The sequence below is a fragment of the Eutrema salsugineum genome, unplaced genomic scaffold (assembly GCF_000478725.1).
Source record: "Eutrema salsugineum unplaced genomic scaffold, Eutsalg1_0 scaffold_15, whole genome shotgun sequence".
Taxonomy (NCBI): domain Eukaryota; kingdom Viridiplantae; phylum Streptophyta; class Magnoliopsida; order Brassicales; family Brassicaceae; genus Eutrema; species Eutrema salsugineum.
This window is the reverse complement of record NW_006256867.1, coordinates 5,778,661-5,850,362: the sequence shown is the minus strand read 5'-3', so window position 1 is coordinate 5,850,362 and position 71,702 is coordinate 5,778,661. Positions and strand designations below refer to the sequence as shown.

Sequence of the window (71,702 nt, the reverse complement as noted above, 5' to 3'; positions counted from 1 at the left end):
GAAATCACTGGAGCGCAGAGCCCACCCGGCCAGAAGCAAACAGGTGAATCGAGCATCGTAAATCCGACACCCAGCTCGACTCACACTGCTACCACAAGCGTGACATGTTCTGTCGGAACAACCGCGGTGTCTCGCTCGGATCCCAGACCACCTCCGCTACACACGTACTCGCGGACCTGGACAAGATCTGGAATTTCACAGGCCGGATCCACCAGTTCGGACCAAACCGAACCCACCCGGGCCGGACCGTCCCAACCAGTAAACGGTGACGACCTGGCGGAATTTAGAAGGATGTTAGCCTTCCTAGCCGAGCAAGCCCGCGAACAACGAGCTATCCTCACGTGAAACGAGAAGGAAATAGCCAACATCCGAAAAGAGCGGGCACAGCCAGATCCAACTGACGATGAGGACCGGGATGATCTATCCGAAGAGGAAGATCTGAATCCGACGCCAAGTCCGCTCCCAATAACTCGCTTGGAGTTTGAACACCTCACGCGTGGCGACCCGTCCACGCAGTTCGTTACTCCACCGCGGAACAATAACGCCCCTTTGTTTAGCGAAGTGACCAACCATCTGCCTGTATTCGGATCCGGACAAGCGGAACGCAAAACCCCGGCAGCTGACGATCGCCACGATCCGCTATTAACACCCCCACTCTTCTGCGGATCACAAGGTCGTAGTACGAACCGTGCTAATCCGCCGACTGACAGGCGATCTAACGAAGAACGGACTGCTGACGACACTTTCCAAACCGGAAGTCAGCAACAAGGAAATGCGCGCAATAAGAAGCGCGTGGAGGATCCTCCAAAGATCATAGATCCGCGATCTATAAACAACTTCGACGCAGCTCCAGCGATACATCGAAGCAAACAACGCCGAGCTGAAACGTATGTACGCCGCAGTACATAAAGCAACAAGAGCGGCTCCTCATATAGATCGCGTGCTGGACGAAACTAGAAGGACTCCCTTCACAGATCGCATAGCTAACGCTAAGATCAAGGACACTGGGAAAATGCGGTTTCCAGAATATAATGGAACAGCAGATCCCTTAGCTCACCTCAGAGCTTTCAGGCTCTCTGTAGCCCGAGCTCATCTCAACGATGAGAAAAAAGAAGCAGGCTATTGCCGGCTCTTCGCCGAAAACTTAGTCGGGTCCGCCCTAGAATGGTTCGCCGGACTAGAAGAAGGATCCATAGACAATTTCCAACAGCTCGGCTCGGCCTTTTTTAAACACTATTCGGTGTTTATAACCTCCAAGGCCACGGAGGCCAACCTCTGGACATGCAGACAGAACCACCAGGAACCCCTGCGGGCTTAGTTGGCCAGGTTCAAAGAAATTAAGTCCAGGATAGCCGATTTGAATGAGGGAGTAGCACTCTCTGCGCTCAAACAAGGGCTATGGTTTGACTCACCCTTCCGACAAGAAATATCAATTCGTTGTCCGGAAACAATAGACGATGCGCTCCATAGAGCCGCGAGCTTTGCCCAGTACGAGGAGGAACAGAATATCCTCCGAGAACAGTACGAGGTAGGTTTATTAGTGCCTAGTCCCGCCGCTACCAAAAAGGCAACCAAAAAGGAGCCCGGCGGCAAAGGGATACATGCCTTCACAATAGGTAGCTCATCGAAAAAAGAGTCAAAGAAGGATAAAAAATCGACCTATGATGCGAGCAAATTCTGCACTCATCATAATAAGAAGGGACAATACAGAAGAATGCCGCACAGTCTTAGCCGAAAAGGCTAAACTTGCCGCGAAGGCCGCAGAACAAGAGGGGGAGCCCACAGGAAAAAACGAGGAACCTGATAGACAAGACTTTTTAGGGTCTCAGGGCTATCAATCCCCTTGTCAAAGTAGCACAAAGAGGTTAATCAATCCAGATGTGGTGTTAGACACTAAACTATGTGATCAGGTTCTTAATTCAAGCAAACAAGAGTGGGTTTTTATTAATCTAGAGACAACTACAAACTTAAACAGGTTTAAAGACTAATGACAATGACTAAACAAGAACTAAGCAATAACAAATGATGAGAATGTATGTATGATGATGAGAAAGGTCTTAGACATGATAGTGGATTAGGGTGCCTTCAGTGATAAACTAATGAGCTAATGAATCATATGATCAAGCAAGCCATTCAACATAAACATCTTTAATTAAGTTAATCCTCTCATGAAGGTATTAACTTCTATGCTAAAACAGTTTCTAACTCAATCATCATTAGTGAAACATGAGTTAACAAGCATTAAGAATCAGTTTAATCTGTCATTTAAGCATATAAACAATCATTCCCATGATGAATAACACTTAAACCTCTAACAACTTTGGTTCCGGCATTTCATCAAACACTTTTGGTACATGAAATGCCCTGAATCTAGACCACATATGATTTGTATGGATCTAGCATAGAGAACAAGTTGTAGAGAATGGAATATGCATGATCTAACCCCTAAGCTCACTCTACCACTTAAGCACCCTAATCTACATATCTAAGACCTTAATATGGGATTACTCACTAATCATGATCAACACACTAGATCTTTTGCAAGATGTGTTGTCAATCATGATTAGAAGTATGATTTGATGATAAGAAATGATGGAACAAGATGAAAAGAAACTCCAAATCGATATTAAGCTCCAATAACAAAGTGTATCAAGTGGTTTTTCACCAAAGAGGAAAAGAAACTAAAAGTAGATAATAGGTGTTCTCCAAATTAGGTCTAAAAACATTATATAGGATCATTGGGCGAACCGGGTCAACCCGGAACAAACCGGGTACTGACCCGGCCTTGATGGGTGAAGATGGGTTTGCCACGGTCTGATGTGTTCTTCGTGTGACCGTGGCAACCTAACCATGTCAAATCTTTCTCTTGTGTTTTTGGTCGCCTTTTGATGCCACGGTCTGATCAAACCTCGTCCGAATCCCGTGGCAAGTCACCATGTCAAACGCCGAAGATGTGCAAAATTTGCCACGGTCAAGTCCCAGACCGTGGCATTCAGACCGTGTCAAAAACCGCATGCGTGTAGAATCCTTCCCAACCAAGCATTTGATTGCCACAGTCAAGCTCCAGACCGTGGCATTCAAACCGTGTCAAAACTCGAATGCATGTAAAAGTTGCCCCCAGACATCTTCTGTTTTCCACGGTCAAATGTAGACAGTGTCATGAAGCTCGTGCCAATCGCCGAAGATTTGCAGAAGTTGCCACGGTCAAGTCCCAGACCGTGGCATTCAGGCCGTGTCAAATGTCGAAGATGTGCAAAGTTCCTCCCAGCCAAGTGTTCGTTTGCCACGGTCAAGTGTAGACCGTGGCTTGAGGATCGTGTCATTTGCCGAGGGTGTGCAAAAGTTGCCACGGCCAAGTGTGGACCGTGGCATTCCATCGCGGCATGTTTAACTTAGTCATTCTGGGCTGTCTAGACCACCTCGCATTCCGGAGAGTGTAACTTCCTGGAGACTTGTCCGAATTGAGTGATTCCGGTTGCAGAAGACAGAGGACTCATTTATCTCCAACTTTGGTGAAGGAAGCTTTGGTGCTTGGGAAGTGGAAGAGTTCCTGGAGGGCTCATCTTCGCAATGCATTTACACGATCAGAGAGGGCCGTCTATACATATGTCCATACCGAAAACCGTATCTTCCTGCTCATAGCTCCGAACTGGATGATCTTGGATGTTCTGGAAATAAGACTCAAATGTCTCTGATTCTCATGAAGGCCCCGGAAGCTGAATCGGCCTGGAAGTGAACCGTCCTTCGCATTCTTCAGAGCTTATCGGCTTGGTTCAAAACATCAGCGAGACAAAGGTTTCTTCCGACGAGCTTAACTCTCTGCTCCCACGTCCGAATTCCATGATTCCACTTGGTATGAAACCGTGATCCAATCCTCTCCAACTTCTATGAAGCACCCGCCATCTGAATCGGACCGGAAGGTTCCCCGGACAGGCGATTTCTGAGACGTGTTTGCACCCGGAGATTTTGGCCGATACACTTCACTCGCGGTACATGAAAATGGCCGGTGAAGTCTACCCGCGGTACATGAATATGGCCGAGAAAATCTTCCTGGTCAGCGAGAATGGCCGATAACCTCCAAAGACTCAATTTTGCCACTTTTCAAGCTTTGATCACCATTCCACCTCCTGGATTCATCTTTTCAGCTCCAAATGCACCTGATAAACACTCAAAACATGCAAAGACTCATTTGGACCTAATGCATCTCCTAAGTTCTAAAACAAACCCTAAGGACCTAAAATGCATGGAATAAAACATGATTTAGAATGAATTATGCAACCTAAATGATGCAAATTATGAACATATCAACTCCCCCACACTTGTCCTTTGCTTGTCCTCAAGCAAACAAGAACAAATGAGAGAAAGAGGTTGAATGCATGGGAGTTCACATTTCCTTTTTGAGAGAAGTGATCACAATGAGAATTCAAGTTCATGCTCAATTATGCAATGCAAAGCCATACTCAGATATATATCAACTCAGCAAGGAATCTCCACAAGTTCTTCTCTCTCTCAACTCTTTCATATTCATTAAGCTTTTATTAGGTGAATCTCATGATGCAATGTTTAAACAAGCTGGCTTGGCTAGGGAGAGGCTATGAGATTAAAATGATCTCATCAGTGTTCAAATGGGTTTAATGCAGCAAAGGGATCTCTCTATGAATGATTAAACTTTGGCAGAATGCTAAAGGTAAAAAGCAACCTATGCATACAAGGGCAAAGACTCATCACTCCCCACCCTCTACTCAAAGCTTCCTCACTTGCTCAAAAACCCTCACTTTTCACTCTCATTTCCCTCTCACTAGGGGATTTACTTTTCACTTCCACTCTCAAGTCTTGGAACTCAAACTTTACACAGCTCTTTTTTTTTTCTTTTACAACCTCTAGCCTCTTCTTTCTTTCTTTTCAAAACATTTGAGCCTTTTGGCTTCTTTCCTTTTTTCTTAGAGGCTAGACTCTTTCTTTTCAACAAACCAGAGCTCACTTCATCAAAGCACCAAGACTTATTTCTTTTTCTTTCATTCCCCTAGCTATTTCCACTCTCTCTTTCCCACTCATCTCACCTTTTTCCACTCACCAACAAGTCTTTTCCCCCACACTTATTCCTCGCCAAAACTCTCAGTTCCTTAATGTTGGAACACAGCACTCAATGAGACCTGCCCTTGTCGCCCTAAACCTAACACTTTCTGCTAAGTTTGATCCAAGGTGGCCTTTCAATTCACACACAAACATTGGCTTGAAAGAAGGTTGGGTTCAAGGTAAGGGAACTGATCTATGATGTGGATTCAGCTACTTGAGCTAAGAAAAAGAGTGGTAAAAACAATGGTTCTAGCTCAAGTATGTATATCGGTATCCACAAGCTTTTTCAAGCAATGCATCACAAGATATTTTCAAGTCAAGTTCAAGGTTCTCACTTAATTAGAGTTGAGTTCAATTCAAACTTGCTTCTCAGATTCAGATCATTTCAGACTTTGCAAGCACAGAAAAAGATTCACAAGCATATTTAGTTCAAGTTCTCAAAGTGATGTACTCCCTGCAAGATGCAACCTACATGCATATGCAATCTAGACTCAATCCTAAAAATGAGAATGCAACGACATGATCATTTTTTTGTGTAAATTTTTTTCAGATTTGTCCATTTTTTTTTGGTTTTTTATATGCACTTAGATGAGACTACATGTATATGCAACTAGAATGTGACTCAAGACTCAAAGTGCAAAATAAGAAAAGAGAGAACATGATTAGTAAAGGATGAAACTCCTCCCCCACACTTAAATAACACAGTCCCTTGTGTTATAGAAGCATGAGAAAGGAGTTAAGACAAAGTAAACAAGTAAAATGCAAAAGAAAAGAAAATCTATATGCTATTTACAAGGTTTTGAGTGTTTACCTCAATCGCTGAGGTCTGATCCCAAGTAGTGGGATGGGTTGGAGGTGGAACATGATGGAGTTGAGTATCTAGGTGGGCTGCTCTCAGGTGAGTCTGGTTGGAACGCTGTGGCCAGGTTCACCCAATCTTCTTTTCCTGGTGGTAGCACAAGGTCATTAGCAGCTGAGCTTTCTCCCACCTCTTCTCTTGTATCTCGTTTGGGTGAGGTGGCTGGAGCTGTGAGCTTCTTAACCTTCTTCTTAAGCTGCCTAACACAATCAACTAGCTTGTTGATCGTTTTGTCTTGCCATTTGCACCATTTCTGAAGGGTGTTAACTCTGGAATACAGCTTCCTTGTGTGATAATCAGGCTCACCCCAAAAGTAAGGATCAAAGTGATACCTCCCTGCTCCCATCCTTCTTTTAAAATCTCTTGGCTCCTCATTCTCACAACCAGCGGTCCTAGTTGTGTTTTCCTCTTCAACTGGCTCTTTACCCTTAGAACTAGCGGTTCTCTTGCATTTGGGAATTGGAGGATGAATGGCTGGGTTGTAGAGCTGATCTTTTAGGACAATAAAGGAGACATTGTGCCTTTCTGTGAGAGTGGTGATGGCTGGGTGTGGCAACAGAACATGAACCTTTTCATCTTGCAAAAGCTTGAAGGTGTACAAGAAGTTTTCACCATTGCTTTCTTTTAAAAACCCAACCTTGGTGAGGGTAGCTTCATCAATCAACTCAGGCCTGACCTCAACATCATCAAAGATAAAACCTCTTGCTTTCAGAATCTTTGTCACTAGCCATCCATTGTGCAACTTAGTGAGCTTCTTTCTTTTACCCTCACTCCAAGCTATGTCCTTGTAAATCAGCATTTGGCGCACTAAGAATGCACCACTAGATGGGATGTAGTGTGGGAGGCGAAACTCTCTCTTGCTCTTCAAGTGACTGATGAGAGGATGAAGACCCATACCCAATAGCTCCATGTCAGCTAGGTGCACCACTCCATCATTGTGCTTGGTAAAGAATATTTGGCAAAGCACCTTGTGAGCATAGCGGATTGCTGGGTTTCTTATCCATCAACTCTTGCATCTTCCTCCTCTGAAGCTCCCAAAAGCAATTGTATCCCACAAGTCAGTGATCATGTGATCAGGGTATGTGAACTTCACTGTCTGTTCTTGTGCAGGTCTTGGAAAAGCAAAGATCTCATCTAGTTCCTTGAAGCTTACATGGTGTTGTGCACCATCTATTGTGAACTCTATGTGCCCAAGACCATTGCCCTCATTAATTCTTGCATCTCTTGGGCCATATCCACAAGCTTGAAGAGATGCAAGGAACTCTTGTGTAACACCCTCATGAGCCACATCTCTCATCTCAAAGAATCCACCAAACCCCATGTTGTTGAAAATGAGCTGAACCTCTTCAAGAATTCCCATCTTTCTCAGCAGCTCCATATCAGGGAACTTGGTTTGCAGTACTTTTACACCCCTGAACATAGCAAAGTAGTCATCAAAAGTTGGTTCACTGTCCTCAGAACTTGTCTTTGCTTTCTTAACCCGCTTCAATGCTGTTTCAGGATCACTCTCTGTTCCTTCTTCATCCTCAGCCACAGCCACCTCTTTTCCTGCCCTGTGAACGACCTCAACCAATGCCAGCTCTTTACCAGAAGTTTTTGAAGTAGAGTCTTTTGTTTTCTTTGGTGCAGCAACCTTCTTTGTTTTCTTCTCAGCTGGATCCTTTGGCTTTCTTTGCCTTTTCTGTTTCTTGAAAACCTTATGCCCAAAAGGCAAAATCTGATCCTCTGAAGCTCCAGCTTTCTTTTTTTTGGCTTTATCCATGGCTGCTGTTCTTTTTGTTCCTCCCATCTGCATTTTCTCAAACAGCTGTAAGCACCAAAGCAAGAGAACAACAAAAATTTTCTAAAATTTACCAAGCTCATGTGTGGAACAAATCGATTTCTCTTGACAAGAATGTATTTTAAGCTGATTTTAAACTCAGTAAACTCAAAGCAATGGCAAGAAGCAATGCACACAAAGAGTTCAGCTTGAAACACAATTCTAAAAAAAAAAAAAAAAATCGATACACTTGATGAATTTCAAGAAAAATTTTCAAAAATCCCAAAAACAGGTTATTCTCAAGCAAGATCCATGAAATCCCTATCCATTCTACTTGCACAATGCTCACAAAATGATTCCAAGGTATCAAGAAGCCCATTAAAATCGATTCCATTTGTTTTTCTTTTCATGAACAGTACACTAAAGCATGGAAAAGGTGAGTTTTAACAGACTAAGTACCTTGGAATCTTCAAGTTTCGAGTGAAAAATGAATGTGCAGCAAGAAACTAGACAGCAGTACGAGTTCAATGCAGTTGGAATTTCTCAATTTGATGCAGGAACGAGAGAGATATGAAAGTTTAAAGTTTAAGAATGGAGAGAAAGGAGCAAACTCTCGATGAAGAAGAAGAAGAGGTGGGGAACAGCTGGCTTGGCGCGTGTGTTGACCGGTCAACATCCGTACGGTCAACTGAAATTCAAATTTTGGTCGCACCTGGTTGACCGTGTCACGTGGCCGTGTCAACAACCCGTGTATGCTTCCTCTTTGCCGCGGTCTTGGTTTGGCCGTGCTTTCAGACCGTGGCAACCCCCGAGCAATGTCTCTTTTCCTTTCTCTTGCCATGGTCTAATGTTTTCCCCGTGGCAATCTCACCCGTGGCATCTTCATTTCCGGTCAAATCTCCTTATTCATTGCCACGGTCAATCTTTTAGCCCATGTCTTGTAGCCCGTGTCAAACACCGAACAACGGCCTCTTCACCTTTGCTTTGCCATGGCCAGGTCTTCATCCCGCGGCAATCCCTCGTGTCAAACCCCGAGCCTTGGACATTTCATCTTCATTTTGCCACGGCCTGGTGTTGAACCGTGTCTTGTAGCCGTGGCAAACCTCGAATCCATCCCTTTTTTAGACTTTGTGTTGCCACGGTCAAGTTGATGTCCGCGTCTCGTGGCCGAGGCAAACCTCGAATGAATGCTTAGTCTTCTTTTCTTTTGCCACGGTCACCTTCCATCTCGTGTCATCACACCGTGGCAAAGCCCGAACCAGGTCCTTTTCCCATTCCTTTTTGCCACGGTCCCCTGTGTCCCGTGTCTTTTACCCGTGGCAATCACCGAACCTTTGCATCTTCTGCCACGGCCGGGTCTTTAGACCGTGACTCATTCCCCGTGGCAAAGCAAAAAGGCTTGCCACGCCTTGTTCCTTACCGTGGCCTGTATCCATGTCAAAGGCCGAGTCAAGCTTGCCTCCATTCCTTCACCTCTTTTCATCTTGCATTCACTTTCCAAGGGTTTAGACTCAAACCTATAACCTGTAGACACTTAAACAAACCCAACAAAACATCCTAAAACATAAAAAGAAAGAAATCAAAAGATCAAAAGCATATTTACAAAGGATAAGCTTGGGGTGTCTCCCAAGAGCACTTTGTTTAAAGTCTCTAAGTTTGACTTTGAAAACCTGTTTAACAGGCTGGTGGATCAAGAAGGGGAACTGATGTAGCTTCCTCCTTCCCTTGTGAAACTAAGTAATGCTTGATTCTCTGTCCATTCACCACAAATTCTTGACCATTCTTCCCTTCTAACACAACAGCTCCATACGGCCTCACCTCAAGAACTTTAAAGGGACCAGACCATCTAGACTTAAGCTTTCCTGGAAACAACTTAAGTCTAGAGTTGAACAGCAACACCAAATCACCATACTTGAACTCCCTTTTCAGGATCTTTTGATCATGCAGAACCTTGGTCTTCTCCTTATAGATCTTTGAGCTTTCAAAAGCTTCAAGCCTAATCTCCTCAAGTCATGGAGTTGCATGATCCTTTTTTCTTGAGCTGTCTTGATATCAAAGTTCAGCAACTTCACAGCCCACATAGCCTTGTATTCCAGCTCAACAGGAAGGTGGCAGCTCTTCCCATATAGCAGACTGAATGGTGATGTCCCAATTGGAGCTTTAAAGGCAGTCCTATAAGCCCACAATGCATCATCTAGCCTTTTGCTCCAATCTTTTCTGCTTGAGCTAATAGTCCTCTCAAGGATGGCCTTGATCTGTCTATTAGATACCTCAACCTGGCCACTAGTTTGGGGATGATATGGAGTAGCTATCTTGTGTTTCACTCCATGCTTTCTCAACAAACCCTCCAAAGTCTTGTTCACAAAATGAGATCCTCCATCAGAGATGACAACCCTTGGAACTCCAAATCTTGGGAAGATAATGCTTTTGAACAGCTTCACTACAACCTTGGAATCATTGGTAGGGGAAGCAATGGCCTCAACCCATTTGGACACATAGTCCACAGCAACAAGTATATACTGATTCCCATAGGATGAAATGAAGGGCCCCATAAAGTCAATCCCCCAGCAATCAAAGATCTCAACTTCTAGAATGGGGTTTTGAGGCATCTCACTCCTCTTTGATATGTTCCCATGTCTCTGACAGGCATCACATGCTGAAACCACCAACTGAGCATCTTTGAACATTGTAGGCCACCAAAACCCACTCTGAAGAACCTTTGCCACAGTCTTGAATGCCCCCATGTGACCTCCAAAAGCAGAACCATGACATTCTTGCAACACAGGTTGCATTTCCTCTTCAGCAAGACACCTTCTATACAGCTTATCCTTCTTCAGAACATAGAGGTAGGGCTCATCCCAATGGTATCTCTGGACATCTCTGAAGAACTTCTTCCTCTTGTAAGCATCTAATTCAGGAGGCTCCACCCCACATGCAAGATAATTCACTATGTCTGCAAACCAAGGCATCCTCCTTTCTTGAATGCTCTCTACTTCCTCAAACTCCAAGTAGGAATGGAGCACCATCAGAGACTCTTCAGGCAAAGCATCATCTATAGGAGAAGAATCTTCCAAGAGGTTCCATTCAAACCTGGGAGCAATGCAAGCAAGCCTTCTTATCTAAGTTCTTCTCCACCTCAAGAACTGCAAAACTGAGGAACCAAATCTCTAGCTTCACTCAGCACAGAAATGAGAGTTTTGGTGAAGCATATGAGAGATTCAGGAGCTACACCAACCAATGCCCACACCATGGGTTTAGTGAGGCTTCTCTTCTCAGCACACTTTATAGAGGAGCTCTTCCCAAGATTAGAAACCAGCTGGATACTGCTTCCAATGGGAACTTTCTGGGTAAAGAGATACATGCTGCTTTAGAGCTAGTGGAGAACTTAGCATTGAGCAATGATACTTATGGTGAAGACTATGACAGATCAAATAGGTCTGAAGGTTCAAGCTCAGAACAGAGGCTCACCAGGGAAGTTAAGGAATTTAGAAGTGAATTAGACAAGTTGAAGTTGGTAACTCACAAGCCAATGCATTTTGTTGGAGAGTATGAGGAACCATCTCAAATCTTTGAGAACATAAGTTAAGAGGGTCTCACCCAAGAGGAGATTAACTACATTGGGAATCAGAGGTTCCAGAGATATCAGTATGGTAATGCCAATCCAAACCTCTCATACAGGAACACCAATGTAGCTAATCCACAAGACCAGGTGTATCCCAATTCTCAAGCCGCACAGAACTTTTTTCCCAAGAACAACTTTCAAGGATCTTTTCAACCAAAGAATCAGTTTGCTCAGAATCAAGGATTTAGTCAGCAACAGCAATCATTTCAGGGTCCTAGTTTCAGTACACAGCAGCAAAAGGCACCACCAGGGTTTGGTCCTCCATAGTTCCAACAGCAAGCGCCTGTTCAACAACAGTTTCAGCCACCACCAGTTCAACAACAGCCATAGATGGGTTCAGATATGGTTGGTATTCTGCGACAACTACTTCAGGGTCAACAGATCTTTGCAAGTCAGAATGCAGCTATGCAACAGGAAATTAAGGAACTGAAGCAAAACCAGGCATCAAGCTCAAGGAACCAAGGTCACCTACCTGGAAAACCAGAACCCAACCCCAAGGAATATGCCAAAGCAATTACACTGAGGAGTGGAAAAGAGTTGCCTGGTATTGAGAACAACAAAGTGATCATTGAGGACAATGATCAAACTGAGGGGGAGGCAGCCTTAAAGGATGATCAAGTTGCTGAGAAACCAAGGACGGAAAAGGGTAAAGAGGTAGCAAAGGAACCAGAACTAGAAAAATTATATGTGCCACCACCTCCATACCAACCCAAGCTCCCATTTCCAGGGAGATTCAAGAAGCAACTAGTGGACAAGGCAAGAGCTGTATTTGAGAAGGCACTCAAGGAGACACCACTCACAATGCCTCTCATTGATGCATTCTTAATGATGCCAAAGATGGGGAAGTTCTTGAAGGATGCCATTCTGAAGAAGACAAAAGAGCTTCAAGGCATGGTAGTACTAAGTCATGAATGCAGTGCTATCATTCAGAAGAAGTCCATTCCAAGGAAGTTAACTGATCCAGGGAGCTTCACACTCCCTTGTGCCATTGGACCTCTTCTATTCTCTGGATGTCTTTGTGATCTAGGAGCATCAGTCAGCTTGATGCCATTCTCCATAGCAAAGAAGCTGGGCTTTAGAGTGTTCAAGCCTGCAAGGATCTCTCTTATCCTTGCAGATAGATCAGTTAGATTGCCTGTTGGTATGTCGGAAGATCTACCTGTCAAGATAGGTGGTTTTAAGGTTCCAACAGATTTTGTTGTGCTGGAAATGGATGAGAACCAGTAGATCCTCTTATCTTGGGCAGGCCATTCTTAGCAACTGCAGGAGCTATTATTGATGTGAGAGGTGGGATAATAGAGCTTCAACTTGGGTCTGAAAAGCTCAAGTTTGATGTGAATGAGATGATGAAGAAACCCACCATTGAAGGTCAATGTTTCTATGTGGAGACAATGGATCAGTTGGCTGATGAGTTGCTTGAGGAACTGGACACTGAGGATCCTCTTCAAGCTGCTCTAACTCAAGAACAAGGAGACAATGGGCTCTTAGCTGAAGCTAGTGAAGGGTATAAGCTGTATCTAGACAATGCAAGAGAGATGGGTCCTGAGACAAGGTTTTTGGAGCTGGAACAAAATGGTTTTGAGGTTTTTGCAATCAAAGGATCAGACACCAGCCAAAGCAGCTTGGACCAGGATTGGAATGAGGCTGATGCACCCCCTGTTGAGCTCAAGCCTCTACCAACAGGGCTCAGGTATGCTTTCTTGGGCTTAAACTCCACATATCCTGTCATCATCAATGATAGCCTATTAGAGGATCAAGAGAGTGCATTGCTTAATGAAATAAGAAAGTTCAGGAGAGCCATAAGGTATTCTTTGGCTGATATTAGAGGGATCTCTCCTGACATTTGCACCCACAGGATCCACCTAGAGGACCAATCTATGTCCTCGATTGAGCATCAACGACGACTTAACCCCAACCTTAGGGAAGTGGTTAAGAAGGAGATACTAAAACTTCTTTAGGCAGGGATAATTTACCCAATCTCTGACTCAAGATGGGTGTCTCCTGTTCATGTTGTGCCCAAGAAGGGTGGGATCACAGTGGTGAAAAACGATAAGGATGAACTCATAGCTCAAAGAACCATAACCGGCCATCGCATGTGCATTGACTATAGGAAATTGAATTCTGCTTCTAGAAAAGATCATTTCCCTTTACCATTCATTGATCAAATGCTTGAAAGGTTAGCTAATCATCCCTATTTTTGTTTTCTCGATGGGTACTCAGGGTTCTTCCAAATTCCCATAGATCCCCGGGATCAAGAGAAAACAACATTCACATGCCCTTATGGCACTTATGCTTATAGGAGAATGCCTTTCGGTTTATGTAATGCACCGGCCACTTTTCAAAGATGTATGATGCACATTTTCTCTGACATTATTCAAGAGAAAGTTGAGGTGTTCATGGATGACTTTAGTGTCTATGGCTCCTACTTCTCGGATTGTCTCTCTAATTTGTCACAGGTCTTGGAGAGATGTGAGCAGCACAACTTGGTGTTGAACTGGGAGAAGTGCCACTTCATGGTGCAGGAAGGAATAGTTCTTGGGCACAAGATATCTGAGAAGGGTATTGAGGTTGATAGAGCAAAGATAGAAGTAATGGTGAACCTGCAAACCCCCACTTCAGTCAAAGGGATAAGGAGTTTCCTTGGGCATGCAGGGTTTTACAAAAGATTTATCAAAGACTTCTCAAGAATTGCCAGGCCCTTGACAAGACTGTTATGTAAAGAAGTGGACTTCATCTTTGATGCTGAATGTGAAGAAGCCTTCAAGTTGATCAAGGAGGCATTGGTTAGTGCACCAATAGTTCAGGCACCAGACTGGTCCCTTCCTTTTGAGGTCATGACAGATGCATCTGATTTTACTGTTGGAGCAGTGCTTGGTCAAAAGAAAGACAAGAAGCTACATGTCATCTACTATGCCAGTAGAACACTTGACTCTGCACAAGAGAAGTATGCCACTACTGAGATGGAAATGCTGGCAATAGTCTTTGCCTTTGATAAGTTCAGAAGCTACCTGGTGGGATCAAAAGTCACTGATCATGCAGCCCTCAAGTATTTGATGACCAAGAAAGATGCCAAGCCAAGGCTGTTAAGATGGGTTTTATTGCTCCAAGAGTTTGATATGGAAGTGCTTGATAAAAAGGGCATTGAGAATGGGGCTGCAGACCATCTCTCAAGGCTGAGGATTGAAGAAAAGGTCTCCGGCAACGGCGCCAATTGATAGACAAGACTTTTTGGGGTCTCAGGGCTATCAATCCCCTTGTCAAAGTAGGACAAAGAAGTTAATCAATCCAGATGTGGTGTTAGACACTAAACTATGTGATCAGGTTCTTAATTCAAGCAAACAAGAGTGGGTTTTGATTAATCTAGAGACAACTACAAACTTAAACAGGTTTAAAGACTAATGATAATGACTAAACAAGAACTAAGCAATAACAAATGATGAGAATGTATGTATGATGATGAGAAAGGTCTTAGACATGATAGTGGATTAGGGTGCCTTCAGTGATAAACTAATGAGCTAATGAATCATATGATCAAGCAAGCCATTCAACATAAACATCTTTAATTAAGTTAACCCTCTCATGAAGGTATTAACTTCTATGCTAAAACAGTTTCTAACCCAATCATCATTAGTGAAACATGAGTTAACAAGCATTAAGAATCAGTTTAATCTGTCATTTAAGCATATAAACAATCATTCCCATGATGAATAACACTTAAACCTCTAACAACTTTGGTTCAGGCATTTCATCAAACACTTTTGGTGCATGAAATGCCCAGAATCTAGACCACATATGATTTGTATGGATCTAGCATAGAGAACAAGTTGTAGAGAATGGAATATGCATGATCTAACCCCTAAGCTCACTAATCTACCACTTAAGCACCCTAATCTACATATCTAAGACCTTAATATGGGATTACTCACTAATCATGATCAACACACTAGATCTTTTGCAAGATGTGATGTTAATCATGATTAGAAGTGTGATTTGACGATAAGAAATGATGGAACAAGATGAAAAGAAACTCCAAATCGATATTAAGCTCCAATAACAAAGTGTATCAAGTGGTTTTTCACCAAAGAGGAAAAGAAACTAAAAGTAGATAATAGGTGTTCTCCAAATTAGGTCTAAAAACATTATATAGGATCCTTGGGCGAACCGGGTCAACCCGGAACAAACCGGGTACTGACCCGGCCTTGATGGATGAAGATGGGTTTGCCACGGTCTGATGTGTTCTTGGTGTGACCGTGGCAACCTAACCGTGTCAAAGCTTTCTCTTGTGTTCTTGGTCGCCTTTTGATGACACGGTCTGATCAAACCTCGTCCGAATCCCGTGGCTAGTCACCGTGTCAAACGCCAAAGATGTGCAAAAGTTGCCACGGTCAAGTCCGAGACCGTGGCATTCAGACCGTGTCAAAAACCGCATGCGTGTAGAATCCTTCCCAACCAAGCATTTGATTGCCACGGTCAAGCTCTAGACCGTGGCATTCAAACCGTGTCAAAACTCGAATGCATGTAAAAGTTGCCCCCAGCCATCTTCTGTTTGCCACGGTCAAATGTAGACCGTGTCATGAAGCTCGTGCCAATCGTCGAAGGTTTGCAGAAGTTGCCACGGTCAAGTCCCAGACCGTGGCATTCAGGCCGTGTCAAATGCCGAAGATGTGCAAAGTTCCTCCCAGCCAAGTGTTCGTTTGCCACGGTCAAGTGTAGACCATGGCATGAGGATCGTGTCATTCTCCGAGGGTGTGCAAAAGTTGCCACGGCCAAGTGTGGACCGTGGCATTCCATCGCGGCATGTTTAACTTAGTCATTCTCGGCTGTCTGGACCACCTTGCATTCCGGAGAGTGTAACTTCCTGGAGACTTATCCGAATTGAGTGATTCCAGTTGCAGAAGACAGAGGACTCATTTATCTCCAACTTTGGTGAAGGAAGCGTCGGTGCTTGGGAAGTGGAAGACTTCCTGGAGGGCTCATCTTCGCAATGCATTTACAAGATCAGAGAGGGCCGTCTATACATATGTCCATTCCGGAGACCGTATCTTCCTGCTCATAGCTCCGAACTGGATGATCTTGGATGTTCTGGAAAGCGGACTCAAATTTCTCTGATTATCATGAAGGTCCCGGAAGCTGAATCGCCCTGGAAGTGCACCGTCCTTCGCATTCTTCAGAGCTTATCGGCTTAGTTCAAAACATCAACGAGACAAGGGTTTCTTCCGACGAGCTTAACTCTCTGCTCCCACTTCCGAATTCCATGATTCCACTTGGTATGAAACCGTGATCCAATCCTCACCAACTTCTATGAAGCACCCGCCATCTGAATCGGACCGGAAGGTTCCCCGGACAGGCGATTTCTGAGACGTGTTTGCACCCGGAGATTTTGGCCGATACACTTCACTCGCGGTACATGAAAATGGCCGGTGAAGTCTACCCGCGGTACATGAAAATGGCCGAGAAAATCTTCCTGGTCAGCGAGAATGGCCGATAACCTCCAAAGACCCAATTTTGCCACTTTTCAAGCTTTGATCACCATTCCACCTCCTGGATTCATTTTTTCAGCTCCAAATGCACCTGATAAACACTCAAAACATGCAAAGACTCATTTGGACCTAATGCATCTCCTAAGTTCTAAAACAAACCGTAAGGACCTAAAATGCATGGAATAAAACATGATTTAGAATGAATTATGCAACCTAAATGATGCAAATTATGAACATATAAGAACCGGAAACCTCAAAGACTTCAAATAAGAAGAGAGATCGAGCTCCCACGGATGAAAATCCGAGCTCTCCCCCTTCGGGCCCTAAAAAGAGAATAGACCTCATATTTAGGGCAATAACTCGGTGTGGAGGATCTATGAAGTCGGTGATCTCACCTCCACCCGCTCCCAAAAAGGATGCAAAGCCGCAAACTAACAACCAGCTAGTGGAAGCTCGTAAGTCCGCAAAACCGGAACTTCCCGAATTCCAGGGAATCCTGGAACTCTTCGAGCAACCCAAGCCTAAGCGAATAAATTTCATATCCGAGGGCTCCAAATACTGCTGAACTTCAGTAAACTCGATAAAAGCCTACCAAAGAAGGGTCGAGACCGATATGCGGGAGCGTGCTCCTTTACAGGATCCCAACCACAAAGTAGTTTTCCTGGAAAGCGAAACACTCGATTTAGACAAACCACACGACGATGCTCTAGTAGTTCATCTCGATGTAGGGGGGTGCGAGCTATCCAGGATTATGATCGACACCCGGAGCTCGATCGATGTGTTATTCTACAACGCTTACAAGCAAATGGGCTTCGGTGACGACATACTCTGCGGCACCAGATCGCCGATGACGACATACTCTGCGGTACCACCTATTCGATGGGTACAATCACGCTTTCGGTAGTAGCTGGTGGAGTCCAACAACTGACAGTATTCAAGGTTGTAGATCGCTCCGCCCCCTACAATGCCATACTAGGGAGGCCATGGCTCTACAACATGAGAGCAGTACCTTCCACATACCATCAATGCGTGAAGTTCCCAACCGCTGAGGGACTCAAGACAGTCCGCGGAAGCCAAAGAGCTTCCAGAATATGCTGCATGACCGGACATAAGCAGATCGAACAATCCCCCTTGTAGCAACTACAGAAACAAGAAGAGCTCGCCGAGCAGCCGGAAAAACGGGGAAACGACCCCACGACTCGCGGTCCACGCAAGGACCTCGTCGTCCCAATCTGTATCGACGAAAAACACCCCGACCGAGTAGTCAACATCGGATCAGAACTCTCGAGTTCTGTCCGCGACGAGCTCGTAAAGTTCTTCAAAGAGAATATTGCAACCTTCGCATGGTCCACAGAGGACATGCCTGGGATTGACTTGCAAATAACTTCCCACGAACTGAATGTCAACCCGACCTTCAAACTCGTCAAACAAAAACGCCGCAAGCTCGGCCCAAACCGAGCCAAAGCAGTGAATGACGAGGTGGACCGACTACTTAAAGTTGGCTCAATTAGGGAAGTTAAGTACCCAGATTGGCTAGCCAATCCGGTTGTTGTTAAAAAGAAAAACGGGAAGTGGAGAGTCTGTGTAGACTTCACCGACCTAAACAAAGCATGCCCGAAGGATAGTTTCCCACTCCCTCACATAGATCGATTGGTAGAAGCTACAGCGGGACACAAACTATTGACTTTCATGGACGCCTTCTCAGGGTACAACCAAATACTCATGAACCTTGAAGACCAAGAAAAGACGGCATTCATAACAGACCGCGGCACATACTGCTACAAAGTAATGCCGTTCGGTCTAAAGAACGCGGGAGCTACTTACCAGCCCCTAGTCAACAAAATGTTTGCCAAACAGCTCGGTAAGACCATGGAGGTCTATATCGACGACATGCTCGTTAAATCTTCAAAAGAAGAGGACCATGTTGCGCAGCTTAAAGAATGCTTCGCAATATTAAATCAGTACGGAATGAAACTCAATCCGACTAAATGCTCATTCAGAGTACCATCCGGAGAATTCCTTGATTACATGGTGACCGAAAGAGGGATAGAAGCAAATCCTAAACAGATCGCAACCTTTCTCGAAATGCTGTCCCCTAAAACTACTAGGGAGGTCCAAAGGTTAACAGGGCGAATAGCAGCCCTTAACCGTTTCATTTCGAGATCGACTGACAAATTTTTACCCTTTTACCAACTCCTAAAAGAGAACAAAAAGTTCCAATGGAACGATGAGTGCGAAACGGTGTTCAAACAGCTCAAGGCATACTTGAGTGAACCGCCCATACTAGCCAAGCCAGTCGAGGGAGAACCTTTGTATCTCTACGTAGCTGTATCTCCCGCCGCAGTAAGCGGTGTGCTTGTTCGCGAAGAATCAAACGAGCAGAAACCAATCTACTATGTGAATAAAACACTAGTAGACGCCGAAACTAGGTACCCCACTATGGAGAAGCTAGCCCTAGCAGTCGTATGTCTGCCAGAAAGTTGCGACCATACTTTCAATCACACTCCATAGTAGTAATGACCTCCCAACCCCTTCGCACTATATTGCACAGTCCGAGCCAATCCGGACGGCTCGCGAAGTGGGCTATCGAACTAAGCGAGTACGATATAGAATACAAAATCCGGACCTGTCCAAAAGCCCAAGTCTTAGCGGACTTTTTCATCGAGCTTACCCCAGATCCCGAAGATGCATCACCATCCAGCCAAAAGTGGACACTCCACGTGTATGGCGCGTCATCGAAACAAGGCTCAGGAGTCGGAATCAAACTAGTATCCCCAAAAAACGAAGTCCTCGAACAATCTTTCCGACTAGGATTCCAGGCCTCCAACAATGAGGCCGAATACGAAGCCCTCATAGCCGGTTTCAGGCTAGCTCTCGGGATCGGAGTCCGAGAAATAAGCGCATTCAGCGACTCGCAGCTCGTAAGCAGCCAATTTCATGGCGACTACATAGCAAAAGACGAACGAATGGAAGCATACTTACGTCGTCCGCCAAATAGCAAATTAGTTTAGTTCATTCGAGCGAACCAGAATTCACTGGGGGAGAATACCTCCGCCGATGCCCTGGCAGCCCTAGCATCCACCTCCGACCCAATGGTCAAAAGGGTGATTCCCGTAGAAGGAATCGAAAAACCAAGCATCGATCTAGCCCCCAAGGCAGTCAGCGTAGTAACCGCCTCCGACGAGGCCGGACCATCCAACAGACCCTGACCAGGGGTTACGACCAACCAACCCGACAACCCGGTCAATGCACCGCCTAACCCCGAGAACCAATCCGCTCATCCAAAGCCCGAGGACGAACTGGATGACTGCGAAGATTTCTTAGACAGACCAGACTGGAGGACTCCGATTACGGAGTATATCTAGGACGGTATAGCTCCCACCGACAAATGGGCAGCAAGAAAGTTAAAAGCTCAAAGTGCCCGATACTGCATAATGGAAGGTAAACTATACAAGTGTAGCTTGATAGAACCCTACCTCCTGTGCGTACACGGTATCGAGGCCCTAACAATTATGGCCAAAATGCACGAAGGAATGTGCGGAAGCCACTCCGGAGGACGAGCTATGGCAGTTCGCATCAAAAGACAAGGCGAGTTTTGGCCTACTATCATTGCAGACTGCGAAAACTATGCCACGAAGTGCGACAAGTGCCAAAGACATGCACCAATGATCCATCAACCAGCTGAAAAGCTATCCTCAATATCCGCACTCTACCCATTCATGAGATGGTCGATGGATGTAGTGGGACCACTAGTGGTCTCAGGACGCGCTAAAGTCCGCTTCCTACTCGTCCTAACTGACTATTTCACCAAATGGATAGAGGCCCGAGCTTACCAACAAATCACCGGATCGGAAGTCAAAAATGTTGTCTGGAAAAACATTGTCTGCAGACACGGCCTCCCTTACGAGATCGTAACGGACAATGGGACGAACTTAACATCGAGGAAGTTTGCAAGGTTCTGTAACACTTGGAAAATCAAGCTCACATCCTCCACACCCCGATACCCACAAGGTAACGGACAGGCGGAAGCCGCTAACAAAACAGTCCTAAGCAACCTCAAGAAGAGGTTGGATTCAAAGAAATCTCGGTGGAGCGACGAGCTACCCGGGGTACTCTGGGCGTGTAGGACTACGCCCCACCGAGCTACGGGAGAAACACCTTTCTCTCTAGCCTACGGCATGGAAGCTGTTATCCTGGCCGAAGCATCGGTACCAAGCATCCGTCGAACCTTTTGTCCGGATAACGGAAAACTCAATGAAGAAATGCTAAGAGATCGGCTAGATATGATCGAGGAACAACGTGATCGAGTCCTAGTCCGCATCCAGAATTACCAGCAGGCCGCAGGTCGCTATTACAATTCCGGAGTCAAACACAGGAGCTTTAGTATTGGCGACTTCGTGCTACGCAAGGTATTCGACAACACTAAGGAGCGAGGCGCCGACAAGCTAGGCACAAACTGGGAGGGCCCGTATAGAGTCACCGAAGTAGTGCGTAGCGGCGTATATAAGCTCGCAAACAACAAAACCGGAGTGCCAGAGGCAAGACCATGGAACGTTATGAATCTCAAACGTTACCATCTCTGAGCATTGATAATAATCGAACTACGTTCAGGCTTGATCCCTTGACGGGGTACGTAGGCAGCTCGACACTGAGTCCAGCCACTATCTTTACATACTCAAATACTTTGTAAAAACGTATGTAATCAAAGTTTTGTGAATAAAAACCCTTATTTCAAAACACTTTCTCCTTCGATCTCTTCAAACGATCTCACAGCTCGAGGCTCATAGCCCGCTAAGTATCGATTGAGCCAAACAATCTCAGCTTAGTTCGCTGACTAACTTTAGGTAGCTTCCAAACGACCCCCCAAAACGGTCGCATAACTTATAGATTGCTGTGTGCTAACAAACACTAAACAAATTTACAGCAACTCCGTTATTCGCAGTAAGTTATCAATAAACGATTTGTTCAAACAATCGCAAAACTCGTAGCTCGCTGAGTAACTTAGTGCATACAGAATAAAGTTACTATCACAGTTCGTTACTCGCAACTTAATACTATGACGCGATCTCCATAAACAATCACATAGTAATCACTTCGGCACTATCTAAACAAAAAGTCTTTTCGAAATCTTTTTCTAAGGTCTTAAAAGACAATCAAGCAAATTGATAACTTAGATAAAATCGAAGAGTGAAAACAAATTCAAAAGCAAGCATAAAGTAGCCTCCTCCAGGCAAAACAACCAAGTACGGATTAAAACCCTCCCGGGTAACAAAAGTACTAAAAGCGTGATAAAACAAAATGAAAAGCCTTGCAGGCAACTAAGTTCATGAAAAAAGAAAAAGAGGAGGGGCTAAAGAAAAAGGAGGATTACTCCTTAGGCTCGTTCTCGTCACCATCTTTCTCCATTGGGATCGCCGAGTCATCCACAAGCTCGTCTCCACCTCCAGCAGCGGTGTTACTCCCAAACTGATTAAGCCCAACCGGAACTTGCGTCCTGGGATCAACTTCCATCGGCCTCACCGACGCCTCCGAGATCTGCGGGAGATCGAGCTTGGCGAGAGAGAAATCAGACACTTCAGCATCAGCGTGCTTTTGGACAAGCTCAGGAATCTTCTCTTCGAGGCGAGCTTTCTCATCCGGAGCCGTGAGAGCCCCACTGATCAGGTCCTTGATGAGATCCAAGTTGGATTCCACCTCTTGGAGCTCGGCCTCACATGCAGCTTCGACCTTCTTCTTCTCCCACTTGTCTTTAAGAGAGTGGAAGATGGCCAGGTACTTCTCAGCGAACTCCCGCTTCGCCTTCCTAACAGCCCGCCTGACCCTCACATCGACCTCCTCTTTGAGGACACGCACCTTCTCGGTCAGATCGTCAGCACGCCGGCTCGCAGAGTCCGCCACCGTCTTCGCAGATCGAAGCTGGGCTTCCAGACGCTTCTCCTTGTCTTCCGCGTTCTTGACCTTCGATGAAATGTCAAACACGGTCTTCTTTATCTCCTCGAGCTCGTCGGAGGTGGGCATGGTCAGAGACTTGTCCTCAAGTATGGCAGAGTACTCGTTGACAGCCTCAAGAGCCTGACCAAAAGAACGCCCGTTAATACGAGCACAAACCAGAAAAAAAAAATCAGCCAACAAGTAAAAACACATACCCGTCAGTGAGCAGCCATCATCTTCACGTAGGTGGCATGCTCCGCCATGTCCCGAACTGGAGGAAGCACGCAACCCGGAGGCTTGAAGTGCCGAAAGATGAAAGCTACCCCCTCCGGATCATCAGCAATGGGGCACCCTTTAGTATGGTTGAAAGTCCAACCATACGGGATCGTTCCCCCCGACCCGTTCGAGGAATTCGACCTCATGTCTGGAGCCGGATCCTCCACCCTTTGCTTCTTTGGATGCGAAGTCCTCTCAGAATCTCGCGAACTAAGCGAGATAGCCCTGGATGTTGGGTCGGCGGGAAGACCTCCGGCCGGAGTCTCGTAAGCCCTAGAGGTTTGTTCGAGCACGTCACTCACAGCTAGGTGGATCTCACCGGTGCGGACAGCTCCGGAGCTCCCAGCCTGAGCCCTGCTTTTCCTCGCCTTTTCGGCCTCACGAGCTGACGGTCTTCGAGTCATTTTTCCCGTAGATGGCTTACGGATCAGAGGTTGATGCGAGGTGCTTGAAGAAGTAGCGTCTGGGACTTCCCGAGAGGTCGTTCCCGAAAAACGAAAAAGCACGAACTATATAATAGCTCGCCAAATTAAAGAGCATAGTTCGGACGAACTAAAGATGCTCGAACTAACCAATCGGGATCGGGTGGAAATTAGCCGGACGGTTGATGGAAGGTGGGTTTAACGGGTCAATCCCGGGATCCGGAGCAATAGCGAGCTGCGGGTTATCCGTTCCAAGCGCAAGATGGATCCTCTCCCTCGTGAAATTGGGCCACGAACAGTCACCGTCCTTCAAAGCAGCAAGCAGCGGTTTGTCTAAGCCCGTGTTCGTCGGAACAACTGCAACAAAAAAGAAATAACAGTTAGCAAAGGGCATAGAAGCGAGAATAAAATCAACTCCCCTAATGCTGACCAACTCTCGAAGACCAAACAGTGGGCAGCCGACTGAAATCGAAGGACCCAACGGAGTATTCGTTAATCCTAAAGAAGAAATATTTCTCCTTCCAGCGATCGTCGCGAGCGGGAATGTCTTCGAAGATACTTTGATTCTTCCGAGGAGATAGATAGAACGACCCCGGGAAGGACGAATTGCTCTTAATAGAGCAATCTCGGTGGAGCTTGTTGATTCCAAAAGGAATTTGAGACTCCGCCGCTCTAACCAGCAACGCCAAGGCATGGCGGACGAAGTTAGGGTTCATCTGCGGAAACGCCAACTGCAGATCTGCCAGGATAACAAGAAGACCCGGCGGAATCGGGAAGGAAAACCCGCATGCATCGAAGAATGGGGTGTATGCGACGCAATAGCCAGCACGCACGGTCTTCGGCGTCTCTCCTCTGTCCGGAACAATGAGTTCGATCGCCGAGGGAACGTCGTGAACTCGGCGGAGGCGAACAAGCTCTTTCGGTGAAACGATCGAGACTGTTGGGACATCGAGATGATCCATCGGAGAATGTTTCGGAATAGAATTCTTCTCGAAGCGAAGTTTTTGCGAAAAGTATAAAACTGTTTTGTTTTTCGAGCAAAGGAAATCGAGAAAAACTGAAAACCAAAATAAAAAGAAAAGGAGGTGAGAAGTTACCTTGTAGAAAGTGGAGGCGTGCAGTTATGATGAAAGGACGTGGAAAGTTGATCCTTATAAAGTAGTAATTATTACTGCTATTGAGATTAACAAAATCTTCGCGAGATCAAATCCGAACCGCTCATCACCATCTGCGAAAAATATTTTACCATATCTCAATAAGATTTGAATACATCGTATCAAGGAAAATCTTAAGCCTTGATGGTTAAATAAATCTCGGCCTTTCATTCGTAGGAAAAACAATCTGGACCGTCCGGATAAAATCTTAAAAAGAGGGAAAATCGAAGTATCCCGCAATTAATCCGCCCCTTTAGTTCGAAGCTCACTAAATGGGCTGGGGGGCAAATGTTGGTGTTGGACTTAACACAAGTCCAGCCCATACTTCAAATTAATCATCGCATCAGCCTTTCTGGGCCCAAAGCCCGTTAACGAAAGGAGAAAGCATCTTGGAAGGATATTCGATAGATCGTGACGAGCTTTAAGGAGCAAGCAACCCGGATAAGAGAAGATCCCGAAGATATCGGAAGACTAGAGATCGCAACGTCCCGCGAATCTCGAAGGAGTTCGAGTCGATCTGTTTAGTATAAATAGGATATCACTTCTATGTAAAAGATCATCGGATTTTTAGCTTGAAACACACTTGTAAACTTATAATTTCATCAATACAATCCAAATTCGTCGATCTTACTCTTTTACTTTACATCGATCTTATCAGAATTCTTGCCCATCCTCCTCTTCCACTTAACCAAATACTAAACTCTTGAGTGTGGATTTTAGGATCCACAGTAGTTATGGCAGTTCAAACAAGAAATAAACCAAACACAGTCCTGGTTGGAGGTCACACATGAATTACATGATCCACATTGGGGAGGACGTCATAGATACAATAAACAATATGGTGATTGACGGCCGAGTGTACTTGCCTAAAGTTTTTTTATTGATTTCCCAAATGTGGTTTGAAACACCTTTTGATGTGCTGTGAGCATTGTTACCTGTTCGCTCAGTACCAAATTGTCAGGAATGTTATTGCACCTTAGTTATCTGTGAATTCATGTTCTTGTAGACCATTTTAATTTCTTAGTTGTATATTCTTCTATCGTAGTATAATATTAATAGTAAACTACTTATGTTGTAGTTGACTATTTTTTGTGTTACATGGTTTGTAGGGGTAAAGTCAGGAATATAAGTTAAAAATATATGTCAGAGAAATGTATATTTCAGAAAACGGACAACAATGTTTATCTAATCTACTATTGCAACCACAATTTACTACCACTACTAAATTACATGTTAAACAAATTATGTATATTATTATGCAATAGTTAATTATCAAAAAAAAAAATTGAATACATATTTAAAAATCATAGTTGTTTACTACATATTGCGTACTCTGACCAAATGATTAAATCTAAAAATAGTCAATAATGGCTTTCTTGTCTTCCATTGCAACCACAATCTACTACCGCTATTAGAATATCATATGTTAAATAGGTGATTGACTATTATTACTCACTAGTTAATTATCAAACAAAATAGAAAGAACAGTTGAATACATATAAGCCAAACATAGTTATCTACTACATAACTGCATACTACTGGCCAAATGGATACATAGTTCTCTACGTTTTTTTTAATAGATTTTCATTTGATATGGGTTTTTTTGTGGTCAAAGAAATTCATTAGATATGTTTTCCATTTTTATTTCTTCAAATTTGCTAAAGCCACGAGGGATAGTTGAAAGAATATTTTGTGCTTGATTATTATGATCATGACTTCTTTGACCAGATTAGGTCGAGATTAATCCAAGGGTGATTGGATAATATGGGTTGACCTATGATACCTATTTTGCAGTCAAATTTTACCAAAATTTGTCTAAATGAACTCCTTTATCCACAAACAAAGAATAATAACATAGTTTTATATTATCGCCTTATGATAGTTACAATACAAAAAGAAAACCTATTGGTTTACAATTTTATCAACCGACTCTAGCAAGTGTACTCGCATTGGCACAAATTAAAATTACCAAGCATGAGACAAGATCCATGTCCAGCATTATACTTTGCTGCACAATTCCCATCACAACATTTATCAGAACAATTACCACTGCACAGACCAGCCCCACCAGTGCACACCTTGGGCGGTAAAGGTGGTCCACAATGGAAGATGCACGTGCATAGCAACGGCTGACCAGCAACACCGTCACATTGGGTTCGGACCGACGGCCCGTATTTGTCTAGGCATTTCTGATCACAGTTTTCGCAGGTACCTAGAATCTCGGTGCATGTGTCTGCTCTACTTTGATTCACAACTGCAACATAATATAATTCCATTTTTAACATAAAAAATTATGCTACTTTTATTTATTAGATTTGTACATTAGTTTATAATTTAGACACGCTAAGTCTATGTATTATCATTATATTAAATAATCATTACAAAAAGTATCATATTACTGTCGTACCTATATCTAGTATAATCGTAGTTTAGAACATTTTAAACTGTAAGTTTAATTTATGGACTGAAGAAAAGAACCAGAATGATTGAAAGATATATACCTGAGGTAAACATGATAAGTAAGCTTCCAAGGAATATGAGTGAAGTTCTCCTCTGCATATTTTCACTTTTTTTTTGTTTTCTTCTAAACTCCTTTCTGTGAGAAAAAAATTGTTTGTATGTTATTGGGACATTTAGTTCATCTATTTAAAAGCAAATTGAAGACTCCAAATTAAAGATATATGGATTTTATTTTTGAAAATTAAAACGAGGACATTTAATTCCGTATATAAACAAGTTAGGTAGTATTTTTTTCAAAAAAAATGCTGATTTATTCCCATTTTTAGTTAGACCAATAAAGTTACATATGTCCAAAATCTATCAAACGTTTTTATTTGTCAACAACAGGGAACAACATTGATATACTATATAAATAAAAGAGGGCCAACTCATTTCAATTGAGCTCCACGTCATCACATGAAAAGCTGTCACGTGTAGTTAGAATTTTGGTGATAACAATTTTAGTGGTGTGAGAATCTAGTTGGGTGATTACATTTTTTTATTATAACAAAAACTATATCGTATCTTACAATTTTGTCAACCGACTAGCTGTAATTCTTTAAGTGGTTGCATGTAATTTCGATTTCTAGAATACTGTAACAAAAAGCTCGCATCTCAGATGTAGACAGGCTATTTTTTTTGGTTTGAATACAATTTAACATTCATTCAAAATAAAAAAAAATTGGCATATAACAAGGAATCCGTGTCCACCTTTATAATTTTGTGCGCAGTTCGTATCAGAACATTTATCAGGACAATTTATATTACACAGACCAACTAAGCGAACAGAGCCCCACTACCATCACTACAAGAAAACGCTGGGAATCCAGCGGCCAATTATGTTGCTAACAATGGTCATCAGAAACTCGTTGAATATTTCCAACAGATTACCGTCGACATCTTTTCCAACAAGTTTCCGACAATCGGTGCCCGTGAGGTGACATTCCAACGGATTTTTGATGGAATGTTGTCAAAACCTGTTTTCGTTAAATTGTGGGAAGGTCATCGAAAATAGTCCGTCAATAACCCATAGGAAATCTGTTGATATATTTCCCACGAAATTCTAACGGATCCTTTTTCAACAGTATCGACGTACTATTTCCGACAACCATCCGACAGCTTAAATATTTTAACAAAAAAAATATTTAATTAAATAATTTGTTGCAGATATAATACAGTTAACTATAAATAACTTCATAAACATGTTTATGTAAATAACTTCATATTCATGTAAATAATTTCATATTCATGTAAATAACTTCATAATAAAAACAAAAATTATTTCTCGGTCCATAATGGAATTCGAACCCAAGACCGAGAGTATAGATGAAATGTCCTCGATCCGCAATAGGATCACTGGGATGAACCATGGTCGAGAAGTGGGATAGAAGGGGCAAGAGTCTAAGTAAAGACTCGGTCTATGGTCCAAAGTAATCGGCTAAGTTCATTGGTCTAAGAATTAGTCGGGAAAAAGAAAAAAAGACCGGAAAGATAGACAGAAAAAGCTCAATAAGCTGTGCGGAGCTAAAACAAGCTGGACAGCTAAGCTAAGCTAGCTGGATCAGCTGTCGGGTTGGTCAGTTCAGCTAGGCTAAGTGATCGGTAGCTGGGTTCAGTTGAGTGGGAGTTAAACTAGCTGGGCTGGGCGGTTATGGGCGGTTATGGACAGTTATGGCCAAAGGGTTGCAAAGCCTATTCACCAAACAATGCACCTGTTTGGCCAAAAAAACACGAACCTGTTCGCATATGGCAGTTACAAGAAGGAGGAAACTATAAATAAGACCCTTTGTCCGCATTTTTACGCACGGACAAACAGAGGGAAAGGTTTAGGTCGTGAGATTAAGGCAAATCGAGAAAGACAGAGAGAAAGAACTTTACCGGCGGTAAGTGAACCGACCGGAGCGGCTGGTATGGGTCGCAGAGGAAGAAGAGAAGGTACAGGCGCAGCAAGGGCAAACCAACCGCAAGTGACTAACGTACGTTTTATGGTTGGAAGCGTACGGCAAAGTTATTGGTTCGCTGGACGAATCTGTTGATCGGCCCAAGTATAGGCTAGGCCGATTGGACGGTAAGTCTCAGCCAAAGTGATAAGCGTTCACCGGGGGCACAAGACGATCGGCCCAAGTATAGGCTAGGCCGACCCGACAGTGTGTCTCGGCTGAAATCTCAGAAGATCGCTGGCCGTGAAATTGAGATTGGACCGGCGATGGTGCGCAATAGGTTGTGTAGTTATAGACCAGATCCGGTTAGCGCGGCTGGCTGATGTGAGTGCAGTGGGCAACACAAGTTTTACCCTAGACAAGCTGCAAGTGCACAGCAAACGCAGTAGTACTTAGGGATCGAATCCACAGAGATCTGTGTGTTGAGGACTCCTAACTGATGCTAAAAACAATCGTAAACCTAATCTAATAAAAAGGAGTTTTGGTTTGTCACTAAATCTAATTATGCAGAGAATTAAAAAGAGCTTTAAATAAAAATCGGTTGAAAAACAGTAAGGAAAAAGCGCTGGGTTTAAGGTTCATCTTTAGGGTTCATGTTCTAAAACACAAGGGATTTAGGCAAAGATTTTCTATGACTCTGAAACTAGGATAGACACATGTAAGATTAGCCAACTCTCGTCACCCTAATCATCTAATCACTTGTTCATGGCAATTAACTCTCGCTCTCATGCCAGAACAAAATCATGCTTTGTAGATCGGAATCCATCTCTGCTTACGTATCCTCCGTAGGTAGCTTTCGTCTCCTACAACAAGGACATCCATAAGATCCGGTTCAGGCAACCCAGATACAACACTCTCGTGGCTTGGATTAAACCTAGGATCGGATTCTGGGTGATCAATCCAGAATTACCGCTTTGAGAATTGGATGACTGACAGAATCATGTTAAAAATCGAAATCCTTTTTCCTAAAAACCTAGATGTCATTCGAACATGGGGTCCCTTTGGATTACCCTTTCACCCAACTAGGTGACTACTCAGACATCATCATCGGTTTAAGAAGAAGAAAAGTAAAAGAAACAAATTTGCAGAAAAACTTCTCTTATTGAAGACAGAATGGCGATGGAGAGCTTCTACAAATGCATAAAAATAAAACCTAAAACTACCAATGACTTCTCTCTCAAAGAGAAGCAAGAGACTCTCTTACAAAAGACCTAAAAATGAGTATTTATAGTGTTTCTCCAAGTCTTTGGCGTCTAGGACTTGTAAAATGGGTGCAGGAAGTGTCTTGGGCCTTAGTTGGGCTCCTGAGGTTTGGACATAGGTCCACCGGGAATGAAACCTCCTGAGCCGCGGTGGGAAGAAGGCTGGCCGTGGGTGAAAGCACTTGTGCTTGTCTGGGCTTGTGTTGATCGGCCTTCAGTGCATTGATGATATCTTGAGATTTAACCGTTGGATTGCTTTGATTCCAAGCGTGTTGGAAAGCATTTTAGAAATCAAAAACATGGAAAACACTTATAAAATCTTTAAAACTGAGTAAAAACACATGCATAAGATATTGAAAGTGATCCATAAAAGTGGTCAAATTCAGGTGTTATCAACTCCCCCAGACTTAAACCATTGTTTGTCTCAAACAAAACCAAAGATCTTAACCTGGAAAAGAGGTTTGAAAATCGCAGGAATTAACAAAATCTCAGCGATCATGCTTCTAAACCAGAGTTAGTCATTATGCTCAAATCAAGGATAGTCTAGAAAATTTTTACCAAAGCACAAACATAACTAGTCCGTTGATCCGTCATGTGAAAGTCTACACACTTAAACCTATCCTCCAGTCAACTAGCTCTTAACATTCATTCAAATAGTTCAAGTGGTTCTCATCAAAAGGAGTTTAGCAAGGCAATGAAGGCTAGGCATTCAAAATGGCTGTTTAGAAGGTGAGGCTCTTATTGTTTAGGGTTACATTTTCTGGAGAGATAAGACATTATGCAAAACTGCAAAACAGCAAGAGAGGGTGGAGCTGTTGATATCCACAGTTTCCAGTCACATTTTTCTTGCTTTAAGATTCTTGATCTCCCTTCTTCAGGTTCTCCTCATAACTCCTCCAGACTTAGATTTTTTTCCAGGTTTTAAAACCAATGCTCACAATTGAATACTTGCAGCCTTTGCTTCAAATAATTTCGGCTACCCTAGACTCTTTAGGCTTTTAGTTTCCTTTCCTTTCATTCTTTTTCTATTTTTTCGATTTTTTTTTTTTGCAGAAAGGGGAAACCGCCTTTGGATTGAGAGTCTTAGGAAGCATGAAATTTACCTTTAAATTCAAGCTTTTTGAGGCACCATCGAGCTTTGATAGGATTGTTGATACTCCTCTTTTCCAAATTTCTTCAGTTCTTCTCTTGAGTGACTGAAAACCATGTTGTTCCTCCCTCACCGGCGTTTTTGCACATATCTGCCAAAAGAGCTAAAGAGAGAATGCATGAAGTTTGAAATGATGGTTTTGGGTAAAGGGTGTGGTACCAGCTAAAGATGAACTGGTAATCTAGGACAACAAAGAGTGGTAACAATGATGTAAAGATGTCCTAGATGTGTATCATGATGCCTGCTAAAACCAATGATGAGAAAATTAGATGTCAAGATCATGTTCAATTGAAATGAGCTAGTATATCCTGGCAGAATAAGTCTCCATGAATAGAAATCCTCTGGTGGGAGTTCGTAGTGCAAGTACTCTAGCTACCGCCTAGTCTAGTACTAACCACAAAAGAAACTAGCATGAAAAGTCTAGAAGCACATGGGTCTTACTCATCATAGTTTTGTGTCAAAAATTCCTAAAAAATACTCCAGGTCTTTTAATAAGCATAAAAAAATTTAAAAATTGGAGAAAAAAATAAGAAACAAAGAAAAATAGATTAGTACGGATAGACATCCTCCCCCAGACTTAAATCACACTGTCCCCAGTGTGAAAAAGTTGGTGAGAAGATGGTGAAATAAAAGCAAAAGAGTATAAAATAAAAGAAAAGAAAAAAGATGATAGAACCGTGGGTATGATGCGGTGATGAATAGGCGCCTATGTCTCATGGCTGTCATCTGTCTCTGTAGATGAGGAGTCATCAGACCGGCGGATCTTCAGTAGTCTCTTCATGCGCCTGTTGATCTTCTCTTGCTGGTTAAGCTTCTTCTTCAAAGCTGCAAATTCTGCATCACTTCTAGTGGATGCTCTGAAATGAGAAGAACTGGCTCTGAATGAAGATGGTGCAGGCTGTAGTCTCCTGCTGTTTGCAGCTACCTCTCTCTTGGCTTTTGCAGCTAGAAATTGCTTCATGGTCAGAGGTAAGAGTGGCAAAGATGGTAGGAAGTCGCTGGTCTCTGGTTTCCATCCTGGGTCTGAACCATCTCGGAGACGGGGCATTGAATCAGATGGTAGTAGTACCCAGTACTCGGTGGAACTGGTGGAGAACTTGTAGGCAAATCCAATTGGGTCCATCTTGGTCCTGGTGATAGTCCTGTCTCTAGAGAACTGAGAAAGATCAAACCAATCCTCTCTAAGAGGTGTCTCAGCTGAAAAATCAACTCATGCTGCTATCATAAGCGAAGTGATGATGCTCCCAAAAGCTGGTGAGTAGTCCTGACAATCAGATGTAAGCATCTCATGCTTAACCTTCACTAGGTTCCTTGCAATGATACAAGCAAAGCAAGGAAACTTGGGGTGATCTGCGAAGGGTAGCTGTAGTGTCACCAACTCTGGCTTAAGGAGATTCGCTTGATTGGCTCGCGAAAACACAGTGTGTGCTAGTAGCTTATGAACATAGCGAACAACAGGATGAGAGAGTAATGATGCCTTGGACCTTCCTTTGTCATAAACTCCATAACCCATCAGCTTCCAAAGATCCTCATCTGGATCCTTCTCCAATGCAATCTCATCACAATAAGGCAACTTCAAAGCATCACATATCTCTAAGATGGTAAGAGAGTAAGGATGGCCTCCAATAGAGAAGGAGAGTGTGCCATCTAGAGCTCTAGAAGTAGCTCTCTTCTTGTAGCTCAAAGTTTCTGATGCAAGGAAATCCTTGGTGTGGTTCTCATAGGTCTGAAAGTTCTGCTCCATGAATGATCTCATACCAAGCCTATCAAGATACCATATCACATGTTCTCTGATTCCAAGCATCTCAAGAGTTGAGTAGTCAATCACTGGAGTTGGCTTGATCTTCAGCTTCTCAAGCTGTGCCAAGTAATCGATGTCTAGGTCAATAGCTTTACCAACAAACTTCACTTTCGGCTTAGAGGAAGACTTGACTCTTCTTGGGAAAGATAGCTGAGTGGAGGTCTGCTCAATCTTTCCTGAAAATATTCTTCTTTGCGCGGAAATGAAGGTGGACAGAGGCTCATCTTCATTCAGTTGTGTCTCGTTCAATGCATCATATGTCTCCTGCGAATGGGGCTTTTTCGCTTGAGGGCTCTTCTTGGTTCGAATCAGTCGAACTTGAGAGAGATCCATGACCTGCAAAAACGAGATTCTCGAGACAAAGGATAAATCAAACTGCTTTGGTATCGATTTTTATGAACAATTTGTTTATAGAACACATTATCATGACAAACAAGCTATAAATGCATAAAATATTACAAAATCTGAGAATTTCTGGTCAAGTTCGATATATTGATGTTCAACACATGAAATTTTTGAATCAGGATGTTGCTTATGCTCACTCACATGTAATATAATCTAGTTTTCTATCAACAAGAACCAAACAATGATTTGCAAAGCTGAACCTAATAGATCTCCAAATTTTGATTTGCTCAAAGTCTCAAATCTCAGATTTTCGAAAATTTCAAATCTCTTGGTCTAAGTGTTTAATCATGCAGTTAAACTACCCAGTAGTCTAGCCATAAGTCCAAAGACAGTTTCCAATCATCCTAAGGTGAATTTTTACTCATTCCAAGAAAACCTTAAATCTGAGTTCTTAAGAAAAAGTGAGAAATTTGAGCTCATACCTTGATGAAAGTGTTATGTGATGACAGATTTGAAATCTCCTTTGAAAAAGAGTGAGATATATTCGAAAATTTGGAAAGGATTTGTCAAGTTTGAAATCTGTCTTTTTCTCTAGATCTCCAAGCTTGTTGGGGAAGATGAAGAGAAAAGACCTTTTTGATCTTTTAAATCTTTTTTTTCTTTTAAAAAGGTGTTTTTCCTAAGCAAATTTTTATTTTTTAAAGTTTAGAAGACTTACCTGCCGTGTTTAACACGGAAATTATACTTCGTGAACTTCCCGGTTAAGTCCCGGAATAAAACGGGGAATTGAAGTTTCGGTTTACGGGAAACAGGGAAAACTTGCTCTGTGACCAAACCAAGGCCGGCCGCGGGCCAGGCGCGCACGTCCGCAGTAAATTCGAGTAGGGCCGCTGCTGAGGGAACGCGGGCCGCGGTAAATGATGGGTCGACCGCGGCTGAATTGATCGCGGCCGCAGCAAATGCCTCCGGGAATTCCCGGTTTCTCCTGTTTTCTTGCTTTCTCATTATATCTTTTTGTATTTTCTGGTTTTTTGAATGTTTTTTGTTTTTCTGGATTTTATTAAAGCTTGAAATGCAAAAAAGAAAAGAAATCAAATAGAAAAGAAATAAAAAGAAAAGAAAATCATACCAAATGGGTTGCCTCCCATTAAGCGCTTTTGTTTAAAGTCTTTTAGCTAGACTCTTGGCAGGATTAGGATTGGGAAGAAGGGACAGGACCCCTTGAATCAAGAGTCCTTGTGGTTCTTAGCCTGAACTTTGGACTTCCTTCAACTTGAATCACAATCTCTTTTCCTTTCTTAAGAATTTTTGCATCCTTGAGGACATATTTTGTCTTCTCAACAATTCCTTCAAGATTTTTCTCCTTTTTCTTGCTGATGTCTGGTGACACCACTATTTTGATGTTCCCAAATTGCCTAGATGCAAGTGCTTCTAGTTCATTCTTGTCCTCCAACACCTTCTCCTTGTCCTTGTCTTTTTGATTTGGAGCTGGGTCTGGTGTGGTCTTATAGAACTTTCTCCTGTCCACATTTAAGAAAACTAAACAGTGATTTGTATGGTCAATAACAGCACCTACAGTAGCTAAGAATGGGCGACCAAATATCAAAGGTCTGTCTTTGTCCTTGTCCATCTCCAAAACTTGAAAATCGGCTGGAATTGTTTTGTTTCCAATGATCAGTGGCAAGTCCTGGATCATTCCTTATGTTCTCTTCTGAGATGAATCACCAAAGATTATCCTTACTGGAGATGGGACAAATGTACCTATACCAAGTTTTTCAGCAACAGATTTTGACATGACATTCACATTAGCACCAGAATCACATAAACATTCTGAAAAATCAATTCCAAAGATTGAACAAGTTAATGAGAAACGCCCTGGATCCTTAGACTTTTTGAGTCTTTGGTCAGGCAAGCGTTTGGGTACCTTAACTGGAATGACTCGGCTTCTCTTATGCTCGGTTTCAGAGTCCTTTATGAGAGGTTCAGGTGTCAATCTCCCCTTAGAGTCTGCGATAGGTTCTTCCTCCAAAACTGCTGTCATAACATTGCAGAACTTCTTTGGGTTATCTTCTACTCTTCCTGGTAAAACTCTTGGTTGTCTCTTTATTGAATCTGCAGTTTGACCTATCTGATGTTCCGACTTATTGATGTGGGTCGCAAGATATTTGAACTTCCCATTCAAATCAGTGTAGATACAATCGATCTTCACCCCCTTTTCCCTGAATGACTTCTCATTGCCTTGAGTAGTCTGCATCATAGTTTGTTCAAGCGATTTTACCTGATTACTTAGCTGGGAAAGGGTTGCTTCTAATGAGCTGGTCTGTGCTTGTTGAGGATTGAATGCTGGTTTTTGTTGGAAGTTTCCTCCTCCATAGTTTCCACCTTGAAACTTGTTTTGAAAACTCCTTTGTTGCTGTGGATAGGGCTGATTTTCGGCTCCTTGATTTCTGTAAGAGAGATTGTTGAAGTTGGCACCAGAGTTCCTAAAGTTGTTGTTGAAAGCTGGACTAAGTCGATTATGATATGCCTGGGCTCCCATAAAATTGATTTCCTCCTCTTGGTACATGCCATCTTCTTCATATCTTCCATCTTCCTCATTTCCTACAGCAATTTCACAAGCATGTATATTCTTGTTTTGAGACTTAAGAAGTTGACTTACCATGCTTTTTAGCTCAGCAATCTCCCTTGATTCATGACTAGTAATGGTCTTCTTTGATCTGTCATACTCAGGGTTGTTGTTGCAGTTAGCTACAGCTAGATTTTCGATGAGTGCTCTCCCTTGTGGTATGGTTTTTGAACTGAAATCTCCATTGCTAGCAGTGTCAAGAGAAAGTTGATACTTCTGCTGAAGTCCTCTGTAGAAGGTGCTTAGCAGGTTTTCTCCAGAGAAACCATGATGAGGGCAGTCTCTCTCATACTCCTTGAATCGCTCCCAGGCTTCATAGAATGATTCTATTGGGCCTTGTTGGAAACTTTGTATCTTGTTTCTCAGCTGGTTCGATCTTGACTTGGTGTAGAAATGGTTCAGGAAAGCTGACTTGCATTCTTCCCATGAAGTAATAGAACCATATGGCATAGATTTCAACCATCTAAAAACTTTATCACTTAAAGAGAAAGGAAAAAGCTTACACTTCACATAGTCCACATTTTCTGGAGTTGTTCTCACCATTCCAGAGATTTCTTCAAAGAGATCAATGTGATCCATTGGATGCTCAGTAGAGATTCCATGGAATTGGTTCTGCTTCACCAAAGAGACAATCTGAGGTTTTATCTCATGATTTTCTCTTGGAACAGGGATTTGAATAGCTGATCGATTTTGAAAGTGTTGGTGAGGTGCATCAAAATCGGCAATGAGTCTGTTCCGAGGCTGTCTTCTTGCAGGATTGGCAAGCTGTATTGGTCGATTGGCTTCTCTAACAACTGGTGGAAATGTTTTCATCATTCCTTCTTCCTTTAGCATCGGCCTGGTCTTGTCTCCTTTGATTTTCAGCGATTTGAGCAGGATTTAGAGGAACTCGGTTTCCCTCTTCATTGAGTTGTGGCTGTCCATCTTCTTCATGAGCAGTATCTAGGTCATCACCATGAACTGAATCATGGTCATCATCTCCAATGTGATCCTCCTGATCACGGATTAAAAGATTTTCCCGATGGGCATTAGGATTGGCCATCTTGAGCGTTCTTCGTCTGAGTTTCCTAAGTGCTCTTTCGTGTTTTTCAATCTCGTCTAAGGGCAATACGATTTCGTCAAGATCTCTCCTAGTTTTCATGCACCTGTGAGCAAAGAAAGCAAAGATAAAAAGAGGAGTTAGAAAATCTCCAGCAGAACTTGAAAATCTTGAGGTTTAGGATTGAAATTAGATTAAGAAGTCAAGTCAACAGCGACAGATCCCCGGCAACGGCGCCAAAAACTTGATGTGAGTGCAGTGGGCAACAAAAGTTTTACCCTAGACAAGCTGCAAGTGCACAGCAAACGCAGTAGTACTTAGGGATCGAATCCACAGAGATCTGTGTGTTGAGGACTCCTAACTGATGCTAAAAACAATCGTAAACCTAATCTAATAAAAAGGGGTTTTGGTTTGTCACTAATTCTAATTATGCAGAGAAGCTTTAAATAAAAAAATCGGTTGAAAAACAGTAAAGAAAAAGCGTTGGGTTCAAGGTTCATCTTTAGGGTTCATGTTCTAAAACACAAGGGATTTAGGCAAAGATTTTCTATGACTCTGAAACTAGGATAGACACATGTAAAATTAGCCAACTCTCGTCACCCTAATCATCTAATCACTTGTTCATGGCAATTAACTCTCGCTCTCATGCCAGAACAAAAGCATGCTTTGTAGATCGGAATCCATCTCTGCTTACGTATCCTCCGTAGGTAGCTTTCTTCTCCTACAACGAGGACGTCCATAAGATCCGGTTCAGGCAACCCAGATACAAAACTCTCGTGGCTTGGATTAAACCAATGATCGGATTCTGGGTGATCAATCCAGAATTACCGCTTTGAGAATTGGATGAATGGCAGAATCATGTTAAAAATCGAAATCCTTTTTCCTAAAAACCTAGATGTCATTCGAACATGGGGTCCCCCTTTTGAACTGCTGCTGAATCCATGGGCAGCCAAGAGACAACCTGGTGAACTGAAACATCTTAGTAGCCAGAGGAAAAGAAAGCAAAAGTGATTCCCGTAGTAGCGGCGAGCGAAATGGGAGCAGCCTAAACCGTGAAAACGGGGTTGTGGGAGAGCAATAAAAGCGTCGTGCTGCTAGGCGAAGCGGTGGAGTCCCGCACCCTAGATGGCGAGAGTCCAGTAGCCGAAAGCATCACTAGCTTATGCTCTGACCCGAGTAGCATGGGGCACGTGGAATCCCGTGTGAATCAGCAAGGACCAGCTTGTAAGGCTAAATACTCCTGGGTGACCGATAGCGAAGTAGTACCGTGAGGGAAGGGTGAAAATAACCCCCATCGGGGAGTGAAATAGAACATGAAACTGTAAGCTCCCAAGCAGTGGGAGGAGCCCTGGGCTCTGACCGCGTGCCTGTTGAAGAATGAGCCGGCGACTCATAGGCAGTGGCTTAGTTAAGGGAACCCACCGGAGCCGTAGCGAAAGCGAGTCTTTGGATTACCCTTTCACCCAACTAGGTGACTACTCAGACATGGCTGAGGTAGACATCATCATCGGTTTAGAACTAAGAAGAAGAAAAGTAAAAGAAACAAATCTGCAGAAAAACTTCTCTTATTGAAGATAGAATGGCGATGGAGAGCTTCCACAAATGCATAAAAATAAAACCTAAAACTACCAATGACTTCTCTCTCAAAGAGAAGCAAGAGACTCTCTTACAAAAGACCTAAAAATGAGTATTTATAGTGTTTCTCCAAGTCTTTGGCGTCTAGGACTTGTAAAATGGGTGCAGGAAGTGTCTTGGGCCTTAGTTGGGCTTCTGAGGTTCGGAAATAGGCCACCGCGGGTGAAACCTCCTGAGCTGCGGTGGGAAGAAGGCTGGCCGCGGGTGAAAGCACTTGTGCTTGACTGGGCTTGTGTTGATCGGCTTTCAGCGCATTGATGATATCTTGCGATCTAACCGTTGGATTGCTTTGATTCCAAGTGTGTTGGAAAGCTGGTTGTCTCCTCTATAATTTCTCTAAATTCGGGGATGATCAGACGGTGAGAAGATCTTCATTAGTTGCCAAACTTCTGACGGCCTGAATTTATCCAAAAATGTACTTTTGCTCCAAAATGCACGCCAAAGTCCCAAGTTTCCTGAAAAGCTTTTTAAAACTCCAAAACATGTAAAACACTTATAAAACGTTTAAAACTGAGTAAATATATCTGCATAAGATATTGAAAGTGATTCATAAAAGTGGTCAAAACAGGTGTTATCACTAGCGCGGCTGGCGAGCGGCTTGGGAGACATAACCGATCTCACCAAGATTCGGCTTGTCCAAGGCCGATCTGTGATCCAGATTGGAAATAGATCGCTGTGGGATACTAACGGGTTGTGAATCAAAAGCATAAATGCATACATGTGCATGTTTCATACATAGCCAAAGTAGTATCTACTTATATTGTTGGTGTTTCAGGTAGCGATGACCGTGGAAAGAATCTGGCTTAGGAGCGCAGACCGTTAAGCCAAAGAAGATGGGTGGTGTTTTAGAAAAGATAGATAGGATCATGCGAACTTATAATAGCTTATATGCAAACTCTTAAGTTGTATTAAATCATTTACTTTATCAATAAAATATCTGTTTTCTTACTTGTTTATTACACATCGACTCAAAATTAATAAATCTCAGAATATATATATATCGAATTTGGACTGGTTTAAGGATATGACCCTAAATATGGACTGAATGGTTCAGAGCCACTTAGCGGTCCAAACGGGAACAACTTCCACGGACTTAGAGTCCGGGATGGGGTGTTTCAACTTATAAGCAAAACTGGTGTTGCTAGGGAGGTAATTAAATATGTACTTGCAGAATTAATTAATTTTATCCCTTTCATAAGTTGTTTAGGTAAAAATCTAAAAAATGTCTGAAATCCCACACAATTGGTTGTACCTAAACATTCATCACAAATCATACACAAATTTTCTGGGTAACAACAAGGTTAGTTAAACCTCCAATTACAACTTAAAATAGAAATCCAGAACACAAATCTTCAATCATAAAGTTAAATCGAAGGAGAAAACCAAAAAACTAAACGAACAATAATAAAACAGAGATAGTGAATAGCCTATATTGGCATGTCATATGTCCCTCTCTTGTGTCCTTTGATACCTCAGCGACTGCACTTGTGCCTCTTAGACCATTGATCCTTGTGACGCCCATATCTTGTCTTCCACAGTTTTATTTTTTCATTTTTTTCGTTTACCAACTGCTCTTCGTGATTATGGTGCTACAACTTTGGCATGTTTAACATCATCTGGGACCCGACATGTATCCTCAGGACCTGCAATTGGATTAATGCTTTCTTTATGAGTTGTTCTCCATGCCGTAGTAATGTACTTTTCCTTGATGAATGTCTGTAACTGCTGGTTCTCAGAAACGCTGCTCTGACTGCTTGTTTGCTAGGAAATTTAAGCAAATCATATTTCCCACATGAACAAGTTCTTCTGCCCAAATCAACAAGGCAGTTAAATTGGTCACCTTTGACCATGAATCGATCCTGGTTAATTGGATATACAATCAACGTTTTACCCTTCTCAATCCTCTTATTGATATTTGTCTCCACCTCAACTGTTAGAGGAGCCTCATGCTTTGAGGTAAATATTTTATGCTCATAAAGTCAATGTGTTAGCATTTATATGATATTTTCCAGTAAATGAATAATTGGGGACTCCCTAGGTGATCGCAATACAAAATTTATCGACTTAGCTGGATTATTGGTTTTTGACGTCGTACCTAAACCTTGGGAATTTGCATCGTGCCCATTTTGTGTCACTAGCATCCTGTAGATAATTTTCAACATCTGGAGTAATAGAGCAAATAGAAGCAAACCTACTCTCAAAATCAGCAACCCTGTACTCTTTAGATGCCTTTGCAATCAAACCAGTCAACCCTGTGTCTTGAAATATGTTACCACATTATTCAGAAAATGGTGGATAAAGATTCTATGGCTAGAATGTGGGTACATTTTCTCAAGTAATTTAACTACGGAAGTATTTCTATCTGACACAAAAGCCAAACCCACTTACTCCGCAATGACAACTTTTAGTTGCACCATAAACCACTCTCATGACAGGTCATTGTCTGAATTGACAACCCAAAATGCTATTGGATATAAGTTGGAGTTAGTATCTAATGCTCTAGCAATGAGCAGAATTCCTTTGTCTTTGCCTTTCAAAAACATTCAATCAACAACGATGACCGAATGAATGGCTTTGTAAAAACCTCCTACCGATTGACCAAAAAAGATAAACAGAAACTTGAATCGTCCATTACCATTATTTTTTATACTGATTATGGGTCCCTGGATTCGCTTCTTTCAGCATGTGAAAATATTTAAGAATTTTTCCAAACCTTTTCCCGAGAATGCCTCTGACAAAACTAACGGCATACTCATGGACTTTCCATGCATGATCGTAAGAGATCTCACATCCATTCTCAGTAAGAATAATCTGAATTATTTTTCTGGGTTAATGACCTTAATTAGCACCGTCATATTTATTCTTAAGCAGATTACAAATTGTTTTCGCTGAACTGGTCCTACCGACCATGTCTTTATTAGAAGGAAAGCATGTATGTTGAACGACATACTTGTAGATTTTGAAATACCGAGACCCCTCTAGACACTGTGCACGAACAAGCCAATCGCATGACTTCTCTTTGCAGCGTATAGACCTAACTCGTTTGGGTGATTCCAGGACGTTGTAATCGAAATTATGCTTCATTTCAGAAATTTCCAAAGAAGCCTTCAACTCTGTTTTGCTTCTAAAATTTTTTGGTCCTTCTTTACAACATCAAGCAACATAAGACGAACATTCTGGTCACCATAACCTTTATTTTCAGCCATAACAGGTTCATCAAACTCTTCCTCCAAGTTTGACTTCACAACCATCACATCATCATTTTTCCTACTGCTTGAATCAGAGGGCTTCTTCATCAATTCCATGTTCATGGTATTCTCAGGATGGTCAACTTTAGATGTGAATATCTCACAGAGACTTACCAAGGATTTTTTCCTAGAGTACCCAACAAAATTTTTGAGTTGACGATCATTGATGATACTTATTGGTGGAGAACCTAAGGTATCCATCAAATAACTCGATAGATAACTAAACTCAGCTTTGTGATTGAATACTCCATAGTCTTCTAAAACCATCGTTTCTAACTCTGCAAGAGTGGTATTTGATTCAACAGCAACTTACCTAGCTCGTCTTTCCTCAGCAGCCACAAAAATCCACTCCAAATTGTTGTCTGATCTCCATGAACCACAAGTGACATATATATATAGGATGTTTGAAAATCAAAATATTCTTTAAAAATATTTGTTTTTCTTAACTGATTTCCGTAAATATAGTTTGATACGAACTCCCTCGGATTATTGCACTCTTGACCGGTCGAGGTTAAGAATTTCCTGACTCCAAACCAATCACCGAATGAGATGCTAAGACGTGAACAAGGTTCGAAATAATCCGAGGGAGTTCGTATCAAAAAGACAACCGAAAGGAATGGCTGCGTCAAGTATTATGATCGGCACTTGATAAATAGAAAGATTCAAGGCTAACCACCAAATGAATCGAAAAAGTTTGCAAAGAAAAAAAGAGACGAAATCTCAAAATGTAAACTATACTTTAAAAATATTTTTTTTCCTTAACTGATTTCCGTAAATATAGTTTGATACGAACTCCCTCGGATTATTGCACTCTTGACCGGTCAAGGTTAAGAATTTCCTGACTCCAAACCAAACACCGAATGAGATGCTAAGGCGTGAACAAGGTTCGAAAATCTTTAGGCCCAAATTCGTGAGAATCGATCTGAAACAAGGCTGTGGCTGAGTTGACTGAGTGGATCCGCAGTTAAGGGATGTTAGGGCGTGGGACAAAGTCCCAAAATTCCATAAGCCCGCAAAACGACTTATCACTTTTCAAAGAGACAACCGAAAGGAATGGCTGCGCCAAGTGTTATGATCGACACTTGATAAACCGAAAGATTCAAGGCTAACCAACAAATGAATCGAAAAAGTCCACAAGGAACAAAAGAGAAGAAATCTCAAAAATTTATTGATGAAAAGTGAATAACGAAAATCTGAATACAAGGGTCATATATATAGGCGAAGGGAAGATCAAGAGTTATACTCAGAAATTACAAAGAAAATTTAATAAGTTTGATAAAGATAGTTTGAATGACTCCTCAGCTAGCTTTTGAATGACTCTTGAGTTGCTTGGCCGAGTGTGACTCTTGAACTTCCGACCCACGAACCAAACATAGACTGAACTACGGTCGTAAGGATGGTACGGCCCTTAACCTCATTAAAATCCCACCCGATAAATCCATTGGGACAAACCCGGGTGTAAGGAAAAAGAGTATTAAGGAACCATACCTGACCAAGTTAGTAAATATCTTGGTATGTAAGTATGGTCTTGGGATAGGCTGTTGGTTCCATTCTTTGGTTTGATCCTTAGTTCCACAGCTCGGTAAAGAACTTCTGGACGGCTCCCGCAAGCTTCCTGGTATGTGATCGGGTCATTGGACCGTCTGGTACGATCAGGACCGTATCTGGAACCCCTTTTTCGATCTTCGGTTCATGTTTCTTGATCCGCAGTTCAAACTCTTCATCCCGTGGTTCATGTTCTCGGTCATGCTCTCGGTCTATGATCACATCATAGTTATATTTTTTTGTATTTTCAGAATTTTTTTAGAAAGTGTTTCAAATTTATTTTAAAATAAAACTACTAAAATATAAATAATTTTCATGTACTAAACAATAAAAACCACTAAAAAGACAAAATTGTTTTGAATTTGTACTATAAAAGCAGTTCTCCCCTTTTTTATCAAGCAACTCCAAGTACTTTTTTTCTTTTCATCTATTGATTCTTTTAGTCATGCCGAACTTTTTCTTGTTGTTTATAAACATTTTAACATCCAAATTTGTTGTAGCATATCCACTAACAATTATATATGTCTAGAAACCGTATATATCATACACGATGTTCTTTATATATATCTAGAAAACGTACCTCGCAAGTACGTTCTTCCTTTTTGTTTGTTTTTTGAGTCTTTTAGTCATGTTATACTTTTTTTTGTTGTATATCCATTATTAGATTCATACTAATTTATATGTTAACTGGAAATTATGTTCTATATATTATAATAATATATATCTTAACTAAAGGAAATCTGGTTTGAGAGTGGTTCAACAATATTTTACCATGTTTTTTTTTTTTCAACATCTATTATACCATGTTTAATATTAATATTTATGAACAATTTTGCCAGGTATATCGGTGGAGTTTAAGCAAAGGGGAGAAAAAAAATGAATGTTCATGGCAGTGCAAAAGTGTTGGTCCCGTGGTTACAAGAAATTTATTTTGAAGGTGACTGTAAGGAGGTCATTGATTTATTGAATGGGAGAAAACTCAACTTTGAAGTTTACAATTGGATACGGAAAGTTCAAGATCGGAAAACTCGGTTTGAATAAACAAAGCTTTCATGGGTTCGAAGAGATTCAAATCGACCTGCGGATGGTTTGGCAAATAAGACCATCCCACATAACTCAAACTACTATTTTCACTTTTATGTGCCTTTTGTAATCTCTGATGATTTACATTGGGATGATGTTAGTTTCTAATATTAATAAAATGCAGCTGTTAAAAAAAATATTTTTATAAAGTAAAAAAAAAGATTTTGGAGCTTGCAAATCACATGCAATAGGAATTTTATAATGTTGTTTAATACATTAATTCTGTTTAAGCACTACGTTTTCAACCGTTTTCTAATGTACATAAACAAATAACCCGCACATAGTGCAGACTTCTACCTGGTACTAAAAGAACAAATAAGAAAACAAGTTTCAAAATATATTAGCGTGTAAGGCTTATCTTGGAAGGAAAGTGTCACGTATAGGTCTCTATGCAATAATTTTTATTTCAATGTTTCGTATTACTCTTTAAAACTATACCTGTATTTTGGTTATTTTTCTAAACTTATTCATTGTATTTCATTAACAAAAAAAGTAAAGCTTTCAATAAATCTGAATACTTTCCTTACATCTCTAGAAACAAAAGTAGTTTCAATTACATAAAAAGAACAACAACAAAAACATAGACTATTTTAGAAACCGTTCGATCATCGGAATCGTTCAACAACGCTTAAAGTAAACTACCCGCTGCGTATACACCTGTTTCATGACTCCTCGACCACAATTTCACGGCAGAGAGGGCAAGATTTACGCCTCACTAACCACTCGGCGATACAACTCATATGAAATCGATGCGGACAAGGTAGCAGCGTATCCGTTGTTTCATTGTTGTTGTGGTCGTCGTCCAAACAGATCGCACATGTGGATTCTTCTTTCTTTTGGGTCTCTTCTTCGGGAAGACGAGAAACTGAAACTGTCTCGAACACCTGTTCGGTCAAAACGATGTTAACCATGGTGTGAGGCTCTGGAAACCAAACCTTTTGAACCGCTTGATTAGCTATTGTCTCAGCGATATGACCGGACAAGGGAGGATCATGGAGACGAGAGTCGATGAGATTAAACAGATGGTTCGGACTGAACTCGTAGCTATGGAGATTCAAACGGATTTGAGAGACGGGAAGACAGTAACATCCAGTAAAATTTACGGTTCTGTAGGATTCATCTGTCGCGAATATCTGATATTTGTGGAAGAGATTGATCAAAACTTTGTTGAGGTGGCTCGACGGATGAACAGAGGTTTGATTATTCCGAGTATTCGCATCGATGTTTACTGTAACAGCTCCAGACTCCTCCATCTTCGTATTTTTGAGGAAATATAACAAATCTAAAACAGAGAAAGAGAGATGAGTGAAATCTCGGTAAGATGTTGAAGATTTATAGGGCTCAGATGTGCGTGTTGTTGAAGTTATTTATAGGGTTTATTTTTTAAACGATTGAAGTTTCCTTTTTTCTTCTTCTTCCTTTACTTATTTCCTTTTTTTATTTATTTAAATTTTCTTTTTCTCAGTTATTGTTTTTTGTTTGTTATTTTCCTTTTCTTATTCCGAAACTGATTGGTTTCAACTTTCAATTTTTACTTTTTTTTTTATGCTTCTTTAGTTAACTTCAATTTTTCTTACTCTCACTTGAATCAACAGACAATTGTAGAAACACGAAAAAAAATGCAGATTCATAAACTCTGTTTTCTTGCTTTGTTATTAACTCACACCACTTTCCCCGTCATGTTAGCCTCAGAAGCTCAGAGCTCGGTGCTTCTTCTGATGGCGTGAGCCACTTTCGGAGCTCTTTCCATGACCCGAGACAAAAACCATTTCTCATGTCATGGTCAAGGTCTTTGGGCCACTCCAATCGTTTTTAAGCCATCTTCGATTCTTCTTCTTCTCATTATCCATTTATATTACTTCTTTCACTTTTTCTATCCATAATAGCCAATCTGGTAAAGAAACTGCCCTACAAAAGTTTTGAAAGAAAAAATTAAAGAGGATTACCAGTTGATCTAACACAAGCAAACTCAAAACCAATTCCAGAGCAAGAATGTAAAAGATGATAGGTGAGATATCGTGACATAGAAGATATGGATTCGGCTTTGATACTATGTTAAGTTACTGAATCTAATGAGTGGAGTGGCCCATTTTAAATATTGTTTAGGATCATTTCCAACTTCCAATGTGGGATAATATTCTCTAATAGAAGTTATTACGGATAATCTATCAAGATCCCTATGATTACTCTATACAATTATGTTGGATAATTCCGAACTTGTTTAGGAAGTTATCTCTTTAGGAAGTTGCCTAAGAGATAAACATAAGGATTTATTTAATAAGGTTTAAGATATAGTTTAATATCTAGATAAGGTTTTATATTTCCTTTATCATATAGAATTAGGAGAAGCTAATATCTATATAAACAGAGTCTAAGGAGAGTTGTTCCTTAAGACTAAGAAAGAGTGATTTAGTTTTGAGAAGTTTCTAAATCAATAAAGAAGAGAAGTTCTTTATAACTAAGTTCTTAGCACATTACATCTTTGAATTGGTATTAGAGCAAAGACGAAGCCTAAGGGAATACTAACACGAAGATCATAAGAAACACGACGATGGGAGACGAGCTGGTTCAACCGCATTCAAAGGATATCGGATCAGCAGCGATCCAATGTCCTATGCTAACATCGACAAACTACACAGTTTGGACGATGAGGATAAGAGTTATGTTAAGGGTATATGAAGTTTGGGACACAATCGAACCAGGATCTACGGATGCAAAGAAGAATGAAATTGCGATAGCCCTACTGTTCCAATCTATACCTGAAACGCTCATACTTCAACTAGGAGAGTAAACTACATCAAAAGGAGTCTGGGATGCTATCAAGTCGCGACATCTAGGAGCAGATCGAGTGAAAGAAGCAAGGCAACAGACGTTGATGGCAGAGTTCGACAAGTTGACAATGAGCAATACTGATTCTGTCGATGATTTTTCAGGAAAAATCTCAGGTTTGGCTTCCAAGTCAGCCTCACTAGGAAAAACCATCGAAGAATCAGTACTTGTGAAGAAATTCCTGAAAGCTCTTCCCCGAAACAAGTTCATTCAAATCATGGCTTCCCTAGAACAAGTTCTAGACTTAAACGCAACAAGTTTTGAAAAGATAGTTGGGAGGATAAAAGCCTACGAAGAACGAATAGGAGAAGAAGCTCAAAAGGAGGATCAAGGAAAGCTTATGTGGAGCAACAACAAGCAAAATAATCGAGGAGGTCATGGAGGTGGCCGTGGTAAATCTCGAGGAGGCAGAGGCAGGGTTTGAGGGAGATCCAATGGCCAAAACCAAGGAGGAGCACCCGGTGAAACAAATCAAAAGCAGAAGAAAGATCGATCTAAGGTCATATGTTGGAGATGTGACAAGCCTGGTCACTTTGCGTCACTTTGCCCTGAAAAACAGAACAAGAGCTAAGAGTCAAACATGAATGAGACAGAGGAAGCCGATGCCCTGTACGTCCATGAAGTGGTGTTCTTAAACGAAGACAAAGTGATCCCAAGAAACTATGATACCAAGACTGATGCAAGCGTTTGGTATCTAGACAATGGCGCGAGCAATCATATGACGGGGAACAAAGATTTCTTCTGCAGTTTAGATAAAAAGATCAGAGGCAGAGTCAATTTTGGAGATGGATCTTATGTCGATAGAGAAGGGAAGGGTAATATCATCTTTTTGGGCAAAACCGGAGAAAGAAGAACACTCAAAGATACCTATTACATCCCAGCTTTGAAGCATAATATACTAAGTCTTGGACAAGCAACAGAACATGGGTGTGAAGTAAACATGAAGGGAGACTTCTTAACACTAAGAGATCCACAGGAAAGGCTGCTTGTACAAGTCAAAAGATCAGCAAACAGACTCTACAAAACACCGATGGAAATATGGTTTCCAAGATGTCTCCAAGTACAAGGCGACGACATCACTTGGACCTGGCATTCGCGGCTAGGTCATGTCAACTTCGGCGTCATGAAAAATATGGTCAACAAGGATATGGTTAGAGGAATGCCCCAAGTGCTGCATGAGAAGAAGGTGTGCGATATATGCCAAGCAGGGAAACAAACTAGGAGAATGTTCCCAACTAAGGCCACATATCGAGCAACACAAGTCTTGGAGCTAATTCATGGGGATTTATGCGGACCAATATCACCACCAACACCAGCCAACAACAGATACGTTTTTGTTCTGCGATGACTTCTCAAGGTACATGTGGTCTATACTCATGAAAGAGAAAAGTGAAGTATTCGATTGGTTCAAAAAGTTCAAAGAAGGGATTGAGAAACAAACTGGTTTGGCCATCAGAACTTTACACACCGATAGAGGAGGAGAGTTTACCTCAACAGAGTTTAATCTATTCTGCGAAGAGAATGGAATACAAAGGCACTTACTGCACCTTACACACCACAACAAAATGGTGTTGTAGAAAGAAGAAATAGGACTCTGATGGAGATGACAAGGAGCTTGCTTATGGCTATGAAGATTCCGAACAGGATGTGGGGAGAAGTAGTACGTCATTTAACCTATCTCATTAATCGGATACCTACAAAAGCCTTGAATGATCAAACTCCTTATGAGAGCTTTACTTCCAAGAAACCCAACATCGAGCATCTAAGGGTTTTTGGTTGTATTGCTCACGCCAAGATCAATGGGCCACACCTCAAGAAGCTAGATGAGAGATCAAAGAGAGTAATCAACTTAGGAACTGAGCCGGGTTCCAAAGCCTACAGACTCTATGATCCAGTAGCAAGGAGGATAACTGTAAGCAGAGACGTTGTCTTCGATGAACAGAAAGAATGGGACTGGTCATTGGAACAAGAAGAAACCGATGGAGAACCAGGGATGTTCAAGCTTCCACAAGATGTTTACACAGGCGCTGGATATGAGGAAGATCATAACAATGATCACCAAGAACACGAGCCTATGGAAAAAGTGCAGGAAGAAGAAACAGAGGACAATGCTCCGGTTACAAACCAAGGAGATGAACCGCAGCCAGTAACGACAAGGTCAGGTCGAGTAGTTCGAAAGCCAGGATATCTAGATGACTTTGTGATGATTGCAGAACTTGAGGGTGAAAGGTTACTCTTCACTGTTGATGGAGAACCTGAGAACTATGGTGAAGCAAAACATCTAAACAAATGGATTGAGGCTATGAAAGCTGAGCTGGATTCAATGTCAAGGAACAAGACATGGGAGCTTATCAAAAGACCAAAAGGAGCTAAACCTATTGGACTAAAGTGGATCTATAAAATAAAGAAGAATGCTGATGGCTCGGTAAACAAGTATAAGGCAAGACTTGTCGCAAAAGGGTATGTACAACAACAAGGAGTTGATTTCGAAGAAGTCTTTGCCCCTGTAGCAAGAATCGAAACCATAAGGCTGTTAATAGCCCTTGCAGCGACTAAAGGCTGGGAAATACACCACCTAGACGTCAAGACAGCATTCCTTAATGGTGATCTACAAGAATTAGTCTATGTGTGCCAACCAGAAGGCTTTGTGAAAAAAGGAGAAGAAGATCGAGTATACAAACTTCATAAAGCACTATATGGCCTACGACAAGCTCTAGAGCATGGAACATCAAGCTGGATCAAGTTCTAAAGAACATGAACTTTAAAAAGTGCTTAAAGGAGCCATCGGTATATGTTAAAAGAAGCAAGGAGGAGATCTTAATTGTGGCAATCTATGTTGATGATTTGATTGTGACAGGAACTTCGATGAAGGTCATAAAACAATTCAAAGAAGATATGTCAAGGAGATTTGAGATGTCAGATCTTGGGAAATTAACATATTACCTCGGTATAGAAGTGATTCAAGGAGCAGATGGGATCAGAATAAAACAAGAAGGTTATGCTCAAGGGATCCTCATTAATACAAAGATGGATACATGTAACTTATCTCATGTACCAATGGAAGCAAATCTAAAGATTTCAAAAGCAGAAGATGAAGCTGAGATCGATGCCACTTGATATAGAAGAACAATTGGATGCTTAAGGTACCTCTTGCACACAAGGCCAGACTTAGCATTTGCAGTAGGAGTCTTAAGTCGGTATATGCAGAATCCAAGGGAATAACATGGGCAGGCCATCAAGCGCATAATGAGATATATAAGAGGAACTACTAGCTTGGGTTTACACTTCAAGAGAGATGGTTCTAGCAAGATCACAGGATATAGTGACAGTAGTCATAATATCGATGTAGATGATGGAAGAAGTACTGCAGGTCATGTATTCTACCTTGGGACATCACCGATCACTTGGACTTCTCAGAAGCAAGCTACCGTCGCCTTATCTTTATGTGAAGCAGAATTTATGGCAGCTAGGCGACTAAGCAGGCTATATGGCTTCAGGAGCTGTTAAAAGAGATACTAAGTGTCGACAATGAGAAGGTTGTACTAAGAGTAGACAACAAGTCAGCTATAGCTTTAACCAAGAACCCAGTGTTTCATGGTAGAAGCAAACGCATCCTCTCCAGGTACCATTTCATCCGTGTGTGGAGAATGGTCAGATTGAGGTGGAACACATTCCAGGCGTGGAACAAAAGGCAGACATCCTCACCAAGGCATTAGCAAGAGTGAAGTTCAAAGAGATGAGGAGTCTACTTGGAGTTGAAGACATTATTCTACCCGAAAATCAAGTTGGAATTAAGGGGGAGAATGTTGGATAATTCCTAACTTGTTTAGGAAGTTATCTCTTTAGGAAGTTGCCTAAGAGATAAACATAAGGATTTATTTAATAAGATATAGTTTAATATCTAGATAAGGTTTTATATTTCCTTTATCATATAGAATTAGGAGAAGCTAATATCTATATAAACAGAGTCTAAGGAGAGTTGTTCCTTAAGACTAAGAAAGAGTGATTTAGTTTTGAGAAGTTTCTAAATCAATAAAGAAGAGAAGTTCTTTATCACTAAGTTCTCTATACAATTATTCTCTATGATTCTCTCATTTATTATATGATTATGTAGCTCTCCTATATATACAGCTTTGTAATTCTCATTAATAATGCAACACAGTATTCTATAATTCAATATGGTGTTATTTGTGTGAGTTTTGATCCACCAATCAAACTCAGTCCATGCTCATATTGTTTAACGCAAAACACTTTTTTGTTCACTTCTTTTAGAGCTTTGTGCTCCTTCTTTTTCATAGAATTTTTTTTTCCATTTTTTATCCTTTGATTTTTGTTTTTTTTTCTTTTCATCTCATTTACAATAATTTTTTTCATTCAGAATTTTTTATTTATTTTTATTAATCTTTCCACCATATGCCGCCCATCCTTAAATGATATGCGATCAAGTCATTGACGACTTCATCAATTTATGACTTCATGAAGCTATATGCTTCCACACGACCAATGTCGTCCAAGATCCAAGTTGATCACTTATTTAAGTCCATAATGACTTCTCCTAAGCTATATGCTTCCTTCAACCTCCACATACACGTTCCTTGAGGTGTTCCCATCGATCACGGTAAATCCGTTTAACCCTGCATGGTTCAAGCGCAATGTTTCTTCTTTCTTCCTATCAAGTTTATCAAAGATTCAATTTCAAGCCAATGTTTCCGTCTTCACTTCATCGCGCCTTGAGATTGAGGGGGCGTATTAAAGATAATATCTATCAAGATCCCTATGATTACTCTATACAATTATTCTCTATGATTCTCTCATTTATTATATGATTATGTAGCTCTCCTATATATAGCTTTGTAATTCTCATCAATAATGCAACACAATATTCTTATATTCAATAGAAGTTACAATCCTCTTTCACCAAATGGTATCTAGAAAACCTAAGAATTAAGATGATGCTCTTTGAAATTTATGAAACGTTTTGACATTAGACAATGCTTGTTCATCAACATTCTCAAAGTAGAAGATATGATCATACTTTCCTAGAGGTTAGACTTAAGAAGGCACAGTAGTGTAGCGGAATCGAAGAGAGTTAAGCAAAACGACCAGACTCTTTTGAAAAGAACCTGATCGAGATACACAATCGGACGAGTGATTTGGCGACATATAAAGTTTCTTACCTTCTCCGAAACCCTGTGGAAACATCATATAGCTGAATCCATATCTTGCTTCACACAGTTTCTTATCAGATACACTATTCCAAGTGAGATTTCTCGAAATTTTCTGAATAATATGTTTATACAATTCTTACTTGACCAACACAGCATTCTCTATATAGTGAAACGCTTATTGATCGGACTTGGACGTCAATGATCATTCTGAAAGAAAGATTACAATTAGTATGAAAGAAAGTTTACTAAGTAAAATTTTCATCGGATGAAACAATATGCTCGTCAAGATAAAGATAGAGATAAAAGCTCCGAAGTATCTCTATCTGAGCTTCTTAACATACAACACTATAATCTCTAAGAGTTGAGGACAAAACTGCAAATAAATCGTTATTAACGAGTTGTTACAAGCTAAAAACTGACTAAAGAAAATCGAATTAAGAAATATAAGAGAAACAAAGCAAGTGACCGTAAAACACTACATCCAAACAAATTGGCTAGCACCTTAATAGAAACATAAACCAAAGAAACAAAGGACTACATTCAAACAATTTGACTACCTTATACAAGTTTATCAACCGCAAAACAATGATTCCTTATATTTTATAACTTGTGCAACAAGGCAAGATACATACTCAATTGAAACCTAAATATGACACTTAACAAACGAAAATTAGACAGCCGCCTTGATTGGCCTTAACAAACGAAAATTAGACAGCTGTTTCAAACTCCTAAACCTAAATAGGCCAAAATATGGCCCAAGTGATCTATCGCCGATCTGGGATTGTTGTTACAATTGGTCCCCGTCAAACCAAACACGACACAACTTTCGCCGGGTTGAGATTCTTCTGATTTTGGAAACATCATCCTCATAGACCCTTTTTGATAACACCTATCAGCAGCACTGTTCTTCTCTCGATTAATGTGATCTAAGGAACATAGTGGGAGCTTTTGGATCCAATATCTAATATCTCTTAACATATTAGCTATTTCCTTGTAGTCTTCCCTCCTATTTATCAGATTTACGAGTTGGAGACAATCACCTTCAAACCAGACCTGTCTAAAATCCCTTTAGCCAAACCATTTGTAGAGCATATAAGAATCCCAATGCTTCTGATTGTAAAGAAGTCCTCACCGGTTGTACCTTTGCGTAGCCTGAGTATATATGTGCTCCTGCATGATCTCTAATGATCCACCCAATCCCAGTCATCTGAGAGCTGTATATAAAACTTCCGTCAAAGTTGCATTTTAACCAACCAAACGGTGGTGGTTCCCATATGGCATTCCTCTGTAAAGCTATGGCATTCCTCATTGGAGACTCTCGTTGCATTTCTTCCACACTTTCCAACCATTCCAATACACTATCTTTTGCTTGTTTCGCTTCTTCGTTTGGATTGAGCATACGTTTATTGAAGATGAAATCATTCCTACTTTTCCACAGAATCCAACAAATCCAAAATGGCAGTATTATAACCTCTTCTGGATTCTGCTGGAGATCATGTAGTTGGAACATTAGTTGGACGTTATCTTCCAGCTCCAGGTTAGTGCCATCATAAGCAAGAATATCTGCGCATCTCCATGTAGCCTTGGCATGTTGACATGCAAATAAGACATGGTTTATTGTTTCCTCTTCGAGACATCACCTTTGACAAATTGGATTTATATTTACCTGCCGACTCCTTAGTCTGTCCGCTGTTGGAATTGCCCCTGACAGAGTTCTTCATAGAAAATGTTGTATTTTAGGCAAAATATTTAATTTCCATACCTGGTTTTTGATCTCCACACTTCCCATTGGCGGTAGTATACTTTCTTCCTCCATGTCTAGATGCATTGCAAGCCAGTATCCAGATTTAACCGAATATTTGGCATCCTGTGTGTAATCCCATATATATGTATCCCTCTCTGCATTCATGGAGATAAACATCCTTTTTGCAATACTAGCATCGTCAGAATTAAGAACTTGATCCACCCATTCCTTATTCCATTCTTGTTTACCCCTTTTCCATAAATCCTTGACTCTAATATCTTTTAAGAGTTCAGAGTTTGCATTTGTTCCTACTAGTCTCATTGGGGTTATGTCTAACCACTTATCATTCCAAACGCTTGTAGATTCACCATCGCCTATAAGAACTCTAAGTCCTTGTTGTAGCAAGTCTTTCCCTGCTTGAATTGATTTCCATCCGAAAGATGGCTGCCATCCACACTTCGACTGTAGGAATGTCGAATTGTTATGATAATAGCCTCTATACAGTTGCGCTAAAAGCGATGTTGGATCTTGATATATTCGCCAAGCTTTTTTAGCAAGTAAAGCCTTATTGAGACAATTCAAATCTCTGAACCCCAATCCTCCTTCTCTCTTTGGTAAAGAAAGCATTCTCCATGAGATCCATGATATTTTCCTTTTCTCATGATCCGTTCCCCACCAAAACTCTGATAGTAATTTGTTGATCTCTTCACAAGTCGTCTTAGGTCACAGGAAGCAGTTCATTGGGTAGACTGATTTAGCTTGAAGAACTGATTTTATTAGCACTTCTTTCCCAGCAGGTGACAGAAATTGGTTATACCATCCTCCAATGGCACTTCGTATTTTCTCAATGACAAACTCAAAACTTTCTGTCTTCTTACGACCAATGTATTCCGGTAACCCCAGGTATTTCCCTTCTCCACCACTTCTTTCAATTCCCAGTATCTCCTTAAACAATATCTGTTGATCTTCTTGTATCCGTGATCCAAAGATGATCGAAGATTTGTTACCATTTGCCTTTTGGCCAGAAATCTTTTCATAGTCGTCCAGGATTCTAGCCATCTCTTCACAGTCTTCAAGGGTAGCCAGACAGACTGCAAACAGTAGATGAGATATTGTCGGGCAAGCTTTGGATATTCGCATTCCTCGAAACAACTGGTTACCCTCTGCATTAGAAAGCATTTGACTAAGTACTTCAGCACACAACAAGAACATATAAGGGGATAGGGAATCCCCTTGTCTTATCCCTCTCGATGGTATTATCTTCCCATATGATGCTACGTTACTCAGAATAGAATATGTCACCGTTGTTACACAGCTCATGGTCCAACTAATCCACTTTTTGTCAAATCCCATCTGGTGCATTATTCTTTCTATGAAATTACACTCCACACGGTCATATGTCTTACTGATATCAGTTTTAATTGCCATGTATGTTTCTGAACAGTCTCTTTTTGATGTGAGAGAGTGCATCAGCTCATGTGCGACCAGAATATTGTCTGTAATATTACTTCCTGGTACAAACGCTGCCTGAGATGGAGAGATGATTGAGTTCAAGCATTCTTTAAGTCTGAACACCATAACTTTAGCAATGATCTTGTAGCTAATGTTACAGAGACTTATTGGCCTATACTCACTCATTACTGTTGGCTCTGTAACTTTCGGAATCAAGCAAATACTGGTGTGGTTCACCTCTGGTTCCAACCATGATGTATCGAAAAACTTCCTTACCATTGCGCAAATATCTTCTTGGATGTCCTTCCAAAATTGTTGATAGAATGATGTCGTGAATCCATCAGCTCCAGGGGCTTTGTCTGCACCAATGGAAAACACTGCATTTCTAATTTCCACGTCAGTTAAACGCCGAATTAGTTTCTGATTCATTTCGTCTGTAACCTTCTTTTGTATACCATGAAAGATGCTATCCATTGAACCAGGATTAGTTGATGTGAACATGCATTTGAAATAGTCCTCTGCAACACTAGCGATGGCATCATCTCTGGTGTGAATGATTCCAACTTCAACCTTGATCTGTTTTATACATGTTTTGGCTTTCCTAGCCTTGGTTGCTCCATGGCAATATTGTGTATTTCTATCTCCTTTCTTCAGCCATATCTTTCGACTCTTTAACCTCCAATACTCCTCCTCTTCGCGGTATGCTCTGTTCAGGTCTTTCTTCATCTCATGAATTTCTTTAATGGGAATACTATGGTCTCTGAACGCCGCATTAATCTTTTCCCTCAGTGTTTCTATTAATTCTGCAGAGTTTGTTTTATTCTGTTTCTTCCATTTGGCCACAGCCCTGCGGCAAGTTTTGAGTTTACTCGTGACTAGCTGAGGCCTATTATGTGCTGCAGTCCATTCTCTTCTTACCGTGCTCACAAAATTTTCATCGTGGAATAACCTTTTGTCATAGCAGAATTGTCCTCAATATTTGACAGGTTCGTATGCCACAATTATAATCATTGGCCGATGATCTGATTCTGCGAGCCCCAAAAACTCATTTTCAGATTCAGGGTATTGTGCCAGCCACTCTGAGTTGACAAAAACTCTGTCAAGACAACACTCAATGATTTCATTCCTTCTCCTTCCCACCCAGCTATACTGATTCCCTTTTGATTTGAGATCCTTCATTCCACACACTTGAAGCATCGTCTTAAACTCTTTAAAACTACTTTCTCCTCTTATTCTTCCACCCTTCTTCTCTGTTTGATCCACGATTTCATTGAAATCGCCACACATCATCCAAGGTCTTATTCTTGTTGTGGCTAATCTCTGTAAACGCTCCCATAAGTGGTGTCTCTCACTCGGTATTGGATTGCCATAGATACAAGACAAGTAGAACTTAAAAGATTTAAATACAATGGATAAGTCTACAAGCCTTGAATCAAAGGAATTACATAGGACAGAAACATGTGTTTTCCAATACACAACTAGACCACCACTTAAACCCTGAGGAGAAACAATATGCATATCATCGAATCCTAGCATTACTCCAATGTCTCTCACAGAGTTGTCTTGCTGGTTTGTTTCCACAAGGAACAACATGTCCGGGAGATACACTTTTTGCATCTCCTTTAGGCGTCGAACTGTCAGGAGTTGTCCCATTCCCCGACAGTTCCAAACTTCTACTCTCATGGAGTTGCTGGTGGATTAGGGCCCACCGTGCCTCCAAGGTCATGAATCAGATGAAATGCAGCCTCATCCTCCTCTTCATAATCCGCTTGAAGCTTCTGCAGTGCCCCTGGTCCACACACCAACTTAACAGGTCCACTCATGAACTTGTCAATAATCGGCTCGGTTGGTTCCACCTCCTCTCTCATTCTCTTCCTGGTTGGAGTTGAAACCTTCAAGCCTGTAATCAAATGCATGGGGCGAAAATTGTATTGATATGTACTAGGATCAGCTTCCGTAGATGAATATGACATACCAGAATATGCACTTGGATCTCCTAAGTAGGTACCATATTGAGCCGATGACTCCTCAGGTGAAGCAAAGAACTCCTCTCCCTCCATATTTCCATTTGGAGTCGTCTCTTCAGGACATTCCTTCCTCTGAGTCTTGCTACTTTCTCCCTGATCATCCATAATCCAATCATCAACAAGCTTATCAATAAAAGCTCTTTTCCTGTTTTCTGTATCACAATCCTTCAGAAAATTCTTAATGAATGCTTCCTTCCTACGCTCTGCTTCAGGACCAATGAATTATGTTCTTTCTCTGATGAAATCTGTCATAGTTATGTGAAAATTTTCATCAGAAAAAGGAATTAACTCCTCACCAGAATCATCTGCTTTCTGGACCTCCTCATGTTCTGCATCTCCATCATCAAGAACAGCTTCGTCATTGATTCTACCATGGGGCATTTGTTCACCATGATTCTCCTCCATGTGATCGAATTCTTCCTTATTCTCCATAGGGTTGTGATCTTCCCCTGCTGCATTTGGTCCCTCCATATTGTGATCACTGTCATTTGGATTATCAGCTTGGCCATCTCCATGGTTGTCATCATCCTCCTGGTAGTCTGAAACATGATGGATGCACGCTCCAGTATCATGAGTTAACATTCCATATACTTCACAAAATCCCTTCAATCTTTCGTACCGGAACTTGAGCAAAGTGTTGACCCTTGGAGAAATTTGGAAATTCTGCTGGAATTTGAGTGGGAGATCGACGTTCCAATTCAACTTGACACGAACAAACTCTACACCATTGCCTGCGTCTGGATCGGAATCTGTTTCCAGAACATTCTCCATACCCCAGCCAAATTGCCTGCAATGTGGTTAATCATCTGGTGAGTCAGATATTGGAGTGGGATTCCACGGATTTGAACCCAGAAGGGTATGAGATTCAAATCAAATTCCGACATTTCTGGACTCCATCGGCGCAGCAGCGTCATCCTTTCATTGAACGCCCATGGTCCTCTGTTGAGAATCGACTGCATCAGTTCCTCCGACGGAAAGAAGAACTGGTACATCCTTCTCTCGATAAGTCTTCCAGAGATTATCCCTTGGAGTCCCCACATGCGAGGGAAGGAGGCGAGCATCGCCCTAATGTTCTGTCTTCGGAGAATCAACGGACAGCCCATCAATGAGAACTGGTTAACACGGGCAGCCTCTCTACACACCGTTGTTGGTAACGCCACCGGTTCATCATCAGCACCCAAATTGATGGCCCTGCGAAGGTTATCTGCCATTAGGAATGAAAGCAGTAGGAGACAAGTAGAAAAGAACAAAGGTTTTGCAATTGCTAAGAGATACGAAAGATTGTATTGGAGTAAGTAATTGGGTATGGCGAATATAATCTCTTAGATCTGCGGTTTCTTCCCAAAATCTCGTTGTAGTGGATCACGTTCCCGTAGCGGTTGACACAAACCACTTTCCCATCACAGATAGCCACTACGCCACCCATGGAGATGTTTGAAACAAGGAAGAAATCGCTTGAAAGCCATTTCTTTCTGGTCTCGTCATACGGAAAAACCGTCTTTTTGTCGACGGTTTCCTGTCGGAGAGGAGATTCGAAAATCGCCTCAGAGAGAGACTTTTTTTTAGTTGATTTTTTGGTTGTTATTGTTGAGCCAGGACTGTACTGTTATTGTTGTTTCTCTTTTTTTGTTTGTAGTTAGGGCATTTTCAATGTAGAGACCTCCATTGGCTCCAAATCAATTTTTTATTAATATTTGATCATAAAGTGGTAGAAACTGTATGTAGAAACCCTCATTTGTGGTGGGTGCAATGGGAGAGACGCATTTGGGTTTTTAGGAAGAAATTTTTTTTTTAGAAAATAAAGAAATATGTTTTAATAAGAAGTACATTTTATTCAATAAAACTCATGTAATACATTGAAATGGGAGAAATAAACATACAACATACAAATTTTATAAAAAATTAAGTAATATTTTGAGTGAATCCAAATTTCTGCCAGATATGCTCCAACAAATCTGCCTGTAAACGATCATGTATTTTTTTATCACGAACTCTCAACCGATTATCCATCAGATTTCGGATATTTGTTGCCATAGTTGTTGCGTACGACTGACCTTCTTGTGTACTACTAGTTCCTTCTCCTTGTTGAAATTCCGAAAAATTATATTGCGTGCGTGCATCTCTCTCGTCTTCAACTATCATATTATGGAGGATGATACAAGCTCGAATAATTTTGCCTATTTTAGCTTTATCCCAGAAAAGAGCCGGGTTTTTAACAATTGCAAACCGAGATTGCAAGACTCCAATAGCACGTTCGACATCTTTTCGAACGGATTCCTGACGCTCAGCAAATAAAGTAGCTTTCTCACCTTGTGGAAGTGGAATTGATTTGATGAACGCTGCCCAATTTGGATATATACCATCGGTGAGATAGTATGCCAGATTGTAATTTCTTCTGTTGACAGAAAAATTTACTTCAGGGGCTCTACCTTGTAAGATATCATCAAATACGGGTGAACGGTGTAGAACATTTATATCGTTTAGTGTACCTGGAGATCCAAAAAAGGCATGCCAAATCCAAAGGTCATATGAAGCGACAGCCTCTAAAACGATAGTTGGTTTTCCTGCCCCACGAGTATATTGTCCTTTCCAAGCGGTTGGACAGTTCTTCCACTCCCAATGCATGCAGTCTATGCTTCCTATCATTCCCGGGAATCCGCGTTCTTCTCCAACGTATAGTAAACGGTTTAGATCCTCCTGTGTTGGTCTCCGCAGATACTCATCCCCGTACAAATTGATTATTGATTCAACAAAATTTTCCAAGCATGACCGAGCAGTTGTTTCACTGAGCCTAAGATACTCATCGACCGTATCAGCTGCACCACCATATGCCAACAGACGGATTGCAGCTATACACTTCTGTAGTGCAGAGAGTCCTGGTTTCCCCAAAGAATCTCTCTTCTGACGAAAGAATCTAACTTCATTGGAAAGTTTTTCGACAATACGGACAAACAAAGACTTGTTCATCCTAAACCTCCGTCTGAAATAAGTTGCAGGATATGTAGGAATATCACTAAAATAATCGTTCCACGGACGATTGTGGCCTTCCTGACGATCTCTTTCAACGTAAGCCCTTCTTTGTTTAGGTCTGCTTGTCTCTTGGTCCTCTCCATAACTGTTGAACATATTTTGGAAAGTTTCCTGAAAATATTGCTCGAACCTTTTGCCCATATAGTTGCCCATACAGGTCTCCATATTTTGCTCACCATAACCATCGTTTTGATTATCTTCTGGGTTATCATTTGGATTATTTGATGATGAGGCCATCCGGTTGGTTCCGGGGATTAAAAATATGTAAAGAAAGGGTTTAGGTGAAGGAGTTGGAAAAAACTAAACTTGGAAGAAGTAGAATATAAGCAGAAATAGAGTAAAAGCAGAAACTATGAAGAAGTGTTTTTCTAACTTGAGGAAAGCAATGGTTTTATAACATTGTCTCGGTTACATTCAAAGGTTTGGAAAAAAAAGAACAATTCATTTGTGGTCTACAATAAAAGAGTACTAAAAGACATAAAATGGACTGCTTTATTGTCCACTCAAACGATTCCCTGACTCTGAAAATAGTTGTGTCCAACGCATCCCTGACTCAGCATTGCTGTTTGCATACACATCCCAAATATTCCCTGAAAAAGAAAAGAAAGCATAATGGTCGAATATAAGAACAACATAATGCGAGATATTTACTTGAAAACAACAACATAATGCTCGAATATCATAAGAACAACCAAAGCAAGACATAATCATACAATCACAAGTACAAACCTAACTAATCAGAGAATAGTTCTTGAACAAGCTTCTTCTTTACAGTTTCCTCATAATCAGCTAATGGCTCCTTCCTCGCCATTAGAGTGTCAAGTAGTGCCATTTTATTAAGCCTTTCTTGCATGGCCATCTCCTTTTCCCTGATGACCCACATTCCCTCGAACTCACTTAGCGTCTTCCCTTCAGGGTTAGTTTTCTTGGTCTTCGCCTTTGTCGCCTTGATTCCAATAGGCCGAGTGCTAGGTTGTCCTTGTTCACCAAACCTTATTTCCTCCACTTCAGCAGTCGGTGCATTTGAAACAGCATCAGTTCTTCTTTTTTTTTGAAATCCCATCGGTTTTTGCAGTAGAAAGTTCAGACCATTTCTGGTCATTTCGCAACTCCTTCCACGCGTGTTCTAAGTTGAACTTCTTCTTCTGATCTTGGAAGTATATTTGGTGAGCCAGCTTGAGCACATCATTGTCGTTCATACCACTGGTCTTCTCTCGCGTAGCTGTTTCAAAGGCTCCGCAGAACTTGCACACAATGTCGTTGATCTTGTGCCATCTCTGCTTGCATTGCCCTGATTCGCGTGTATATCCAGCTTCGCCTCTTTCATGTTGTCAGCATAATATAGTGCGATCCTCTTCCAGAATGCACAAGACTTTTGCTCATTACCCACAACTGGGTCTTTGTTTGTGTTAAGCCAAGCGCTTATGAGGAGGACGTCCTCATTCGGTGCCCAAGTTCTTCTATCGCCGCGCTGACTGAGAGTTTCATGAAGGGAAGCAGGTTGCGAACACTGCGTGCTAAATACAGGGAGTTGCTCCACTGAGGGAAAGCCATCATTGAAAGATGGCTCTTGTTGACTATTTAGTAGGTCAACAAAGTTAGCCGGTTGTGAATATGGATATGAATCCATTTGAAAAAGTTTAGAAACGAATGAAAGAGATATGGAAGCGAGATGAAAGAGGCTGAAAGAGTATAGAAACGAGTGAAAGAGATAAGTAAAAGAGACTTGGAAGACTGAAAGCGAGAGCCAAAGTAAAGAGGATAAGGAATAATAGAGGAAGAATGCGGATAAATAGGGTTTAGAAGTGGTAGATTTAATGACAAAATTAAAGGAAGTTAAAGCAAACGACCTACCAAAATATCACACAAGTTCGACATGACACAAACCTAAAAGGCAATGAACACCATTATATCACTTTAATTCCAAAATTTAATCAGCATTTATGACAACCTAAAAGCCAAACCCATTTCTTTCTAATCACTAATGACAACAACCAAAGAGTAAACTAAATGCCAAACTTACCGTTAGAAATGAAGTCGGAGAAAGTCTCTTGTTTAACCAGCTTCTAGTTAGACCTGAACCAATAGCATCACACGGTCAGCTGATAAGAAAACAAACATATAAAAGAATAAAACTGTCAGCGACTATTATAGAACAGCTAAATAGAGAAGATAAAGAGAAGATAAAGAGAACAAGAACTTATCTGCTTCAGTAATCCCAAAAAATGGCTAGGATCCTGTCATTCGAACTCACAGACTACACTTCGATATAAGAGACAAGCGAAACATAGATTTCCAAGCACCAATACAAACGACACAGTAATCCGATAGCAAACATTCATTAAACCCAACCATCATAGTCAACAAAGTCAGATAGCAAACATTCAGTGATCAGCCTAAACAACTCGAATGTCAATATGCTAAATCCCATCGCATGAAAACACAAGTGATAACAGCAAAGATAACTAAAAATACAGCAAGGATCAAATCAGAACCTCGATTCTCAAGTGTTTCTTTCACACCAGCAATCTCACTCTGAATGTACCCGATGAACTCCTCGATCTCGGCAACAGTCTTCTCGACTAAGGTCATACGATCCTCCAAAGCGTAGAGCCGATTCTCATACGACTGAAGAAGGGTTGTTCTGTTGTCACTAAACATCCTTGAACTCTGCTTGTCAATGCGAATTTGGAGAATGGTGAGCTGCTCTTCAATGGCTTCATCCCACCATTTGCAGATGTGATCCGGCTTATCCTGCAGATTAGATAATTGAAGACATCATCCTTAATGACTTTCTTAGAATATAACTATACATTAAATGAAAACATATAACATCTTACCTCGCCCAGTCTTTCAGGACAACAATAAAACTTCCTCCCAAATGTTGCTGGAGCTGTAGACTCTTCAAGCCTACAACGAAGCCCACAGTAGCATCGTTCAAGAATCCCGAAGTCCCCATCAGCCTTTGCACATCCGCTATCAAAGCTTGCTTTGGACGATGAGCTGTTGGTATGGCTTATCGGCATTTGTCTGTAAATAACATGAATAAAACGTTTTCATCACACAAAAAAAAAATATACATACAAGTACAGAGTCGAAGATCAAACACACCGATGAAAAGCACATAGACTCTAAGGTCAAACAGACATATCAAAAGTACAAATCAAATCCCACAAACCAGCCAAACATATCTTCACCGAAGTCTAAGATGAAATGGACATGGCAACGATGAATCACTCAACCTCAAAATCACCTAAACCATAGATTTCTCCTTCAGATATCGTCTAATTAACAAGAAAAAACGAACAAAACAAATATATTTCATCCGAATACAAAAGCCCCAATTTTCAGTAACTAGGGTTTGCTCGCAAATTATGGACAAAGAGAGAATCAACCAATTCGTGAATCAAAAGTATATTTCCGGTTCAAATAGTACATACTGCAAGCTAATGTACCCGATATTACAATCTATACATGGAAATTTTATGACAAACGAAAACCCCCAATTTTCAAATTAGGGTTTCATCGCAAATCACCCTAAATCTGAACAATCTGATCCTCATTACAATAAGAAGACGGAGAATCTAACCGTAAAACATAGAGTCCTCGATTTTGAAATAAAACGAAAAAATACCATGGAATTGACCAAAGAACAAACAATAAGAGAGGAGTTTTAGGGTTAGAAATTACTTATCTGAAGCCTTTCCCTGACGAGTGGTCGCCGATTTCGGAGATGATGCGGACAGACGTCGCGATTCATCGAAAAGTCGATCGATCGGAGAAGCAGCACCAATTACGTGAGCCTATCATCAAACGCCACCTGTCCCGAGAAACGTCTTCAAATGTCCCGAAATAAGAAACGTCTCGGGCCAAATAGAGACGCGGCCCAACTTCTTTATTATTTCGTTTCTACTAAAAACGCAGCCCGTTTCTGTGTTGCGAATGCCCTTACTTGTTAATATTTCATTTCATTTTTGCTGATTTAAATTTAAGGGATAATTGGAAATATAAGACACAAAATGAAGAACATTGTCCCTTTAATATTTTTAATTGTCTCCTCAATACTTATATTAATGTTAAACCTGTTTTATCCCTAAAAATTGAACAAAAAAAGAAGAGATAATTGGAAAGATAGGACAAAAAATGAGAAATTTTGTCCTTTTAACACTTTTGAAATTTTTTTTGTCTCTTTAATACTTATCTATACTATTAAACTAAAAGTATGTTATGTGTCTAAACAGGTTTTACTTAATTTTCTATTATTATATTTTTTGATAACTTCTATTTATGTTACTATTTATGTTACTAAGCAAGTCAATATAATGTAATATTAATAAAATAATATATTTTTAATTTATATTTTAAAATAAATATGAAAATTTAAATTTGAATTTAGATTTGTTATAAATTTCCTTAAATATAGGTTATATTATTCATCAAAAAATATAAAAAAGTTATTATTATATTTTTACAAAATAATAAATCTGAAATTAATTTAGATTTAATTTAAGTATTCAAATTTAAGTAATATTTTCAATGACAAAAATAAAAATATACTATTGTATATATAAAATATATAAAATAATATAAAATAATATGATTGAACGGATTATAATTATGTTTAAATAATCACGATTCTTTTTAGATTAATATAAATGAACATGTTATAATAACGTTTTTATAATCGTTATACTTTCAGATTAATATAAACGGATATGTTAGAATAATGTTTTTCTAATCGCAGTCATTTATATACTAGAAAAAATAAATCATTAGAAACAAATTATATACATATATATATATATTATTTATTAAAAAATTATATCTAAACAAAAACAAAAACATAAATTATATTACAAAATTTGATAAATTATAAATAGTTCTCGTGTGGATGCACGGGATGGAATCTAGTGTTAACATTAAACCACTTTTACTCCTAAATATTGAATTACTTAATATTAACAGATTTTTTTTTTAAAAAAAATTACTTTATTTTGGAAATCTACGCACAACCAAACTATATAAAGCATTCTTTTATATTTAAATTTTTGTCACGAATTTTAACTTTATGCACAATCAAATTAGAAGTAAAACAAAGTATGCCAATTTTGATAATACTTACGTGTAACATAAGTCACAAAATTATTTCCTACGAGAAAATAATATTTTTCAGGAAGGTAAATAGCAGATCCCCAAATCAATTTAGGGTTCTTCGCGTTTTCATTTAACCCAGAACAAAAAAATGTAAGATACAAAATTGGGTACTTGTGAACTGTGTTTCTTCTATTCTCTACCTACATATTATGTAAAAATTCATCCATATTGATTCTCAGCTGGACCGATTGTCTCCATCAATGTTGATTCCAACATCATGTAACCAACGCAGAGGTTTACTCGCTTCAGAGTTCTAGAAACGCAACGCCTCGTGGCTCGAGCTTTAATCATACTGATTTTTACTCGATGATGCTTGCTGCCTGCTGGTGATGGCTGGAACTCAAACTTCGGTCCGGAGACGGCGGAGCAAAGCTGACAGCTTCTGGAACCGCCGACGGAGCTGGGAGGTTTCATTACCAGTACGGAGGTAGTGAAGGCCGAGGAGCGCAAACCCGGCTCCTGTTATGATTCAATCCGAATCTTCTTTGATTGTTCTCGATTAAGAACTTCCGATTCTCGGAGAAGACGACGAGATATGAGGTATGAGAGAAGAGAAGAAAGAAAACAAAACGACACGAGATTTAACGAGTTCAGGTCCTTAACCGGAGCCTTACGTCTCGCCGGTGATCACTTTACCGGAATCCACTAGAATCGGCAAACTCGCCGGAGAATACAGATGTTTTCCTCTCTCTCTCTCTCTCCGATTACAACTGACTCTGTAACGGCTAGTCAACAAGACGAGTCAACCCCCGAGCTTTATAATCAGCTTGTTTACACGCTGTATACCAACAACGAATGAGAGAAAGACATCTGTCCCCTAGTGGACCTCACCCGAGAGACCTTCTACTATAACCAGAGTCTCTCCTATACTTAGCTAAAACTCAGCTAAAAAACTTACCCAAGACTTCAAGTGTCTTGACTTGATCATCGTCCATACTTCAGCTCCTAATCCAAGGAGGTTCTCGCCGCAAACCGGCGGTAGAGGAGGTACAGCGGTGAAAGGAAACACTCATGTGATTAGTGAGAAGAGGGGAATGGGCGAGATGGAAATGAAAGAAACGAAAGGACTGCCGATTTGCCAATTTTGTAATGGTTGTTAAAAAAAAAATTATGTAATGATTTTTTTCCTGGGTGAAATCGAAAACACGATGAACCCTACATCAGTTTGGGATTTTATGTTTTTAATGTAATTTGTTTTTTTTTTTAGTTATTTTCATTAGTTAATTATTATTTTTGATTGATTAAATCATATATACAAAAATTTTGATAACGGAGGAATTTGAATTTTGGATGGAATTATTATATCCGTTAATGAAGTTAACTATTCTGTCTAAAAAATGACGGCGCGTACTCGAGATCCACTTTGAAAGTTTTATTTGTTAAAATTTGGTTGAGGGTTTATAGTGCTAGTCTGGTTTCAAGTGTAAGTTGCTGTCACTTTCAAGGTTTTTTATGCGATTTTCTCAATTAAGTTTAGTGTGTTAGACACAATCGTAGTAAATGCGTGCCTGCCTTTTTGCAAGAAGACTAAACCACACTGCAAGTTAAAAGAAAAAAAAAACACACACAAAGATACTCAAAACATATAAAACAAGTTATATATATCCTGCAACGTGATTCATTGAGCTAGAGATGATATGAACATTAGTTTAAAAAGTACAAAGATTGAGAAGATTGAAAATTCAGACATTGACAAAATGAGACCTTAACGACATAAGAATGTGAGAGAGGATCAATTAAGTTTCAAAACAGCATCGGACTATTCAATATTCAACATTCAATAAGATCAATTAAGTTGAAACTGTTTCCGTTTTTTTTTTCCTCCCAATGCCGAGGGTAAATTTCTGAAAAGATATTTTTACATCACCATAGACACAAACAAACCTTCACTAATCTAGACTTGTGCATACAACTTGTGAATATGAAGAAGAAAACGGATGACGAGTATGTTTCCCAATTTGACATTCGTGACAGAAGGGAAATTCCTCTGGTTTTGGAGGCTTAATAAATCCTGAAGAAATTAAAAAACGAAGCGTTGCGTTCACGGGATGACAGAGTCGGCGGTGCCAAAGAGAAGCAGAAGACGATGTGGAGATGAAAGCTTGAGGTGAAGGAGATGACGATGGAGTGATGGAGTAAAGAGGACCAGAACTGTCACATCGGATTATTGGCGCCCGAGAGTTTTGAAATCCTTGATAAGAAAACTGAGAGGATCAAATTCAATAGAACAAGAATTATCACGCATAAACTGACGAACAAAGACAAGATTTTTCAAAATTCCAGGACATAATAACATTTTGGAGATAGAGGGGACGGAAGAGAAGTATTAAAATATATGTTACCAGTGGCTGTGAAGGAAGATTTTTACCATTTCCAACAGTTACCAACGGAAGATGATAAGAAGATGATTTTTGAGAAAGAGAGATTGTACTTTGCTGTGAGGTGAGGTGAGTGGTGGCGCCTGTGTCCATGCATTGTCTGTGGGGTCCTGTAAGGTCATTGTGTTGAACGCGCCAGCAAGAGCAGTCGGTATGAAGTCGTTTTGGTGTTGTGGCTGAGACAGGTGAGAGGTTTGTGTGGGATATGCAGCACCGTTTTGTTGTTGGGGCATTGTTCCAAGTATTCCAAATTGTTGGGGATGTGGCCAATTCTGCTGCGGCCAGATATGTTGTTGTTGTTGGGGCCAGTTCCACGATGGTGGGGGGGGTTGGCGAGGATTCCAATTTTGAGTGTAGTTTGGATTATAGTTTGTACGTCCGCGACCACGACCACGATTGCTCTTGTTGTTGTTGCGTCCTCCTTTGTTATTGTTGTTGGAACCTCGTGACATGGAGAAATCAGATTGATGAGGCGTTGTGGCCAAAAGTAGCCGAGGAGAGGAGGCGTTGTCATTGTTGCTCGGGACAGGCTGTCTTGTTGTTTTGAGTCTTCTTTCGTCATCGACAAGCATAGATCGAGCATCACCAAATGAGCAAGGAGGAATGCGATGCTTGATAACATTGATGATGCTGTCAAATTTGGAAGTGAGTCCATTGAGAAGATGCATCACTAAGGTGCGATCTGTGACAGGTGATCCAACGTTGGTGAGCATGTCGGAGATGGATTTCAACTTTGGCAGTAGTCATGCACAGGGAGAGCACCGATTGTTAGGTTGCGGAGTTCGTTTTCAAGTTGAATCGCACGAGCCTCTTTGATATCGCGGAACAAGTTTCAAGAGCGAGCCAGAGTTCCCGAGCACTGTAATCTCTCTTCAGAACTGAGTTGAGAAGGGATTCGGTGAGAGTACCGTAGATCCACATCTTAACGGTGTTGTCGAGCTGCTTCCATGTGGTGTCTGTTTCTCCGGTGGGTAAGGAGGTGCCATAGAGATGACCTGTGAGAGAGAAGCTGAAGCAGTGAGTTTCAAATAGAATACGCCGCTGGTGATAATTCATCTTGTTCATGTCGAGGGTGATGGGGCTGTAAGCTCGAATTTGTGTAAGTGAAGCAGCAGAAGGTGGAGTAGTGTTCGCCAGGGAGAGAAGGGTGGATTGAGATTAGAAAAGAAAAATGAGATGGGTGAGAGAGGAGAAGAACAGGAAAAAAATTTTAGGAGAATTTTGAAAATTGCAGAAAATTGCAGAGAGAAGATAAAAGTGGCGGCTTAAAGAGAAGAAGAAATTAGATTAGAGCAATAACTCTGATATCATGTTGAGTAGTGAATAGCACAATGGGTGCCTTTGTATGTATTCCATATATCGTTTATATAGAGTCATTACTATGGTCATATAATAAGTGCAAAATATAGAGTCATTACAACGGTCATATTATATTACTACGTGGGGATTTGGCGCGGATTTGCGAGATCCACGAAACTGAATATTTATTTTTTTGATAATGTTAAAATGCTTATGTATTATATAAAGTTTTTAATTTTAGAAGAGCATTTGTATTTATTATAACATGTATCCTATTAAATCCATAATTTTTGTTAGTTTGATAAATCCATAAATCCATATAATATGAAAACTCATTAATTCGTTATGTGCAAACACCATTATTATTTTGTACTCTATTTCTTTTATGTTTTCTTTTATGTCTAATAAAATCGTTAATTCTCGACAATGAGGCCAATCAATAATAAGAAAAGAAAAAAGTATCAATTCGGAAGCATAAGTAAACCAAAGTGTCATTTAATAAATAAACCTAAAAAAAAAAATATCATTTCCTTACATTCTGAAAGACGGCATTGTATACGATGTTCAAAGTTTTGGTTTGTGGCTTACCCATTGTATCCGTTATCAGAATCTTCAAACCAGCTCTTGAAGTAACACGTGATATAGCTACATAAAGTTGTCAATGGGAAAATACATGTTTTGGTAAATACAGTCCAACCTTTTTCAAAGTCTGTCCTTGACTTTTATTGATAGTCATTGCATAGGTGATACCTACCGGAAAATGTCTACGCCTCATTCTAAAAGGAAACCTTGCCTCAGTGGGGGAAACAAACATTTGTGGGAACAAGGCCTTTTGACCAATATATTCTCTAGTTATGTGGCTAGCTTGAATAACATGTTTGGTCAACTGTGTTACCAAGAGTCTTGTCCATTGCATAAACCACCTCTAGGGTCAATATTCCGAAGCAACATAATAGGTATCCCTATTTTCAATTTTAGTTCATGGTTCGGCAATCCTGAGATCTTAATACTTTAAAATATTCATGTGTATAGACTTTTTCGTCAATCTTGCTCTTATCAGAAGTATCAATGCTGTCCGAGCTAAAATATTTATGTTCCCCACCTAGAAAAATGATTACGAAGTTCAGTTGATGACGTTATGAAGCTCATGTGTAAGATCGTATGTATAAAGCATTAAATATGTTTACCTTGTATTTCCGACAACATGTATTCGTTTATTAATCCCACGTGTGCATTTCTGGGGCTGAGAATTGCTCTATCTTGAAAAAATTTTGGGTCTCTTTATGATCTGTATGAATCACCATGCACTTCTCTGACTATCTTTAACAGGATCGGCACATTCTTTTATCAGTAGATCGTCAGGGATCTCAATTTTGGCTTCATTGTTGTCAGTCGAAATAATTTTGCTGTCTCCTACGTCCAAAATCCACTTTGAAAAGGCCTGTAGCTCATTAATGCGATCACCTCCAGCACCATTTTTTAGCCTCATATTCGTGGTTATTTCTAAAACCGTACAACTATCCCATAAAGTAGAAGAATTTATGGTAGCCATAAGAGTTTGGGTGCTATTACCTCCAACAATAGCAGACAATATTTGCCTGAAATCTCCTCCAAATACAATGACTTTCCCACCAAAAACATTATCATTTTTGAGTATATCATGCATACTTCTATCCAAAGTCTCAAAACAATATTTACTCATCATAGGAGTTTCGTCCCATATAATAAGCTTTGCTTCTGTTATCAAATCAGCCTGAGGTGAATTGCTATTTACTGAGCACATTGTTGTTGAATTAACAGCAATCGGGATGCCAAAACGTGAATGTGCAGTTCGCCCTCCCTATAACAGAAATGATGCTATCTCGCTAGACGGAACGTTAAGAACTATCATGCCTTCAGATCTAAGTGCAGCACCAAGAATACTCCATA

General features: G+C 40.9%; 5 protein-coding genes and 2 non-coding genes across 11 annotated transcripts; 1 reads left to right on the top strand and 6 right to left on the bottom strand.

The window, feature by feature from the left end:
• Positions 1–10,842: 10,842 nt before the first annotated feature.
• On the bottom strand, positions 10,843–10,949 carry LOC112088283. Its single transcript, XR_002900448.1, has one exon. It is a non-coding gene; the product is annotated as a small nucleolar RNA R71 (small nucleolar RNA).
• Positions 10,950–22,163: 11,214 nt separating this feature from the next.
• On the bottom strand, positions 22,164–23,407 carry LOC112088088. Its single transcript, XM_024158240.1, has 2 exons — positions 22,970–23,407; positions 22,164–22,868 (listed from the first exon to the last, which is right to left on the bottom strand). Exons 1-2 carry the CDS (start codon positions 23,405–23,407, stop codon positions 22,164–22,166), a joined length of 1,143 nt encoding a protein of 380 aa, XP_024014008.1.
• Positions 23,408–26,455: 3,048 nt separating this feature from the next.
• On the bottom strand, positions 26,456–27,155 carry LOC18022213 (putative defensin-like protein 180). The gene is made up of 2 exons (XM_006405094.2): positions 27,081–27,155; positions 26,456–26,833 (listed from the first exon to the last, which is right to left on the bottom strand). The coding sequence occupies exons 1-2, from the start codon at positions 27,136–27,138 to the stop codon at positions 26,511–26,513; spliced, it is 381 nt and encodes a 126-aa protein (XP_006405157.2). The 5' UTR covers positions 27,139–27,155; the 3' UTR covers positions 26,456–26,510.
• A 9,249-nt stretch (positions 27,156–36,404) lies between these two features.
• On the top strand, positions 36,405–36,510 carry LOC112088304. The gene has a single exon (XR_002900467.1). It is a non-coding gene; the product is annotated as a small nucleolar RNA R71 (small nucleolar RNA).
• An 8,844-nt stretch (positions 36,511–45,354) lies between these two features.
• LOC18022212 (E3 ubiquitin-protein ligase RING1-like) lies at positions 45,355–45,945 on the bottom strand. Its single transcript, XM_024158239.1, has one exon. It carries the CDS (start codon positions 45,943–45,945, stop codon positions 45,355–45,357), a length of 591 nt encoding a protein of 196 aa, XP_024014007.1.
• Positions 45,946–57,272: 11,327 nt separating this feature from the next.
• Positions 57,273–59,505, bottom strand: LOC112088157. Of its 5 annotated transcripts, none has more exons than XM_024158421.1 (5): positions 58,795–59,505; positions 58,532–58,699; positions 58,209–58,451; positions 57,861–58,005; positions 57,273–57,785 (listed from the first exon to the last, which is right to left on the bottom strand). In XM_024158421.1, exons 1-5 carry the CDS (start codon positions 58,807–58,809, stop codon positions 57,565–57,567), a joined length of 792 nt encoding a protein of 263 aa, XP_024014189.1. In that variant the 5' UTR covers positions 58,810–59,505; the 3' UTR covers positions 57,273–57,564. The 5 variants fall into 5 exon arrangements, 2 of the variants coding, with proteins under 2 accessions (XP_024014189.1, XP_024014190.1); XM_024158422.1 differs by having other exon boundaries at positions 57,894–58,005; XR_002900371.1 differs by having other exon boundaries at positions 58,209–58,699.
• Positions 59,506–59,814: 309 nt separating this feature from the next.
• On the bottom strand, positions 59,815–61,179 carry LOC112088087. The gene has a single exon (XM_024158238.1). The coding sequence runs from the start codon at positions 61,177–61,179 to the stop codon at positions 59,815–59,817; it is 1,365 nt and encodes a 454-aa protein (XP_024014006.1).
• Between the last annotated feature and the right edge of the window lie 10,523 nt (positions 61,180–71,702).

Excerpts from the sequence above, each read along its gene's own strand:
- LOC112088157 (XM_024158421.1), bottom strand. Across the intron at positions 58,006-58,208 it reads CCAGAAAGCAGATGATTCTG|GGAGAAAGTAGCAAGACTCA; the intron begins GTGAGGAGTTAA and ends ATGGATGATCAG. Across the intron at positions 57,786-57,860 it reads AGATCCAAGTGCATATTCTG|GCTTGAAGGTTTCAACTCCA; the intron begins GTATGTCATATT and ends ATTTGATTACAG.
- LOC112088088 (XM_024158240.1), bottom strand. The coding sequence starts at position 23,407 with ATGACTCGAAGACCGTCAGCTCGTGAGGCCGAAAAGGCGAGGAAAAGC. Across the intron at positions 22,869-22,969 it reads TGGCGGAGCATGCCACCTAC|GCTCTTGAGGCTGTCAACGA; the intron begins GTGAAGATGATG and ends TCTTTTGGTCAG.
- LOC18022213 (XM_006405094.2), bottom strand. The coding sequence starts at position 27,138 with ATGCAGAGGAGAACTTCACTCATATTCCTTGGAAGCTTACTTATCATG. Across the intron at positions 26,834-27,080 it reads ACTTATCATGTTTACCTCAG|TTGTGAATCAAAGTAGAGCA; the intron begins GTATATATCTTT and ends ATTATGTTGCAG.
- LOC18022212 (XM_024158239.1), bottom strand. The coding sequence starts at position 45,945 with ATGGAGGAGTCTGGAGCTGTTACAGTAAACATCGATGCGAATACTCGG.
- LOC112088087 (XM_024158238.1), bottom strand. The coding sequence starts at position 61,179 with ATGGCCTCATCATCAAATAATCCAAATGATAACCCAGAAGATAATCAA.